At 42.5% G+C, this 72,089-nt stretch overlaps 2 long non-coding RNA genes across 5 annotated transcripts; one reads left to right on the top strand and one right to left on the bottom strand.

Annotated features, from left to right (window-relative positions):
- Positions 1–13,814: 13,814 nt before the first annotated feature.
- LOC143498139 (uncharacterized) lies at positions 13,815–57,202 on the top strand. Of its 4 annotated transcripts, none has more exons than XR_013125946.1 (6): positions 13,815–14,044; positions 14,835–14,886; positions 46,548–46,693; positions 47,465–47,635; positions 52,850–52,933; positions 54,408–57,202. It is a non-coding gene; the product is annotated as an uncharacterized LOC143498139 (long non-coding RNA). The 4 variants fall into 4 exon arrangements; XR_013125945.1 differs by having other exon boundaries at positions 48,659–52,933; XR_013125947.1 differs by having other exon boundaries at positions 47,465–49,824.
- Positions 57,203–68,372: 11,170 nt separating this feature from the next.
- LOC143498165 (uncharacterized) lies at positions 68,373–69,643 on the bottom strand. The gene is made up of 3 exons (XR_013125948.1): positions 69,413–69,643; positions 68,901–69,187; positions 68,373–68,810 (listed from the first exon to the last, which is right to left on the bottom strand). It is a non-coding gene; the product is annotated as an uncharacterized LOC143498165 (long non-coding RNA).
- Between the last annotated feature and the right edge of the window lie 2,446 nt (positions 69,644–72,089).

Genomic DNA, 72,089 nt, shown 5'->3' with positions numbered 1-72,089 from the left:
TCATAAACACACACACGCACACAGCCTCTCCTGAGCTATGATTATGTTGATGAATCTTACTAGATCTAAGTCAACTGCATATGTGTTCTGTGGTCTAAGGGGTTTTCATCTGGTTTAAATCATTGCCTAAGAGGTGTAAGCAAGAATGAGAGAGAGAGAGAAAGATGCACAGAAGCAGAGAGATGAAGTGAGCAGGATTTGATTAGTGTTGCTGGAAGATGAAGACACACCCTCAGAATGGTCTGAAACCAAGCTTATACAGGCAAGAAACACTGGATACAGCACTTCCCAGGTCAATAGGCTAGAGGTCTTTAAAGTGCAGAGTCTTTAAAATGAGCCTTGCTTGAGAATGCACCAACCAATCAGGCCACTAAGAGAATGATACCCAACTGATCCTCCCTGAGACAGGGTGACACATCTCTCTCATGAAGATCCTCTCTCAGAAAGACTGTCTCTCATGAAGACCCTCGAAGACCCTGTCTTATGAACACCCTGCACTATGCAGGGCTGAACTTACCACATCTGCTATAGCTGATTTGCGCACCATTTATGTCTACCTGCTTATTTACAAACTAATAGAAGTGTGCCTGTTTACTTTTTTGTTTGTTTATGTGAATCTTCAGGGCATACACTCAATAGGAAAGCTAGAAGAAACTTCCTTGTCATTGCCATTTTGCTAGACAAATTTTGAATTGTTTAAAATGAAATAGATTATATGTGGCTGTAACTCTGTCCACACATAACCTCTAAACAGATAGCTTTACTGCAAGTCACTTCTTTAGCATCAGTGGCTAACACTGATTGCTGATACAGTTAATCAGTTAAAAAGGCTCTGGCTTACCCTCTCTCAGCTAAAGTCATGTAATGCACACTCCTACAGACAGTTGTATGCATGCTGAGATGGCACTAATAGCAGCTCGGAGAGTTGTCGAGAGGATAATGGACTTTACGCTGACCCCTAGCTGTGATCACGGTGGATGTATATTGCATTTACCACTTAGAGACATATGTATTTATACATCCTAAATAAACAGATTAGTGGTGGGAAAAAAAACTAAATTGTGTATTAGTAATTAATGACAACCAACAATGACAATTATGTTTCAAACTTGCATTGGCTTTTTTAAAACTAGGCACTTCAAGGAATGATTTACTTCCATGCGATCAGCTATCCAATTAAAACTAATCATGACAAGAGAACCAGTTTTGTTAGATTCTGCAGTTTTTTGGCAGCCACAAACCATAAAACAAGATTTCAGGGTTAATGTTCAAAGAAAAGCAACAGGAAAAAAGAGATAATACTCCAATTACATTTCTGAAACCGATGTGCCACATCAACTCTTGGTCCTGCATTCTAAACCCATGCACAAGCACCTTACCCCAGGTTTGCCCCATAGTGATAAAATGACATTTATTATTCTAATACAAATGAACTGAAGGCTTGGTTCTGTTTCTATTTATTACAACTATTTCTGAATGCAGTCTTCCACAAGAGGAAGGTGATATTGGATTTTGTTTACAAACCTCTTCACCCAAACCGTATACTCATATTCAACAATGTAGACTCACAACAGAAACCATGTGCTGTTCATGTCCATGCCATCAATTAAAATAAGAAAGAGGAATGGGGATAAGCATTGTGGAGTGATTGGAGATAAGGGGAGGGGTAGTAGAATGAATGGGGATAAGGGCAGGGGTAGTAGAGTGATAAATCTCAGCATAACCCAGGACAGAAGAGCAACAGCCAAGAAAACCTTTCCTGGAGCAGACGTCCACTGAAGCACAAGTGACATTTTTATAGATTTTCACAATAAGATCTTAGCCTGGATGCAAATATATCAGTCAGGCTAATAAATCCTTCTGGACTGAAGATGAACAGGACTCATACCTCCTACTGAGCTGAAGATGAACATGATTCGTATCTCCTACTGGGCTGCTGAAAGGTTATACGATCCATCCATGTTAAAATCCCACCTTCCCTTCTGCAGGATCATCTTCATTATGATTAAACCTATTCCAGGCTTGATGAGGAGAAGAAACCCCACGTACTTCTCTCATGCACAGCTGAACTTCCAAGTAAAGGCACACACTACTCATTCCTTCATAAAGACCCCCCCCCCCCCCCCCACACACACACACACACATACACACCTAGAGCTCAAACACTCAAACACCCCCCCCAGTTTATGTAATTTGAATTTCCTCTGTAGCAGACAATCCTTGTGTTAGGTCATATAGCCACAATATAGCCACACATCAAAGCTGTTTCTGACAGCTGACTGGTTTATACTTGATGCGTCGCGAGTGTCGCGAGGGTTCGCACGGCGATAATGACGAAATCGCAGTGGCCCCGCCCGTGCACGAGGGCCTCACGCGCTGTCGATTCACGAGATCGTGCACCTCTCGAATTTTGTAACTTCGCACGCACCACGCCTCAGCGCAATGAACAAAGTCATGTTTGCAGGGTTCACCTATACAAGGTGGAATTAAAGCACTTGTACGTCACTTTCAAGGTCCATTTCAATATTTCCCAGCACGTTAAACTTAATAAAGTTAAATATTTATACATATACTCGAAATGATTTGAAATAATTCACTTTTTATCACATTATTTAATGGTGGTTTATTTTCAAAACACCCAACCTTAACGTCTTCAACTGACAACTGTTTTCTTGTATTACGTTAACAAATATGAGCCTCTTGTAATTCCAGGACGAAACATGAGAGAACGTGAAGACGTTAAGATTGGGCGTTTTGAAAATAAACAACCATTAAATAATGTGATTAAAAGCGAATTCCTTCAAATCATTTCGAGTATATGTATAAATATTTAACTTATTTAAGTTTTTCTTGCTGAGAAATATTGAACTGGACCTTGAAAGTGACGTACAAGTGCTTTAATTCCACCTGGTAAAGGTGTATGAGCCCAGCAAACATGACTTTGTTCATTGCGCTGAGACGCGGCGCGCGCGAAGTTACAAAATTCGAGAGGTGCCCTTGCGCACGGACGGAGCCACTGCGATTACGTCATTTTCACCACGCGGACCCTCGCGCTGCTCGCGACGCGTCAAGTATAAACCAGGCTTTATTTCTCGCATATTAATGTTAATGGGCCCCATAGCAAAATTCGCCTTGAGCCCCCAAATTGCTAAGTCCGCCACTGAGTAGTTGCTACAGTATCTCCTGACATTACGTTTGTGTAGCTGCGCGGTATTATTTGTACATTTATTTGGTAACGTAATACAAGCGAACTGTTCAGTCGGACAGCTATTTGTTGTGAAACTAAATACCATTACAATTTAAAGCATTTTCAAGTAGGCTACGTTAGCCAAAATTCCAGCACATTTCAAACGTGGAACACAATGTAACATTAAAATTCTTCAGGTAAATGTTCCTTCCCCTGTTTTTGAGGGTGTTTCTTTATACTACCACATATCGTTACGGAGAACACTGCAAAAAATGACTTGTAAAACGTGCTCGCGCTCTCACAGGGTCGCGCGCAGCGTGCGGAGTCGAGCGCTACGGTCAGACGCAAAAGTAGAACTGAGCCAAGAAGAAAGCAAATATATATTTTTACTAGGTAAAATAAAAATAGTAACGCACAGTTACTTGGATAAGTAACTTTAATCTGATTACTGGACTGGAAATAGTAGCGCGTTATATTACTCGTTTTTTTTTTTTTTTAGCTAGGCTGTAATAATTTAACTTAGTGCCGGAGTTGCTGCCACACTCCAGAAATGTTTATAATTTTACTTGTCCTGTATATGTCCTCATACAGAGCTAATTTTCCCTGTTTCATTTCTCCACATGGCTGCCCGTCTGCTTGAGGAATAATGAGATGAGGAGAGACAAGCGATCCATCCTGGCCGGCCACCTCCTGCCTAACCGGATGCCTACACCATGATGGACATTATTACTTCTTTTTCGGTCTAAATGGACATTATTGCATCTTTTACATTCTGTCTACATTCTGTCTATATTGTTGTTGTTGTCATGGTGACCGGTGTCGGCCAGAGGAGGATGGGTTCCCCCCCTGAGTCTTGGTTCCTCTCAAGGTTTCTTCCTCATGCAAAAACTAGGGAGTTTTTCCTTGCCACTGTCGCCTTTGGCTTGCTCACTGGGGGCTAGGACTCGGCACTTGTAAAGCTGCTTTGTGACAACAACTGTTGTAAAAAGCGCTATATAAATAAAATTTGATTGATTGATTGATTGATTGTTACCGAAAAAAGTGGTAAGATTAGAGTAACGCATTACTAAGTAACACGTTACTGACATCACTGACTCCAACCTACATAAACATAACATAAACCTACAACAATCATCCTGTCATTTTGACCTGGCAATCCTATCTGCAGAGTCACAGGGGTCAAAGGTCAATGAATTGTCTGGCCCCACTCAAATCAAGTATGCGCACCTGTGAAACACACTCAGCAGTTTAAAAAATAAAATATTCTGCTGAGAGTAGGAAAATATCTGTCTCTCTTTCTTAAACACACACACGCACATACACATACATACTGCAGTAACTACTTTGAGGAGATTTGAAGTCAAGAACAGAACCTGTCTTGTCTTTCCCTCGTAGTTGTGTCTGTCCCCATTGTTATTGCTATGGAGGGATCGCTTCCAAACAAGAGGGGATCACACGCTGAGAGACCTGTATCACCACATCCATGCTCTCCTGTGTCTTATTACAGTCAGAACACAGTCCCAGTTCACAAAGAAGAGCTCCAAGCTCAATCTCACCTCTCTGACAGCCTCTCTCTCTCTCTCTCTCTCACACACACACACACACACACACACACACACACACACACACACACACAGTCAACCTCATGCTGTATTCAGTGATTTTTTTATTCACATATAATCACACTTGTGCACTCTCAATCCGACTGAAGTTTAGTAGTTACAGTAGTCTATAGGGTGACATGTCAGTAGTGCTTACTTAACAGGGTGGCATCAGCGGTGGTGGCATCAGCGGTGGTGGCATTAGCGGGGCTCTTAGTGCTAGCGGAGATGGCATAAGCACGGGCAGTGCTAGCGTTCACACTGCTGGAGATAGGGAACTAAAGCTTCACTGAGCCATATGGCCACCCTGCTGGAGCTCAGTCGCTTCAAAATGCCTTTCTAAAGAACAAGCTCTCCTCCTCGACTATGATGCACTGCCCGCTGTCCCTGTCCTCGAGGCTGCCCCTGTGCAGGTAGAAACTGCGGGACCACAACACCCCGGATAATCACTGAGCATTCACAGACGGTCACCCTCCCAGGAGCGTTTCACACAAAGGCCATCATTTAATTTAGCTTGATTCCTGACAGTGAAAACATGAATTCAGCAATATGCTCTAGATATTCTGTGATTGATGAAACATAAAACTTATCTGATATGTACCATAACCAAGAGACTTTGAAAGTATGAGGCAGAGAATGTCATACTGTCCAGCAAAAGAGAGAAATCGTTCTCGGATGAGTGCCTTTGTAGTGCTAGCAAGATTATGTTATCCAAACACATGAGTACCGAGACTCATATAGCAATGCTTTAATCCTTCCTAACACACTGTTCATCATGGTATGTTTGGAATGCAACATAACCAAGAGTTCCTTTATGATGTAACAATGGCACCTATTAGACTCCAACACCTGCTGTTATAGCTTCTAGAACCACACTGAGAATTCTAGATTTACAATCTGTACAGTGCAGCCTACAAGCCAACCCCAACTGGGACAGCAGGTAATAGTGTGTGTGTCCACAGACCTGTGTCCCAATTCCTTTATCAGTTATCCCATTGCATTAAACTAATGAAAGACAGGTAGACAGAGCGACAGGTAGACACACACAAACACAGGCTCAGAATTCTGGTGGAGGGGCTCTCTTTATTAAAGCATTGTCTAAAGAAGCATAATGCCTTTATGGGGTTTGAAAGAGTCTGTATGCAGAAGTGAGAGCAGTGAAATAGTTGAGCATACCTGGAAATACATTCCACATATGACTTATCAGGGCTGTTTCCCAAACGCATCATACGGTTAAGCTCTTACATGAGAGAGAGTGTGTTTAGTTTAATAGTCTCTCTACCATTTAAAGATGATTTCTGTGTTACAATGCTTTAATTTTCCTGATTGACGTCCTGGTCATATATCTACTAGCACATGGCTTATATACTGTAAACCTCACTTCACTTTTTAATATGGGAACAGGCAGTGACTTCCATTGCTGACTGGTCCACTGCTGTTTCCTGGACACTCTGAGATGTTTCATCTATTTATGCTACCTAAAATACACAATATTCTTTCAACCGTATATAAACAAAGCCTAGCGCCCCGTTTGGTTCAGTACACTCTTAATGTTTATGGTTTGTGTAATTATAAAATGCCTAAAGCCTTCATTTGTAATGTTTATGACAGTCACTTAGTAAGCTGAGTGGCAAAGCATGTGGCTAATAATGCTGGAGTTCCCCCCCCTCACCAAAGTCCTCTGCACACCTAATCCACATCTCCATCAGTGTAACAGTTTTATAAAGTTATTTAATGATAAGATTGATAAAAAAAATTGTCATGCTATCTCAGACCCTGTCAACCTGCAAATGCACTCTGACAGCTGTCTGGTCAGCCCTGATGCTCTTTTGGAGCTCCTAATTGGTCATGAGGAGCTTATTTCATTGGTAAAATCTGCCAAACCCTCCACATGCAGACTAGATGCCGTAACAACTCATCTACTCAAAGAATTACTGCACAGTAATGTTACTATAATTAAATATTCTCTGAGCCTAGGCTACATTCCCAAATCACTTAAACTTCCAGTCATCAAGCCCCTAATTTAAAAACCTGGCCTTAATCCCCAGGAACTGTCCAACTATAGGCCAAACTGTAATCGTCGTTCATTTCCAAAATTCTAGAGAAAGTTATTTCTTCAATAGCTTCTTTCTTACAGACAGAACATGTCCTAGAGTTATTTCAGTCTGGATTTTGACCCCACCACAGCACTGAAACTGTGGTGACTAAAATGGTAAATGATTTCTTATATCCTCTGATAAAGGACACGTTTCTTTTCTTATACTGTTAGACCTTAGTGCTGCTTTTGACACCATTGATCATAATATTCTACTGAATAGGCTGGAGATACTCATTGGCATAAGAGGTCAAACACCTCCTGGCCCCTCCCTTTTGATATGCTCCTATAGATAACCCTGCCAGAGCCACATGCTGATCACTGGCATGTGTGCTATATAATTGTTTAAATTGCTGTTCACATACTTAACCTGTATTTTATATCCTGGATACATACTTCTACCAAAGACAATTCTATACAAGGACCTAGGACATGGTCTGGCTTGCCAGTTGATGTGCTGATGCCATGGTTGGATGTGCATTTGCTGCAAGAGGACGCGCTAATGCCAACTCCTACCTGAGGCTCACCTCTGCGTTGAAGAGACTGTGACTATTCGGCCTGGAATTAGAACTATAACTATATTTATAATTCAAATAAAGACTTCTGCTAGTGGGCCGCACAATGGAAGATGGATTCCCTTTTGAGTCTTGGTCTTCCGAAGGTTTCTTCCTAATCCCTGCCATTTTAGGGAGCTTTTCCTTGCCACTGTCGCCTCTGGCTTGCTCATTAGGGATCTGGACCCATATGATTGTAAAGCTGCTTTGTGACAACATGTGTTGTAAAAAGCGCTATATAAATACATTTGACATTTGACACCAGTCCCAGCACTGTTGGCTGTATTTCATGTGCCTTACTGGACGTTGGCCAGATTTTCACTAACATGGCCGCAGTGTGACCGGAAGAGATCTGATTTTACTCTCCCACTTAAAAACACACCAACACATATATCATTTCCAGTTTATTTTCTACTCTAAACATGGCTGCCCACCCATTGCAACCAGTGTATTATATGCTGTCAAATATGGGAAGAAACCATTTAAGGCAGACAATGAATGGTGACAGTGAATGGATGGAGGAGAAGGTGCTGTCATGTAACTAGGCCTACTCTCATTTCTGCTGTGGTCAGCACAATTTCTGTCCAGAAGATGTTTTGGCCCAGAGACAGAAGTCAGGACTGGTGAGAAAGAAGAGTGTGGTTTCACTGATACAGAATGCCTTTCGCACAATATATCTGTGAATGACACCAGATGTTTAGTTTGTGAGTAAGAGAAAAGAAAGAGACTAAGAAAAGAAAATGGCACACCTGCATTTGGCCACATTCTGAATGTGGTTTGAGAGTGATCTGATCATAAAACTCAATGTATCCTAGGAGTGTTTACATGTGGCTTTTTATGTAAACATGAAATTCTAGTGGATTCAGTAATCTCTAAAAACATGGAAACATGGTTTATTAGCTTATTAATGGTTCATTTACTATTTGTATTTTATTTGTCCATATGGTACTAATTCCCTCTCTCTCTCTCTCTCTCTCTCTCTCTCTCTCTCAGTGGCGGAGCCAAAGGGGGGGCAAAAGGGAGCCAAAGGGGTTGCCACCCCCAACAGAGCCCTTGCCACCCATATTGCCACCCCACTGCAAATGGTAATTTTAAGAGAAAATATGTGTTTCCTTTTGTTCATCATTTGTATATGGACCCCTCTGATAAAGCCTTGGTCACCCTTTGGCCACCCCTTGAAAAAAAGTCTAGCTCCGCCACTGCTCTCTCTCTCTCTCTTCTCTCTCTCTCTCACACACACACACACAAGTTCACAAGTTGTCATTATGGTTTCAGTGCTGATCACCATGTTACACTAAGGAGACACATATACACATGAGAAGCGTTAAATGTAAACACATGAGGTTGCCATGGCTACTCTTGGTCCCTACAACACTGTGCACATCAGTACAACATATTCATTCTCAATTACTAGGGGGATGAATCAGAACAGTCCAGGATTGTTGTCGCCTGGGACAACATAAGTTTTCACCGGGCTGCTCAAGTTCAAACTGGTTCACTGAACAACCACGATTTGTTGTGATTCACCTCCACCAAACTCTCCATTGCTGTTGAGTTCTTTTTGGCATGGAGGTGGTTGCCAACCCCACCAGTATAAATACATTCAGCAGGTGATGGAGGAAGCTTGAGGTTATTTTGTCTTTTTATTTTTTAGGGTTCACACACATAGTGTGGGAACCCTATTGTAATTATTAGGATTTTTCTTTCTTATTCTTTTGCCCATTTTTTGACCTAAAACATATTGTGCAGCCTAGACCGGTAAGGCCTAGAAACACCAAACTTGGCACAACAGGTCGTGAGTTCACCGGGACCACATACACCTAAAAGGGCTCACATTGGCCTGATGGTGGCGCTATTGCACAACATGTTACTTTTTGGCCCATATCTCCCACACCGTAAGTCATAGAAACAAAATTCCACTTTTGATGGATTCCTTGGCCAAATTCAATAGAACTTATAATATACAAACATTAAGCTCCGCCCACTTAGATTTTTTGCTAATTTGCATAATATGCAAAACCTACTTTTTAATACTAGTCCCTGGTTTTTCATCTGATCACCACAATTTTGATGTCAAAATATTCAGAAGAATCTCATTATCAGTGAATATTAACAAAACTTGGTATACAGTTATTGGTATACTTGGTATATATGACATTGGTATACAGTCTCGTTGTCACATGTCAATCAATAGCTCTGAGGCGTGGCCAAATTTACTTCAGCAGCTATATCTCAGCAATGCTTTGACCAATCTTTATGAAAATTTATCAGTTGTTAGAGCACATGACTCAAAGGTCACAGGTCCAAGCTGGCCACGATTGTCTAATAGGGGGCGGTATAACATGGGAAAAACTGTTTCTCAGAAACGATTAGTCACATCAAGCCAAAACTTTACAGCCATCATCAGGGGCCCAAGTGGTATCAAGGCACACATTGATGACATCATCATTAAAAAAACATGGCCGCCATGAGCCAATTAATTTTTATTTGAATTAATTGGCCATTTGACAGACTTACCATTAGCCAATCAACATGAAACCTCACCACTGTGCATATCTCAGGACTATAAGTCATGCTGTGCAGTTTTGAAACATTTGGCCACTAGGTGGCGCTATTTGTGAAAATCATGCATAACTCCTTCAAATTTTCACTTAGGAACATGCAGCTTGATTCTTTTGATTCCTTGCAGTACATCTGACAAATTTGCAATTATAAGTCCTATTAAAAATGCATACTTTTGTCACATTCATCAATTGTTTGAAAATAGGTCTTTTAGAATTAGTCCTAGGAATTTGATCCAATCATGGCAAAATTGGTATGAGCATAATCTGTAGACTCTGGAGGTAAAAATTAATTTTAAAAATTTTGGATTTTTAAATATTCAGGTGGGTCCATTTTTCCATTATATCCTTCTGGCCATGCCATATATGACCTATATTGCTATAACTCATAAACCATGTAAGTGATCAACTCTCAATTTGAAAGCCTTTTATAGACTGAGGTCCTTGTGAGGTATGCCTAGTTTGGTTCAAATTGGCCTGTCGGGGGCGCTACAGTGTCCAAAAACCTAAGAAATCATAAAAACTCATGCTGCAATCATGTTATAAAGAATACAGACAAGTAATGGGTCTTGTATGATTCAGATCAATTAGGTCTATATCATTGCAATTACATCTCATAACAAAAAGTGCACTGCCTGACCAGAAATAAACCTTTTAAATCACTAAAATGTCTTATTGCATTACTGTATTATTAGTATGGTAGTACTTGTGCACCATCTACTGGCCAAATACTGGAAATGACTGAAAAGTATTGCTTATATGAAAGACCACACAAACACCCAGTAAACAAATCTCAGCATGTGATTTAGTTCTATGATCTAAATCATTTTGCCAATACAATTCATTTAAATCTTTTGGGTCTTTAGTGCCTCTGTTGAATCTTTTTTTCCATATTGATTTATTTATTAATTTTTTCCACTGAAACAGCTTCTTTTCACTTTTAGGTCTAAAGGACTTTTTGTTCTTCTGTTCTTCATTTCACACACAACCTCTATATAACTGCATGCTTTACTTATCATCAAAGTCTTGTTAGATACACATTCCTAGTGGCCTCCCTACTATGGGCACAACAGTGAGAACATCTGTGACCCCGTGTCCTGTATTGGGATTCGCAGTCATCTTCCACACTGTATGGCCTAGAAACAAAATTCTACTTTAGCTGTATTCCTTGGCTCAAGCCAACAAAAAAGCCTCAAGAAGCCCTTACTGCATACATGAAAAAACACACAAACACACACATACAAAGCTAATCACAGCATTTGATTACCTTCTATGATCTGAATCATTTTGCCAATACATTTTGTTTTGATCTTTTGGGCCTTTATTGCCTCAGTTGAATGATTTTTGCAAATTACTTTATCTGTCCATTGTTTGGACTGAAGTAGCTTCATATCACTTTTTGGTCTAAAATACCCTTTGGGCTGTTTTGCCTTTTTTTGTGTGAACCCGCCAATTGCCGCTTGCGGCTATATTCTTTTTTTGTTTTTGTTGTTCATGAGTTTACAGTATATACAGCATGTGTTGTTGTAGTGTTCATGCAAAACCAAAAAAATAAAAAACCCTTCTCCTTGTAATTGCGGTTTAATTTATGGTGTAAATGTACTGAATATGCAGAAATAACCTCAATATTTGTGAATATTCATGTATATGTGAGACCGCTGACAGACCTTCACAGCAGACTACAAACTAAACACTCAAACACATAGTAGAAGTGTTTTCCATTTTTCATATCAGTGTGTAGTAACATATAAGAAAGAGTTGCAAGAGTTTTAGTTGAAGTGTGTACTTTTTCCAAAAGTGTGAGATGTTTTGCCTGTTGTGTGTGTAGCATTGGCTGCTGTGTGTTAAGTTTCGACAAAAGAGGCATAGTTTCAGAAACTGGGTCTTAGCGTCTGCAAAAAACTATAATAGGAAGGAGTAAACAGTATATATATGAAAACGTAGATGTTTAAATAATCACATTCATTCCATGGGGTTCTAACGTCCAGGAATGCTAGACCTACATGTGCTATATGTAAATTTATTAACACAACCACTAAAATAACTGGCACAAAAGGATCAATTGTTATCACTCATTCATCCTGTTATACCATAGCAGAAGTTGTCTATTGCAATACTTGAAAGAGATGTAATCAGCATTACATTGGAGAAATCAAGAGAAGACTTGCTGATCGATTTGTTGAACACGTTCAGACCATCAGGATTAAGGATATGTTCTTTCCAGTGTCAAGGCATTTTAATACTAATGGACATTGTATTAACAACATATCTGTTTATATAGATAGTTGTTGCTATGGCAGCAATAAAATTAGGAAATTCAAAGGAAAAAGAACTGATCTACACTCACTAGAACCCCATGGAATAATTGTGACAACTGCTTGTGTAATGGTGTTATCACTGACTACAATACCCTGTAGTCGTTTATCAGATGCTGCCATGCTGCAAACCTTCTCTTGGTCTGATTACAGCTGCAGACAGAGCTCAGATAAGTCCCTGATAAAACTCAGATATGGCCCAGACAAAGGACATGGAGAGAAGGAGGGAGAGAAATAGAAAGGGAAAGAGAGAGGGAATAAATGAATGCAGATTTCACATGCAGACAGATGGGCATTAAAAAAAATGATTCTATTAAGAATTCATTAAAAAGGAAGGAAGCAATACTCCGCCAAAATGATTAGGGTGTCATGTTGGGGGTGTGGTAAGTAATTCTAAAAAACAAAAGGGATTTTAGCATTTCAATTTTATAAAACCTCTTATTTTCTTTTCTGTCCCATATTTGTTCCTGAAGGTACACATACCATGCCATTGTCAGATCCCTCATAGCCAGATCCCTCATAGTTAGTATAGATCGGTTACACTGGTTGTGGAAGCTCTAGCAGAAGTAAGACCACCTTTAGTTCCTACCTCACGTTCCCTTAGTGACAGGCTGTGAGAACAAAGGCCACAATCTTTTGCCCCCCCCCCACCCCATTTTGTGAGGAGTGTGTGGGTGGATGTGTGCAGAATTAAACATGAAGCACAGAGTTAGAGTGCTATGCAGACTCTAATACTATAACAAACACAGCTTCCTAAACACACAGCTTAGTAGCCAGTTGGCATATAGCATATCCATGCTTCAAAGGTTGATGCCCACTGTCTGCTGGGACCATTCAAGTGGAACATTATGGTCATAGATTTGAATTTCAAATGAAGAGCAAGTCTAATTAACAACTATTCTCTTTCAAATTTAGGCCAGAGGAGTACATAATTTCTTAATTATTACTGCAATATTAGCCCCTAAATCGGCACTGCTAATATCACTCAAGGCCAGAGAATGCAAATGAACACTCTAGCATCAGCACTCTAGCATCAGGACTCTAGCATCAGCACTCTAGCATCAGCACTCTAGCATCAGGACTCTAGAATATCATAGTTTTTAAGCCCATGCCGTGGGTGTCCTAACTACATTCATATATTTTCACTGAGGTTTCATTTTGTGACAACTCAAGGCATTCACGAGACCAGAGGCGGTTCTTTAATTAGGCAAACCTAGGCATTTGCCAAATCTGTCCTCCATAGGGGCCCCCAAATCTGACCATGCCAGCTAAATACACAAATACACAAAAAATAATGTTAATTTGTTACTTATATAAAGTAAAGAAAAACACATTTCTATTAAAAAAACAACAGAAATATCAGTAGAATACCGAATGAATGTCTAAATACTAATTGTCCAAACACACATACCCCCCTCCGTTGCTTGCATTGAATTAGTCCATAATATGATGACGTAGCAATGTGCGACACAACGTGACTTCAAACCAAAACAGCGGGAACTGTACGCGACTAGAGTGAAAGCTGTCACAGTGAAAATGAAACAGAGTTATGAAAGTGGTTCTGCAAAACGAAAGAAACAGGCAGAGAGCAAAAGAATCGCAGATGTACTGCCAAAATTGACCTCCTTTTTTATACCTCCTGAACCCGCGACATGCTCAGGCTCCGCTGTAGAGGAAAATTAAGTGGTGTCTATGGAAGCTGAAGCAGAGGAAGACGAAGATTATTTGGTGGTGAGTAAGTCCTACACTGATTAGTCACAAGCAGAAAACTTACTAAACCAAGGACAATAACATTTCTTATTTTTCCCCATACACAAAAGCTACATTTGCTTTAGTGAAAACTACAAACTTAAAAGACCATGTTTATTGTAAGGCCTTTTTAAAACATGCACCAACATTACTGTATGCACTAAGCAAAACAAATACATACAACAAATCAAATAAACATATCTTTTTGGGCTGCACATTATATCGGTTTAGCATCAATAATGTAATGTTTTTTCGGTGTACCAGGAGCAGTGGAGACAATTTAATAATAGCCTGACCCTGCACATTGGCCAGAAAAGTTGACAGACTCTGAGCATTGTTCAATTGTACACAAAAACACTGGACATGGACTCAGTGATCACACGATTTGCAGAAGCCAAAGCTCGCAGGGTCAGACTGTAGAATGTATACAAGGCCTCTCAGCTATACACAGCTGATGTCAGATGATTCAACTTCTAATGAGAGAGAATGAGACTTGAAAAGAAAGTTTAAAAAGTTCAAAATTCAGAAAGTTCAAAAACAATAGAAACTTGGCAAAGACAAGAACAAGAAGAACAGACTAGTAAGACAGGCAAAAGAAGAGAATGAGACCTTATAATGGGGAAGGAAAAACAGGGTCACAGATGAGAATAACAGGGATACAGACAGTGAAAAGAAAGAGAGGGACAAAGAGAAGGTAATCGTAAAAAAAACATTGACTTGGATATTTATTTATAATGCTCCATGATTCACCTGGTGTTGATTTTTGTCGTAGTGAGAAGACAACAAGGGGAAAGTGTATTGAGGCTTTTGAGAAGACGACAACGGTAGGACTGTGTTTACAAATGCTTTCTGTCTCGCTCACACACACACACATATACATATTCAGCTTTGCCACTCACTCACTCACACACTCAACCACTGCGATGCCTGTCTCTCACTCACACACAAAGTGTTATTCCTGTCCACACAAAAAATCTTTTTATCAGTCCTGTTTAAATGTAAATGGTGGATTTCATAGACTTGTATCCATGTTGTATTCTAGTTCTGTTAAGCGTAACATTTTGTATCCCTGGCAGTGGATATATTATTTGATTTCACATGTACTTGTACATGTATGGCTCTGAATAATAAACATATCATTTTTGCAAATGCTGGAGCAATCGGAAACTGATTTTATTGTGGAGAGTTAAGACCATTGTTAGGTGCAGTGCACTATTGGTTTATTGCCATTCTTTAATCTCAGTTTAAAGCAAGGGTATTGGGATGGTTATTTGGTTTATGTGTGTTTCAAGAATGAGGGCCTTGTTTATATTTTGCCTAGGGCCCCAAAATGGCTAGATCCGCCACAAAAGAAGCACGAAGCATGCACACCAAGCAGTATTTGGTTCAACGTCAATGCAACAGCATAAAATTTAGGGAGAACATATCCCTACATAAAATGACAAAGAACCTGTAACTCGAAAAGTAGCCAAAAAAAGAAAAAATGACTCAAGTGCCTGCTCTAGCAAACCAATTCTGTGTGTATATTAAATAAGTCCAACATCAGCATTGTATACATGGTTAGTTATCTAACCAGCTAGCTAAGTAGGCTATTGCTAGAACACATAAAAGAAAACTGCCTTAGGAACGCATTTGGCATGTAGCTAAGATAACTAGCTAGCTAGTTATTTGTTTTACCATAGTATAGAGCTTCCAGCTACCTATATGCATTGATATTGTGAATAATAAACATTTGAACATATCACTTTACATTAGAAAACAAATTCTATTTTTACCGGTTTTACATGCAGAGCATGGTGCTAAATATTAGAGCTTTTACTTTTACTTTCAGTACTTAAGTACATTTGAAGGCCGATGCTTTTGTACTTTTATCAATCAATCAATCAATCAAATTTTATTTATATAGCGCTTTTTACAACAGTTGTTGTCACAAAGCAGCTTTACAAGTGCCGAGTCCTAGCCCCCAGTGAGCAAGCCAAGGGCGACAGTGGCAAGGAAAAACTCCCTAGTTTTTTGCATGAGGAAGAAACCTTGAGAGGAACCAAGACTCAGGGGGGGAACCCATCCTCCTCTGGCCGACACCGGTCACCATGACAACAACAACAACAATTTAGACAGAAAGAAGAGAAAGAAAATGAAAAATATGTAATAATGTCCATCATGATGTATGCATCCGGTTAGGCAGGAGGTGGCTGGCTCAGGATGGATCGCTGGTCTCCTCATCTCATTATTCCTCAAACAGGCGGGCAGCCATGTGGAGAAATGAAACAGGGAAAATTAGCTCTGTATGAGGACATATACAGGACAGGTAAAATTATAAACATTTCCGGAGTGTGGCAGCAACTCCGGCATTTAGTTAAATTATTACAGCCTAGCTAAAAAGGCAGAACCAGAAGGTAACATAGGCTTGGGGGTATTCTGAGACAATGGCATCCGTCCACTGCACTGTCAACAAACTTGAGTGACCACGAGCAGTGACAGGACGACAGCACCAGCGCCCCAGTCTACCATAAAACCCTTTGTCTATGAACCCCTGGATCTGTACTTTTATCTAAGGGGGATATTAATTATCAAACGCTAAACTAAATAAGTGGGTTTTCAACCTAGACTTAAAGATTGTGACTGTGTCGGAGTCCCGGACGCATTTAGGAAGATTATTCCAAAGCTGGGGGGCCTTACAAGAAAAGGCTCTTCCCCCTGCTGTTACCTTATTAATTTTTGGAACTAATAAAAGACCAGCACCCTGTGATCTTAGTGGGCGTGGGGGTTCGTAATAGGAAATAAGTTCCTGAAGGTACTCAGGAGCAAGCCCGTGCAATGCTTTATAAGTTAATAAAAGAATTTTAAAGTCAATACGGAATTTAACTGGGAGCCAATGCAGGGCTGATAGGACTGGACTGATATGCTGAAATTTTCTAGTTCTGGTCAGAACCCTGGCTGCGGCATTTTGAACTATTTGAAGTTTATTTAGATTCCTATTTGAACATCCTGACAGTAGTGCATTGCAGTAGTCTAATCTAGAGCTAACAAAGGCGTGCACCAATTTTTCCGCATCATCCTGTGATAATGCATTTCTTAATTTAGCAATGTTACGGAGATGTAGAAAAGCTATCCTAGTAGTATTATCTATGTATTTATCAAATGATAGGTCAGAGTCGAGTATGACGCCTAGGTTTTTGGCTACTGTGCCAGGTGTAATGGGGTAGCCTGCGAGATTAAGCATTAGATCTGGAATTTTCTGTTTTGAGGCCTTAGGGCCCAGAAGAAGAACTTCTGTTTTGTCCTCATTAAGTTGGAGGAAGTTTAGAGACATCCAGCATTTAATATCTTTTACACAGGCCTCAATTTTTCTTAAACTGAGTTTGTCATCAGGTTTGGCTGATATGTAAAGTTGAGTGTCATCTGCATAGCAGTGAAAATTGACACCATGTTTGTTTATAACTGTGCCCAATGGTAGCATATATAATGTAAATAATAGTGGTCCTAGAATGGAGCCTTGCGGGATCCCATATTTAACTTTTGTACGTTTGGATGGAATATTATTGAGCTCTACAAACTGATTTTCTACAAAAGTGATTTGTTAAGTAAGAATGAAACCATGAAAGGGCTGTGCCAGAGACTCCAACCCAGCGTTCTAACCTTTCTAGCAAGATCCTATGATCAATTGTGTCGAAAGCTGCACTAAGATCAAGAAGCACTAACAGCGATACATAACCTTGATCTGAAGCAAGGAGGAGGTCATTTGTTACTTTTACTAATGCTGTTTCAGTACTGTGATGGGGCCTAAAACCAGATTGGAACTTTTCAAATATGTGATGCCTATGCAGATATAGGCATAATTGCTGGGCAACAGCTTTTTCTATGATCTTAGATATAAATGATGTGTTTGAAATGGGTCTATAATTAGATAGTACAGTAGGATCAAGATTTGGTTTCTTAATCAGAGGTTTAATAACTGCTAATTTACATGATTTGGGCATGTGACCTATTGTAATGGATGAGTTAACTATAGTTAGAAGAGGTTCAGTTACCGCTGGTAATACCTCTTTTAATAACTTTGATGGAACAGAGTCTAGTGTGCAGGTAGCACAATTTAAGGAAGAAATTATTTTCTCTAATTCTGATTGTGGGAGTGGATGAAAAGCATCAAGTTTTTCTCCCAGTATGCGATTTAAATCGATGTCAACCAAACCAGATGACATACCAGTTGTATTGCTAATAAAAGGTTTTATATTTTGTCTAATATTCTCTATTTTATTATCAAAAAAATCTATAAATACATTACTAGTGAGGTTTACTGGAATCTGAGGTTCTGCGCCTGCTTGATTTTTTGTAAGTTTGGAAATAGTATTAAAAAGAAATCTAGGATTGTTTTTATTTTTCTCTATCAGTGAGGCTAGGTATGCTGAGCGTGCTTTAGCGAGTGCCCGTTTGTAGTCAATGATGCTATCCTTCCAGGCACAGTAGAATACTTCCAACTTAGTAGATCGCCATTTACGCTCTAATTTACGTGCTATTTGTTTTAAGTTTCTAGTTTGGTCAGTGTACCACGGAGCGAGTTTTTTAGATCTAGTCTTTTTATATTTGAGTGGAGCTACTATATCTAGAGCTGATCTGCAGGTATTCTCTATGCAGTTGGTTAGACTGTCTAACTCTCCTGGATAGGATGGCGAGTGGGCTAGAGCAGTTAAATCAGGGAGGGCTTCAATAAACTGTGTTGATGTTAATGAATTTATCGAGCGCTTTATACACTGCCGAGGAGACGGGCGGGTATTTATGTTAAGATGAATCTCAAATTTGACTAAATAGTGATCAGAGATAGCTACGGTTTGCGGGAGTATATTTATATTATCTACGTCAATACCCAACGTTAAGATTAAATCTAGGGTATGATTTTGATAGTGTGTGGGTCCTATAACGTTTTGTGTAATGCCAACAGAGTTCAATATAGAAGTAAAAGCCCTTGTCAGTGGATCCTCCGCATTATCAAAATGTATGTTAAAGTCTCCTACCATTATTATTTTGTCACTACTAACTGCTAAATTTGCTGTTAAATCTGTGAAATCTTTTAAGAAATCTGAGTAAGGCCCTGGTGGTCTATATACATTTGTTAGGGAAAATGAACTTTTATTTTCAGATGGACTAATTACATTAATAGACAGCATCTCAAATGAATTAAAGATATCTAAGTATTTCTGATGAATTTCTAAACAATCACGATATATTATACATATTCCTCCTCCTCTGCCTGACAATCTAGGTTTATGTATATAGGCCTAACTATATCCCACAGGAGTGGCTTCGTTTAGAGATAAATAGTCACCAGATTGAATCCACGTTTCAGTTAGACATAAAATATCAATTTTCTGGTCAGTTATAAGTTCATTCATAAAAACTGCTTTAGAGTTGAGTGATCGAATATTAATTAATCCAATTTTCAGATCGGTCATATAGGTAATAATTGGATGTGAAGTTTGAATATTAGTTAAAAACTTAGGACGGACTATTTACTCAACTTTTACTCAAGTAGATGACTAAAGGGAAGAGTTCTACTTATACTGAAGTAAAGTTTTACCTTGGGTATGTCAGGAACAGCACATGATACCCGTGTGATGCGGTTCACCTGTCGCTCATCGCCCCTCCCCTTTGCTACTATTTAAGCTTCCTCCTCTCTCTTCCGGGTTGCGAAGTATTGTTGCCATGCCACATACCAAGCGTTTTCTCAGTGTTACTGCTCCCCCGTGTACCGACCTCTGCTCTCCTCCTAGACCTCGTCCCCTGCCTAGTCCCTTTGTACCTCCTGGCTTCTGTCTCATCGGCGTGACCCTGGACTGTCCTGACTACGATCACATCACTCCTGCACTACACCCCCTGAACAGAGTTACTCGCCTGTTTGATCACTCCGTAATTGCTGTTTCAATAAAAGCGGCTATTATCCGCACTTGGATCCTTGTCTGCCTGATCAGTACGTTATATAATACTTCGCCTTATACAACGGATCCAGCGGACGTACCTGCACTCCTGGCTCAGCAAGGACATACCATCGCCGTACTCCAAGGAGAGGTTCGACAGCTTATCGTGGCTATGAACGTCCAGGCCATCCAGTCAGTTCAATATCAGGCTGCTGTAGCCGCCGCTCCGCCCGTCTTTCCTCCCTGTATTCCTGTAGCAGTACCGGAGCGGTATGACGGCTCTCCGGAACGTTGTCAGAACTTTTTAATGCAATGCTCCTTGTACTTCGAGCATCACCCTGCCCAGTTCCCTACCGAGAAGCACAGGATAGACTTCGTATTGACGCATCTCACTGGAGAGGCCGGTGCCTGGGGAACCGCCCTGTGGAACAGCAAAGACCAGTCTCTCGACTCTGAGGAGCAGTTCTCTGCGTTGTTCAAGTCGGTGTTCGACCACCCGGCAGCAGGTAGAGACGTGGGCACCCTGTTGTGCGAAATTCGTCAAGAGCAACGTAGCGCAGCGGATTACGCTCGAGAGTTCCGTACCCTGGCTGCCGGTAGCGGGTGGAGCGAACCAGCCCTCAAAACCGTGTTCCGTAAAGGATTAAGACAGGACTTGCAAGTAGAGCTCGCCTGTCGCAGTGAAGAGCAGTCGCTGTCGGACTTCATTCAAACAGCTGTGAACGTCGACAAGCTGTTACTCGCCCACCGCCAGACGTCTTGTGGGAATCCACCCTCCTTCGCGTCGTATCGACAAGTCCTGCCATTGCCTAACACACCAGGAGAGGGTTCGGAGCCTATGCAATTAGGCAGGACCCCGCTGTCCTCGCACGAAAGGTCTCGGCGTCTTCAGGAGAACCTCTGCCTGTACTGCGGTGAGAGCGGCCACTTCCGTGTTCGTTGCCCAGTTCGCCCAGCTCGCGCTGGAGAGGAGAGCCCCACCAGCAGACACATAAGCAACCCCGTTTTCTGCTTAGATCGTCACAATCAACTGAATGTGCCTGTGCAAGTCATCTGGGGTAGCATGTCCACTCACCTGTCAGCACTCGTAGACTCCGGGGCTGCAGGTAATATCCTAGATGTTGACATGGCCCGCCGATTACGTATCCCCACTACGTCAGTCAGTCCTCCCTTACGAGTTAACGCGCTGAATGGCCAACCTATAGGTGAGGGATTGATTACCCAGTGTACGGTGCCAATCACACTCCAGATAGGTCTGTTTCATACCGAGACTGTTCAGTTCCTGCTCCTGCCGTCGCCCCGTGATCCTGTTGTTCTCGGCTTTCCCTGGCTGTCTCTACATAGCCCGGATATCTCCTGGAAAACTAGAGAAATCGCGAAATGGGGTTCTCACTGCTTCAAGCATTGCATATACTTACCTCTCCGGTCTTCGTCCATAGAAAGCCCCGATTCCCCTCTCGAAACTGCCGTTCCTGCTCAGTACCGGAATTACGCAGACGTCTTCTGTAAAGAAAGCGCAAGTCACCTGCCACCACACAGACCGGGGGACTGTGCTATTGATCTGCTGCCCGGCTCCCCACTCCCGCGCAAAACGAAACCATACGCTTTGTCCCGTCCTGAAGATTCGGCAATGGAAAAGTATATAGACGAGGCCCTTCAGAAGGGGTTTATCCGTCCCTCTACATCACCCGTAGCTGCAGGGTTCTTCTTTGTAGAGAAGAAGGATGGAGGGCTGCGTCCCTGTATAGACTATCGCTCCTTAAACGCTGTCACCTCCAAGTTCGTGTACCCCCTTCCGTTCATCTCTGCATCGCAAGAACGCCTCAGGGAGGCGCGTGTGTTCACCAAGTTGGACTTGCGGAGTGCATATAACCTGATTCGCATTCGTGAGGGGGACGAATGGAAAACTGCGTTTGTGACTGCCCGAGGCCACTACGAGTATCTCGTCATGCCGTATGGGCTTGCCAATAGCCCGTCTGTCTTCCAGGCTTTCATGGATGACATATTCCGTGACTTGATAGGGAAGTTTGTCATAGTTTACATAGACGACATCCTAATATATTCCACCTCCGTCGCGGACCATGTCCGACATGTCACTGCAGTGCTAGCCCGTCTACGGCAGCATCGCCTCTACGCCAAAGCGGAGAAATGCGAGTTTCATCGGACTTCCGTGACCTTCCTCGGTTGCACTTTATCCCCTGGGCAGATCTCCATGAACCTGGACAAGGTGTCGGCTGTCACGCAATGGCCTGTGCCTCGGACGAGAAAGGAACTACAGCGTTTCATCGGGTTTGCCAACTTCTATCGCCGCTTCATCAGGGGTTTTGGTTCGCTGGCCACTCCGCTCACCAACCTCCTTCGGGGTGGGCGGCATCTGCGGCTGGACTGGACACCCGAGGCTGATCGGGCGTTTTCGTTGCTTAAGGGGGCGTTCACCTCGGCGCCTATTCTGCATCTCCCTGATCCCCAAGTCCCTTTTGTGGTGGAGGTCGATGCCTCGGCGGTGGGTGTGGGAGCTATTCTCTCCCAACGCCAAGGAAACCCCCCTAAGTTGGTCCCTTGTGCCTTCTACTCCAAGAAACTACAACCGGCCGAACAAAACTACGACGTTGGTAACCGAGAACTTCTAGCGATAAAACTCGCTTTAGAGCAGTGGAGACACTGGTTAGAGGGGGCTGAACATCCGTTTGTCATCTACACAGACCATACAAATCTGGAATACCTGAAGGAAGCCAAACGACTGAATCCCCGACAAGCCAGATGGGCATTGTTCTTCTCCCGGTTTCGATTCTCCGTTTCCTACCGGCCTGGTTCAAAGAACACTAAAGCAGATGCCCTGTCACGTATACATGAAAAGGATCCCACGGACAAAGTACCGGAGTATGTACTGCCTCGCACCTGTTTCCTGGCTGCTGTTCGTTGGAACCTGCAAGGCGAATTGGAAAACGCTCTACACAGTGATCCCAGCCCTGACGACTGCCCAGAAGGAAAGCAGTATGTTCCTGTGTCGCTGAGAGGGCGCTTCCTACAGCTTGCACACGATACCGCAGGTACTGGTCACCCCGGAATCACACGCACTACACATCTCCTGTCACGGCGGTATTGGTGGGCGTCCCTGAAAGACGACGTGCGGGACTATATATTGGCGTGTAGCGTATGCGCTAAGAGTCGCACTCCTCGAACACTCCCTGTAGGGAAACTGTTACCGCTCTCGATTCCACGCCGTCCCTGGTCACACATAGCGATGGACTTTATCACTGACCTGCCCAAGTCCGAGGGGAATACAGTCGTTTTAGTCGTAGTTGACAGATTCTCAAAAATGTGTCGCTTGATTCCCTTTCCAGGGCTGCCCACTGCCATGGAAACAGCCCAAGCCGTTTTTACGTTCGTTTTCCGCGTCTTCGGGTTACCAGAAGATATTGTCTCAGATCGCGGAGTCCAATTCACCTCACAGTTGTGGAGACAGTTCTGCAAATTACTCGGGGTCGTAGTGAGCCTTACCTCCGGGTATCACCCTCAGTCTAACGGAGAAGTGGAAAGAGTGAATCAGGAAATAGGGGGATTCCTAAGGCGATACTGTGTCTCTCAATCCAGCTGGAGCAAGTACTTACCCTGGGCTGAATATGCCCGTAATTCACTTATGCATTCTTCCACCAAGATGACCCCATTCCAATGTGTATATGGCTATCAACCTGCTTTCTTTCCGTGGGACAATACGCCATCAGACGTCCCGGCGTTGGACGACTGGTTCAAGAACAGCGCGCGAACATGGGAGCGGGCCCACGTACACCTACGCCGTGCCTTGCATACTCGGAGGCTCCATGCTGACCGTCGCCGCCTGCCCACTCTGGTCTACCACCCAGGTCAGAGAGTGTGGTTGTCCACCCGTAACCTGAACCTGCGACAGAATTGTAAGAAGCTCAGCTCGAAGTACATCGGGCCCTTCAAGGTCCTGAGTCGAGTCAATGCAGTGTCCTATAAATTGCAGCTCCCTCCTCAGTATCGCATACATCCTGTCTTTCATGTTTCACTGCTTAAGCCTGTGTTTTACAGCCCCATGTCTGCTGCCACGCCGCTCGCCAAGCCACCAGAGCCGCTGGAGCTCGACGGTCGCCCTGCCTACCTCATTCAGGACATCCTGGAGTCCCGTCGACGTCGGGGTGGGCTTCAGTATCTCATTGAGTGGGAGGGCTATGGTCCCGAGGAACGGGCGTGGGTCCCCGCGCGGGATGTGCTAGACCCTCCTCTCATCGCTGAATTCCACGCTGCTCATCCTAACTTCCCTGCTCCCAGGCGTCGTGGCCGGCCCCCGTCTAACCGATCTGTTGCGGCTGGAGCCGCTCGTCAGAGGGGGGGTACTGTCAGGAACAGCACATGATACCCGTGTGATGCGGTTCACCTGTCGCTCATCGCCCCTCCCCTTTGCTACTATTTAAGCTTCCTCCTCTCTCTTCCGGGTTGCGAAGTATTGTTGCCATGCCACATACCAAGCGTTTTCTCAGTGTTACTGCTCCCCCGTGTACCGACCTCTGCTCTCCTCCTAGACCTCGTCCCCTGCCTAGTCCCTTTGTACCTCCTGGCTTCTGTCTCATCGGCGTGACCCTGGACTGTCCTGACTACGATCACATCACTCCTGCACTACACCCCCTGAACAGAGTTACTCGCCTGTTTGATCACTCCGTAATTGCTGTTTCAATAAAAGCGGCTATTATCCGCACTTGGATCCTTGTCTGCCTGATCAGTACGTTACAGGGTATCTGTACTTCAACTAAAGTATGTGGTTTGTGTACTTTGTCCACGAATGGTAAGTAATGAAAATTGTTGATCAGATGTATCCTAAAAATGAAATGAAAAATATACTTATAGTTCCAACCACCCTACGATATAAGTAATCAACTCAGATATATACATCAGAAGTAAAGCTTAATCAATTAGTTTGGTGATCCCCACTCTCATAACCCTATAACGCCATACATATCATATTTGATACATGAGTTTTTGAGTAGGGTTGCCATCTAGGTCTGACAAAAAACAAGGACACTGTCATACAGTGTAATCTGTTGACGGGGGGGGGGGGGGGGGGGGGGGTGTGGCGGCGAATGTAAGTTGTTGAGCGCGGGGTGGCGAACGTAAACGTAACGTAAAACGTTACCGGAGGGGTTTAAAATGGACACAGCGAGAAAAAACCAGATCTAAAGTGTGCAGAAACAGTCTGAATCATGGTTTGAACTAACCAGTTTTTTTGCCGGGACCGAATATTAAAAAGATGAAAAACCGAGACAAACCGGGACAGCCCAGGAAAACCGCGACAGGCACGTGAAAACCGGGACAGTCCCGGGAAAACCGGGACAGGTGGCAACACTATTTTTGAGAGCTCTATATCATTAGCGTGATAACTATTTTCCTTTAAAACCTGATGTATGCAATTTGATACTTGTCTTTTGCCCTCTGGTGGCTAATCTGTGTACTGCAAGCACCGGCGGACCTTAATTTCAGACATCCAAAATGGCCAATGTCAAAAATTGACTCACCTGTGATTTTGACTCGACATTTTTACCAATTTTGGAAAGGTTAAGGTAAGAAAAACATTCAAACAGTTGCTTTTACTTCAATATGAATATTTAGTGGATTTATACAACCTATAATTATTTAATATTTCATAATTTATTTTATTGTAAAATCGTGTTGAAATTGTGTGTATCAAATTATATACATCCGTTATAAAAGGTAATTTATCTGTAAATCATGATTTTATTGCATTTCATGCATTGCATAAAGCAGCATACATTCTTGATTATTTTAGTAAACTAAGGGTTTAAATGATTTCATTGGTAATATTTAGAGTAGAAACTGAAATATTTACAGCCTATAATATATATATATATATATATATATATATATATATATATATATATATATATATATATATATATATAGTTGGATGTTGCCATGGCTCACTTGCTAATAATTGTCTTTTGCTCTTTGCTTTTTAATAAAAAGTGACTAGTTCATAGAAGAAATACACTATAATTTTTTAGATGGCAAAAAGGCATAGTGTTGAAGATGTCCTGAAGATGATTTTAGATGGCAATTCAAGTGACCTGGGGCAGTTAGGGGAAGATGATGATGATGAGGAGCAATGGATTCCTACTGCAATGTGTACAGAGGGAAATTCAGATAGTAGTGATGAAGAAGACTTGCAAGATGAAAGTGTTAACCAGACAAGTGGAGAAGTTGAGGACCAGACACCAATACAGGACACAACAAGAAATCAGGCAGCGAGGGGGGGGGGGGGGGGGGAGTGAAAAGGAAAGAGTATCAGTGGAAAAATAAACAATTTGAACCTCCAGCTGCTGAATTTGATGAATGTGTTGACGAAGACTCAGAAGACAGGTTTGACGGGACACCATATATGTATTTCAAAAATTTTGTAACTGACGAAATGCTACAGGAAATTGCAGAACAAACAAACTTGTACAGTGTGCAGAAGGAAGGAAAGTCAGTGAACACAACTGCCAAAGAAATTGAACAAATTTTGGGGATGTACATGCACATGGGGTTAGTACAGATGCCCAGTGTACGAGCCTATTGGGAGATGGGGACAAAACACTCAGCAGTTTCTGATGTGATGCCTCGAGATAGATTTCTGAAAATGCTGACATTGATTCACTTTCAGGACAACTTCAGTGTGTCTGATGTTGCAAAGAAAGATAAACTGTGGAAACTCAGGCCATGGTTACAAAAACTACGTAAACAGTTTCTTTGCATACCTCCTGAAGAATGTCACACTGTTGATGAAATCATGGTGCCTTTCAAGGGTAAATCACATCTACGTGTCTACATGCCAGCAAAACCTCACAAGTGGGGGTTCAAAATGTGTGGACGTGCTGGACAAAGTGGCTATCTCTATGACTTTGATGTTTGCCAAGGGGCAGAAAATCCAGACCAAGCAAAATCTGATGTTGGTGCTACTGGAGATGTTGTCCTGAAAATGATCTCAACCCTTCCAACAGGAAAATATCAAGGTTTTTGCAGACAACTATTTCACATCAGTTCCACTTGTGGAACACCTGACAGAAAGAGGAATCTACTACATAGGCACAGTCCGAATGAACAGGGTAAAAGACTGCAACATGATGGATGAGAAAGAATTGAAGACAAAGGGAAGAGGGTCTCTAGATTACAGAGTAAACCAGGAAAACAACATCATAGTGAGATGGTGTGACAACAAAGCTGTGAACTTGCTTTCTTCTTTTGTTGGCATTGAACCACTGGGCAGTGTGAAACGCTGGGATCGAAAATCCAAAACCCACATAATGGTTCCCAGACCAGCCATTGTTGAAAAATACAACACGTTCATGGGAGGAGTTAATAATAATAATAATAATAATAATGCATTTTATTTATAGGCGCCTTTCAGGGCTCTCAAGGACACCGTACATATAGCAGCAATTAAAAAAACATAAAACATTCAGTGATATAAAACAAAAATACAAGATAAAACACAAACTAGGAGCTGTAAGCAGACCTAAACAGATGAGTGTCACGTAGGGCAACGCCCCCTCTCGTAGCTGTCACTCTGGGTTCCCTCATGTCTGTGTTCCCTGCCTGTTTGTCCCGCCCTGCTCGTTTATTTTGATATTCCTCGTTTGTTACCACGCCCCTGTGTCATTGTCATCACCTGTCCCTAGTTTGGTTCTATGTATATAAGTCCCGTCATTCCCCAGTCGTGTCATCCGTGATTTTGTCTATCAGTTGGTTGTTCATCCTGTCGGTTCGTGCTTTCGTGAGTTTACGCTGTGTTTCTGTTTTCCGTGTTTGTTCTGCCTGCTCCGTGTCTCCCGTCGTGTTTAAGTTCCCTGTCCCATTATGCCCGTGTACCTTACCTGTTCTGGCTGCCCTCCCGGTTTGACCCACGCCTGTCCTTTCGACTCTGATTTTGGTATTCCCTTTAATAAATCTCGCTCCTCTCAGCGATTGTGTCCGTCTCCTCGCTCCGTGGCGCAAGCCACGTTACAATGAGTTTTTAGTTGTTATTTAAAAGTGTCCAGATGAGTTTTTAGTTGTGATTTAAAAGTGTCCAGTGAAGTAATATTGCGGATGTCAGGTGGGAGAGAGTTCCAAAGACGAGGAGCAGAGCAACTGAAAGCTCTAGCATCCATGGTGATTAAGCGGGCTGAGGGAACTGTAAGTGATATGGATAAGGAGGATCTAAGTGTCCGGCTAGGTCTATGTATGTGGAGGAGCTCGGTGAGATATGAAGGGGCAAGTTGATGTATAGCTTTAAAGGTGAGCAGTAGAAGTTTGTAGTTGATGCGGAATTTAACAGGGAGCCAGTGGAGGTGTTGAAGAACAGGGGTGATGTGATGAGTGGATGGAGTTTTAGTGATTATGCGAGCTGCAGCATTCTGAACCAGTTGTAACTTCTGGAGGTACTTGAGGGGAAGACCAAACAAAAGAGAATTACAATAGTCAAGACGAGATGTGACCAGGGAGTGAACCAGGATGGCAGTATCGGCAGAGGTGAGGGAAGAACGAAGACGATTTATGTGACAAAGATAGAAATAAGCAGAACGAGTGATGGTATTTATGTGGGATTGAAAAGACAGAGTGCTATCGAGGACAACACCCAAACTCTTAACTTGCTGAGAAGAGGAGACCAAGGTGTTATCAATAGAAATAGATAAACTGTTAGCTTTGGAGAGGACAGATTTGGAACCAATGAGGAGAACCTCTGTTTTATCACTGTTGAGTTTGAGAAAATTTGAGGAGAACCATGACTTAACTTCCTGGAGGCAATCACATAAGGATAAAGGTGGAAGGATGGAATTAGGTTTGCTAGAGAGGTAGAGCTGGGTGTCGTCTGCATAGCAATGAAAATGGATGTTGTACTTACGTACAAAATGTGACCTAGGGGAAGAAGATAAATAATAAAAAGAATAGGACCAAGAACCGACCCTTGTGGGACACCAGAAGTGAGGGGGGATGGCTGGGATGCAAAAGTTTTTAACTGAATGAACTGAGTGCGGTCAGAGAGGTAAGAGGTGAACCAGTCCAGGGGTTTATTGCAAAAACCAATAGCAGACAATCTCTGGAGGAGGATAGGATGGGAGATGGTATCGAATGCAGCAGTCAGATCGAGAAGAATGAGTATGGACAGTAAACCTAAATCTGCTGCAGTCAGTAGATCATTTGTTATTTTAACTAAGGCTGTTTCAGTGCTGTGATAAGGACGGAAACCAGATTGAAACTGTTCATAGAGGTGATTGTCGGAAAGGTGAGAATTAACTTGTGACGCTACTGTCTTCTCCAGGATGTAACGTATTGAACAGGCAGAGAGGGATCCAAATGCGGAAGAACACCGCTTTTATTGAAATGAGACGCTGGTACAGAAACAGGCAGGTGAATCACGAGCACTAGGACAAGTAGTAACTGCGTTTTCTTGGCGTGGTCAGGACAGTCCAGGGACATACCGAGGGAGCAGAAGTCAGGAGGTACAGAGGGACTAGGCAGGAGACAAGGTCGGGGACGTAAGCGAGGGTCGGAACACAGGAGAGCAGACAGGTAATAGAAAGGCTTGGTACGCGGCATGAGTCGGCAATACTTCGTGACTAGGAAGTGGAATGTGGGCGTTTAAGTAGAGATACAGGGGGTGTGGTGATGAGCGTCAGGTGAGGCTGGTTAGGTGGAGATCAGGTGGCATTCCTTACACAGGATTTTGGAAAGAAATGGTAGGTTGGAGATAGGACGAAGGTTATTTAGGTTGTTTGGATCTAAACCGGGTCTTTTTAAAATAGGGGTGACTGCAGCAGTTTTTAAGGACGAAGGAACACACCCAGAAGTGAGAGAAGAATGAATAATATTCGCTATAAGAGGCACAATAGAGGGTAAACATGTTTTAACCAGGGGTGTTGGGAATGGATCTAGCTGAGAAGTGGATAGTTTTGATTTATGAATAAGCTTGGAAATATCAGAAATAGTAGGAAGCTGAAAATATGTAAATGGAGGAATTGGAGGAACTGAAACCAGGGTAGGGAAGGTGTAGGAAGTCACAGCCTGCAACTGAAGGTGTATTTGATTGATTTTTGTATTAAAAAATGACATTATTAATTACAGTGATCAACAGAATAAAAATGTGTAGGTAAAGAGTCCGGTGGTTGGAGAGTGGAGTTAACAAGGGAAAATAAAGCCCTAGTATTTACATCAGAAGTGCTGATTAATTGGGAGTAGTATTTGGACTTTGCTGTTTGAAGGCTGTTTTTATAGAGAAGCAGGTGGTTAAGATATAGGTCCTTATGAATTGTCAGACCTGTTTTCCGATGGAGTCGCTCCAACCTGCGTCCAGCTGTTTTGAGCTGACGTAGCTGGGAGGTAAACCATGGAGCTGAGTTAATAAAAGAAACGGTCCGGGTTTTTAATGGAGCATGTGAGTCCAGTAGAGAATGAAGTTCTGAGTTATAGTGGTTAACCAGATCATCAGTAGTGGCAGATGGACCCGGGCTATGAATGCTATCAATACCTGAAGATATAGAGTTTAAATAAATTTTTCTTATATTGTGGTATGTAATATCCCGTATCGGCCTGCTTTTAGAAAGATTTATATCAATGGTAAAAGAAATTAACAGATGATCAGAGAGAAAAGAGTCAGTAGCAGAGCAGTTATGAGGAGATACACCAGAGCAGCAGATCAGATCCAAGGTGTGTCCTTTAGAATGAGTTGGGAAGTCAACATATTGCTGTAGACCAAAGCTGTCCAAACAAGAGATAAAATCCTTAGTACTGAGAGAGCTGACATTGTCCATATGTATATTAAAATCACCAAGCAGAATAATGTTCGGGAAATTAACGCAAATGAGTTGACCTTCTTGATATGCTGTCTGCACTTTACAAGTTCAGTTTCAGATCTCGAAGATGGTATATGTACATTTGGTGGCACACTGTCACTGTGGCAGTAATCAATGCATGGAACCTCTACAGAAGAGACCAGAAAAAACTGAAACCCATGCAGAAACCCATGGCCCTGCGAAAGTTTCAGGCTGCTGTTGGCACTTCTCTCACAAGTGCAGGAAAGGGCAAACTCAAGTGTGGCAGACCACTATCGTCTCCAGAAGCAGGAGGAACACCACCACCTCGCAAAAGGCCAACCTCAAGTGTGCCCCCTGATGTGAGAAAGGATGGCATTTGCCATTTCCCAACATGGGAAACCTGACAGAGATGCAAGCACTGCACAGGCAATCACTTCTCCCATGTCTACTGTTGTAAATGTATGGTGCATCTTTGCTTGAACAAGGACAGAAACTGTTTTCTCGCTTACCACAATGTAAAATAAAGATGCTGTGAACCAAACTAACTGAAAGATTACTCCTCCAGCCTACCAGTTCCATTTATGTTTTTGTCTTTGCTGAACTTGGCTCAAACCAACAAGTTATTTCAGGATTTTGTGGCGATCCCAATGTTTTTTAGGATCTTTTGGAGATACTAATTGTTATTTTCTAAGTTTGAAATTAGCTGAGTAAAACTTTAAAGGAAACTCAGAGTGTAAAGGGTAAAACAGAATGATGTTATGTATGTTTTTGTTCATAACGCTGTGAGCAATAATTTGCAAGATAGGTCCGGATGTATCAAATTTGATACAAAACAAAACTCATATATGCAATGGGTTATTTACTTTTTTTATGTATTTGATAAATGGTCAAATAAACACTCCAGTTTCAAAAATTTAGAATTTTCTGGCAATTTTTTGGATGGTTAGGCTTTACCAGAATAATCACAGATCAGATCGCTTTAATTTAAAGAAATCCTCCTCAGCAGATACGTGCAGTCCTCAGCAGGGGCGGACTGGGACAAAAAATCGGCCCTGGCATTTTTGGACCAGACCGGCCCACTCACACTCGATAACGCTTTTCACACTTTTCAGTTTTTTGAATGTGTATACCAACAGTTTACACTCTTTAAAACCATGTACCCTAAGCCATGCCATGAGTTTACAGGAATTAGTGAGAGTGAAATTAAATTATTTTTAAATCATTAAATACTTTCAAAAAGTTTTGTTTATTAACAGTATGAAAATGCATATTTGAACCACTCCATCACAGTAATGAATGCAGCATTCATCCAACTGGGTGTGCCTATGTGTTTCAGGGAGGAAGACAAGAGAAAGAAAGAATAGAGATGAAAAATAAAGGATCAGATGCTAACTCTTCCAAGAGTAGTACTCAATAAATTGTGAACTTACCCAGTCAAAAGAATGAATGTATGTTTTTTTTTTTTTATCTCAACATAAGGAATTAATTATTGTTGTTTTATCAGAAAAACAGACACACAGCTGCATTGGCATAATACTGGCAAAAAAATTGTCATTGTAAAAAATAAGATTTTCTTTAATTAGAGCCTACATTTTCTTTAGCCAGCTAGGCTAAATGCCCCCAAACACATCCAGGCGAAAAACTAAACCTAGGCTTACAAGTTAAACAATCAATGGCCTAATAACAAAATCAGAAAACTGCCCAGTAACTCAGTTTAATTGAATGGTGGCTTTAAAAATACACCTAGAAATACTGGATTTATGAAGATTTGTGAAGAGGCACACAGCAGCATTGGCATATGGCACAGGCAATAAACAAAATTACCATTTTAAAAAGTGTAATTTCCTTTAATTTCTGTACATTGTCCCTAAACACCTCCATAAAAGCTACCAAACATTTCCCCTTCCTACCAAGCATAGCTTTAGCCTAGCCTACTACTCACCCCACAAGTATTAATAATGAAAATAGAATGCTGCCTGCTGAGTGACTTAGTACTGTTTTTGTTGGTGAATGGAGGTTTTAAAAGTGTTCTCACATTTAAGACTATTTAGTTCAGAATGGAAGACATAAAAGTACTAAAATAGGCTTATTTTCTCATTCAGTCAGTGTACACAAAGTCTTGTAATAGAGGTAAGGACGTTATTCACTTATTTTACCTTTTGCATTTACAATACAAACTAACTCGGCCATAGAACATTAGCCAAAATGATTTTATTGATGTTTTATCAATTTATCAGATTTGGCAAAGGGTTTGGTTGCTTAACCCTACTCATTTTATAGCTGCTCTGAAAGGAGTCAGGCTTACCGCACGTTCTAGTACATGTTTCTGTCCACTGGCCACCGTCACCACTGTCATCAGCCACGGGAGCTGATGAAGGCCCTGCTGTGGCAAACATTTGAGTAATTTTTATACATTTGGCAGCGTTTACTTGAAGTTCAAGCTTCTTTTTTGTCGTAGTTTCTCTGCACCTCCTTTGCGCTTTTTCTCCATCTCAGATACTCACTTACGTTATGTTAATCAACGTTAGATTGCACTACGCACCGGCGCATGGAGGAGGGGGTGTTTGATGATATGATTGGTGCAGCTCTGTGTCAGTAAAGAAAATAACCAATGGGCTGCATACCAGCGTGTTTAAGGACCGGTAAACTCTCGCGCTGACTTTTTTTTGCCAAATGCATTATGCAGGCAGCAGGAGCATCGCGAAAGGTGTGTTAATGTGATTCGCCAGACAAGTGTCAATCAGCTAGCCTCCATCTGAATCGGCCCACTGATCTACTTGTTTTATGGGCCGGTCAGACCAATATATAAATAGATAAAAAAGTGTCAGGACTGTCGGCCCAAATAGCACGTCGGCCCACCGGGAAAATGCCCGGTATGCCCGATGGCCAGTCCGTCCCTGGTCCTCAGCATGATTCACATACATAATAACAACAGCTCTTCAAACATCTCCAATCACGGTTGCATCACATGATGCTGAACAGGCGTTTGATTGAGGCATTTGATTGAGGCATTTGTTAGAAGAGTTCAATTGAGGCGTTTGATAGAGGTGTTGGTAAATAAGGGAAGCGGGGCAGCCCCTGCAGTATAATGCTCAGCACACTGCCGTGGTAATTACAGCTCCACAGACTGGGCCCAGTAAACGTAAAATAACGTTGTGAGTGGTACTGTAGCATTGTAATATGCACTTTTATACTTACTGTTTTAAATTGCATGCATCAAAAGTCAACTGGCCTCTGCACAACACATTTAGGTTTACCAACACGAAGCTAGCCTATGCTAACATTAGCCTATCCTTTTAGCCTGTATTGCCGACCGAGCCAGACCAAATGCCGCTGTACTGTTGCTACACTCATTTGCAGGTATGGTCATCCATGCTGTTCTGTTTAATGCTAGTTTACCACGTGGTTGGGATGCTATAATTTGCATCTGCTAAGAGTTGGTGGTATTTCTTTCTTTTACTGAATGTTTACACTATATTCTGTTAAAGGAAGATTTAACTGGAAAATTATTTGATTTTTTTTTAATTGAATTTAATTGTAAATTATATTTTATTCAAAAAAACACTATACGATCATTGCAAAGCAGAATGCTCAGTACACTGCCGTGCCTGTATTGCAGACCGAGCCAGACTAAACGTCGCTGTACTGTTGCTACGCTCATTTGCAGGAAATAAAGCTACATCCTCGCACTTGGTGTTCATCCTCATTGAGAAAGGCGGTTGAACACCCGACGGAGGGGTCACACATATAACAAAAACATTTCAGCTATAGAGAGGAAGTTGATGAGGATGTGCTTCATCACCATTATTGTTTTGTCTTTTCATTGAACTGTTGACTGCTTCCATCTGGCAGTGCAATACAATCTCAGGGATTCAAAGACATATCACCATAAACCCATAAATTCAGTTTATTTGCAGATCATTAGCAGGGACGGGGAACCTGCTGTAGCCACCCACTATGACAGGCCTTCATGCAATGCTTGTGTGAAGCTTATGGTGGCCAGCCCAGTGAATGGCCACAGTATACGATGTGCTAGACACACACACACAAATAAAAGGCACTCTAATGATCATTTTAAAAACAACAACACAATGATGTCATTCATTTTACGTTTAGTTGGCAGCTATAGCTGAGCTTCAGTGGTGATTGCTGTTTATGAATAGCCATGCAGATGTCACGCCTGGCTCCCCCCTCCCTGTCTGTCTAGCCCGGCTCCTCCTTCCCTGGTCTTCTGTTTAGTTCCGCCTCTCGTTTTGTCATTGGTTTCAGCTGTCGCTTGTTTTGTGTTCGTTTGGGTTTGTATATATTCTTTGTTTTTCAGGTATTCGTTGTGGGTCAATGTGGAAGTCAGAGTCTTGTATTGCAGTGGTTTATGTGTCTATCTGAATCTTGCGAGTACTACTGTTTATATGTTGATGTGTAGATTAGGTCTTGCGTGTGCTTCCGTGTCGATGTGGTATGTCTTGCTTCTGTTCGTATGCTGATGGATAAGTCTTGCCTGTACTTCTGTTTGTATGTTTCACTCTAGTCTTGCTTACCTTCAGTTTTGAGTTTATGAATCTAGGTCTCTCTCGTGCTTTGTTTCGGTGTCGTCCTCCTTGTTAAAGTTTGTTGTGTGTACGTCGTGCAAGTTAAGTGTGTAAGGTGTGTTTCAGTTCGTCTAGTTTCCAGTCGTTGTGTTTAAGTTTGCCTGGTGTTATGGTTAGTGTCGGTTTAGTCACGTTACATATGTTCTAGCTGTGCGTTGTCCTGTGAGTTTAGTCACGTAGCCTACGGGTTCTTATGGTCTTCGTTTCTGTCTGTTCTGCTTAAGTTTCGTGTTTAGTTCCTGTATCCCTGTATTGCCCCTTGTTATGTTTTGGTATGTTCATCTTTATCTACACCTTGTAAATATAGTTGTTTTGAGTCCACTCGGTTCTGTGTTGTGTTCTTCTGTGAGTAGTCAGTAGTGTGTGTATCGGTGCTAGTGTGTAGAATGCCACGCAAGAATAGAGTGCTACGTGTAAACGCTACACGGTTAGCCAGAATGTCTGATTCAAGTAGTTCAGAGTCCCGCTCTCCAGCGCCAGTGCGTCCGCCCCCTGATCACGTAACCACCTACAGCAGACAAGCCTTTGCAAAGCAATATTTGTAAATCCAAAATTTATAATTGTATATTTTATACCTAAGTTGTGCACAATGTCAGTTTCATTTCTTCTTTTGCTTTCAAAGGTTCCACTGCTCTGCATAGGTTAAATGCTTCCACACAATCATGCAGTGTGTTTACAACACATTAAACATGTCCAACTATTGCTTATTGCATTGAACACATTTTTGGTTGAACAACAAATGAAATAAACATGTTAACATTCATATACCCACATCAGCGTTGCTTCTTACATAGTAGCAATAACGTGTGATTGCTCAGATATTTACAGATGTATTACTGTGTAATTGGTCAGGATAGGTTTTTGCTTTCTTCTTGCACTTCTTTGTTCTTCTTCTTGTGAAGTTCCTCGTCCCCAAAAGTTTGGCACCTTCCCATGTGTCCTTTGCAGATGACATTGTATTATGAATTACCAGTCCTTCACTGTCCTTCCCTTCAGTCCAAGATGTGATGATCAATTACAGCAAGGTGTCTGGCTACTCCATCATCTGGTCAAAATCTATGCTCCTGCCTCTAAGGTATCTGATGAAGCATTCAAATAAGCCGTACAACAGGGTTGCCAACTCTCACGCATTGAGCGTGAGACACACACATTTGACCGTCTTCACACGCTCTCACGCCACACTTCCGATTTCTCATGCCGAAAAAAAAATCTAGTTTATTTACCTCTGATCCACATATATGATTCAATGAATTACTAGTTCGCTCTGGCGCCAAACACCGGCGATCGATAGATCTCGATATAACACTTAATTTGTGTCCATTTTACGTTCGCCACCTCCTCCAGGTTCAAATCTCACTCCAAGCGATCTTCAAAAGTTGGCAATCAATTATGTCTCTCCAAACGTAAATGCTATATATAAACACAACTATGTCCCTTTACTGCAAGAAATAACAGACAATCTATAAAAGATGGAATAAATGACCTTAACTGGCTGAAGATCAACAATTAAAAGAAATAAAAGGAATATTCTTTTAATTTCACTAGTTTTCTAAGAGCCCTGTCACCTTCAGACTGGTTCTACTCTCTTCGCAATGTAATGAGAAGGTGCAACTAGAAACATTCTTAGTTTAGACATCTGTACTTTGGCTGCCAAATTCTTATTAATATTTCTTCTCACATTACCTGCTTTTTTTAAAATACTGGTCAAGTACCACAGACCAACCGTAGCTATACATTCTGTAATTCAAGAATTAGATAATAACAGCATTTCCTTCATAGACAGAACCAGTGATGGCTTAGTTACCTTGAATAATAACCTTAAGTAATCCGATTAGTGAGTACTTACTCCTTTAAAAAGTAACTTAGTTATGTTATTGATTACTTGATTTTAAAAGTAACTATGTTAGATTACGTTACTTTAGTCGTTACATTCAGCAGCAAAATCCAATACTTATGTCAAGTGGGAATGTCTAGTTTCGGATGTGTAGAAACAGTTTGTTGCCGAGTTGGGGAGTCATGGAGGTGATCAATGTGTTTTGTACATTGTGTATGTGATTTCATATTTTTTGTGGTTTTACTCCGTAAAGCCACTGCCCACTAAGGTTTGAGAGTGAATTTTCCCAATAAAGCAGCGCAACCACCTGACGCACCACAGCTTGTGTTCCCTGGTTTCATTTATAACACCTAACATAATGCAGGAACCGCGGAGAGAGAGACAGGGTTATATTTTTGGTGCCGTGACCCGGATGTCATGCAAAGATACGAGTGGGTGCTATTTCTGCAGGCAGAGAGGTTTCCCTTGGACAAAATATCCTTAATTTCCTCAAAAAAAATTTATAATTCAACCGTCATTAGAAGTTTTCTAGTGCCGATGTGTTTTCTTTGATGTGTTTTGACGAGGCTGAAAAATTGTGTTCACAGTGCTTTAGTTACTTTTTTTCTGTTTTGTTAGTAACTTCTTGCTCCCTTGCTTCGTTTTAGTGCATGTCTGTGCCTGTGTTTGTGTCCGTCCCCGTGTGTATCCCGAATCCCCTTGTCCCTTTTTTGCCTCTGTTTATTAACGTTCCGTTTTTTGTGTCTAACGCGTTTTCCCATCTTCCCAGGGAGGGTGTTCTAAGCTGTTCATGGCGGATTCTCCACCGAGGGCGGGCATCTCCTAGACACAGGACTGAAGGCTCCGGATCCGCCCATCGGCATGGGTTCAGGGCATTCAGTTCTGTTGGCACCGCGGGACGGGTAGTGCCCTTGGTGGGGAGTTCTGTTACGGTACAGCCCCTGACCCCTCCCCTTTGGGCGTGTGTTTGTCATCTACGTCTAGTCGTCTGCGTATCTTCGTAGGTGTGGTTGTGTCCATGTGTTAATCAGTTTTGCCTGTGGCTCATCTCGTCATCACGCAGGGATTATGTGGTCTGTCTATTTAGTGTGCGTTCAATCAATCAATCAATCAAATCAATCAAATTTTATTTATATAGCGCTTTTTACAACAGTTGTTCTCACAAAGCAGCTTTACAAGTGCCGAGTCCTAGCTCCCAGTGAGCAAGCCAAAGGCGACAGTGGCAAGGAAAAACTCCCTAGTTTTTTTTGCATGAGGAAGAAACCTTGAGAGGAACCAAGACTCAGGGGGGGAACCCATCCTCCTCTGGCCGACACCAGTCACCATGACAACAACAACAATTTAGACAGAAAGAAGAGAAAGAAAAGGAAAAATATGTAATAATGTCCATCATGATGTATGCATCCGGTTAGGCAGGAGGTGGCTGGCCCAGGATGGATCGCTGGTCTCCTCATCTCATTATTCCTCAAGCAGGCGGGCAGCCATGTGGAGAAATGAAACAGGGAAAATTAGCTCTGTATGAGGACATATACAGGACAGGTGAAATTATAAACATTTCCGGAGTGTGGCAGCAACTCCGGCATTAAGTTAAATTATTACAGCCTAGCTAAAAAGGCAGAACCAGAAGGTAACATAGGCTTGGGGGCATTCTGAGACAATGGCATCCGTCCACTGCACTGTCAACAAACTTGAGTGACCACGAGCAGTGACAGGACGACAGCACCAGCGCCCCAGTCTACCATAAAACCCTTCGCCTGTGAACCCCTGGATCTGTACCTTAATCTAAGGGGGGATATTAATTATCAAACGCTAAACTAAATAAGTGGGTTTTCAACCTAGACTTAAAGATTGTGACTGTGTCGGAGTCCCGGATGCATTTAGGAAGATTATTCCAAAGCTGGGGGGCCTTACAAGAAAAGGCTCTTCCCCCTGCTGTTACCTTGTTAATTTTTGGAACTAATAAAAGATCAGCACCCTGTGATCTTAGTGGGCGTGGGGGTTCGTAAAGTTCGTAAATAAACTTTATCTCTGACTTTAAACTTTATCTCAGTTTAAAGTTTAAACTTATAAACTTTATCTCAGACCCTCGCCGCTTGCGTGCGCTGCAGTGACTTCGCAGGCTACTGTTGCATTGTGGGGAATGTAGTGTTTGTGCGTGCAAAACACCATCGGGCGGCTGTGGCCTGGGGGCCGGTTTTAATAGTAATTAAATATCATCCAGGGAGCCATAGATAATCAATTCGCGGGTCGGATCTGGCCCGCGGGCCTTGACTTTGATATATGTGCTTTATGTGGCAGGAATGATCCCTCTCAAGATTTTGTATGCCCCGCCCCCTGAAACACAGGTGTTGGGACAGAGAATGCACAATGATCCCTCGAAGTGCAACAGCTCTGTGGCAGAAATGGACTTTCCGTCTCTTAAAAGACTATGAAAAATCACTTGGAGTGGATGGGCTGGTGCTAGAAATGTTAAACTTGTTGGAAATACATGTATGAACCCATCGTTGTAAAACAATAAAACACTGAAAACAAAAAAAAATAGTTTATCCCTGCTTTCATGTAGTGTACCGGGATACTGCTTTTCCCAATCTTTTTGCCGTTATTTTCGTCGCTCGTGCTGCTTTCAGTCTGCTCCTCTTGAACGTATATACGGAAGTAAGGCGGGAGTTTGTCGACATCACATCAAAACGACATCAGTGATTGGTCAAATTTGCGGGAAAATTGCGGTGATTGGCTGAAGTTGCAACACCGCCCTGCTCGGGTTTGCTCGAAGTTGCGTTGAAGTTGCAAATCGCAACATCGCGACTTTCTGGAGGGTCTGGATAACACACAAACCTTTTTTCCACTCATGGTTAGAGGTTGGGTGAAGCCATTTATTGTCCAACCACTGTGTTTTCTCTTTTAAAATTATAATGACAACCAAAAACATCCAAATGACCCTGATCAAAAGTTTACATACCCCAGTTTTTAATACCGTGTATTGCCCCCTCTAACATCAATGACAGCTTGAAGTCTTTAGTGGTAGTTGTGGATGAGGCTCTTTATTTTCTCAGATGGCAAAGCTGCCCATTCTTCTTGGCAAAAAGCCTCCAGTTCCTATATTAGTGGTGGGACGCGATAAAAAAAATTATCGAATTAATTACAAGCTTTGTAATTAATTAATTACAAGCTTTGTAATTAATTAATCGAAATTAATAGCATTTTAATTGCATTTCAGTATTTAACATGAGAAATATTAATTTAAGTTTGAATGATGAATGAATCAATGAACATAATCATAAACTTCAACATGTTGTTTATTTTTCCACCAGTCTACTACACAGACCAATAGATGAGTGCAGAAAACAGAGCAAACAGTTTTCAGAACACTGGAAATTCTGATAAAAAATGTTTCATTTTGGGAGTTTTGCTCAGGATATTGGGAAAATAAGAAGAACTGAAGTAAATCAGAAGATGTTTTTTAGTACCATTTTAGATGTTAGACTTTCTTTAATTTCCAAGTCCTCTGCACAGGCATCTCCATAGTGCCTAGAAGTGGTCTTCTGCATGCTCAAAGCAAATGACCGGATCTTCCATTCATCATTTATAATATGAGCTGTCACACCAAGATAATTCTTGTTGCTAACAGACGTCCAGTGATCCACATTTGTGGCACTCTTCACAATAACCTGTTTTACTTCCCTTTCCTCATCATACAGCTGCTGAATTTTCTGGACGGCAGTTCGTAACTTGCATCAGCTGACGCAATTTGCAGCACTTCTTGTAAAGCCTGGATTATACTTTCGCGAGTGACCGTAGCGCGCGACTCCGCCCACCTCGTGCAAACCTCCGTGAATGGCGGAGGCGTTTAAACTTGCCGAGACTTACTTAAGCCTTCGACCACAGAGAGCGGTCTACAGTCCACAGCAATCCATCTCGCCAGTGAATTGGTCAATTTGTCTGACGTTGACTTTGACATTTTGTTTCTTAATTTGAACCCTGACATGTGGTCAAGTGTTGACTGGCGACACTGTTTGCTCGTACTAGGAATACATTTAGCAGCTAAGTTATCATTACTGACCTGCGTGTTAGCCCCAACATGTTTGCGTTGAGGTGGTAACGTAGGGTGGAAGTGCTCCTGTGAGCGAACTCCTTCCTACATAAAGTGCAAATAACACTATTTTTGTTTGTACTTCCATCTGGAAATTTATATTTAAATTTCCCGTCCACCAGCGTAGCCTCTTCAGTCATCTCCATCATGCTCATCTTATTGTGCGTCCATATAATCAAATCAAATCAAAATCAAATATATTTGTATAGCACTTTTCACAACACATGTTGTCACAAAGCACTTTACAGGATTTACAAGGTTAACAATACTATGGATCCAAATCCCTAATGAGCAAGCCAAAGGCGACAGTGGCAAGGAAAAACTCCCTTATATAATAGTATAATCTGTATGCCTGGAACTTGTGCACTGAGAAACATTCCACGGTGCAAAAGTGTCTCATGCGTTACGTTTTTTAGTTAGTTATTTTCCCTCTAATTAATTAATCGAAATTAATGTGTTAAAGTCCCATTAATATAAAGTCCGTCGTAAAGCAGTTTTCGCTGTTAAGCGTGACCTTAAATTTAGATATGCTTTTATCGTAAATACAGTATAGAAAAAAACTAACAATGTTCTTGTGTGTGCGCACAGTGTGAGAAAGAGCGATCATGTTGCCGAGATGGGTTCCGGTGGAGGCTGCGCTGCCTCAGCTTATTGTTCACAACACTCCACAACACCCCACTGTGCTGCCACTGCTCCTCCACGCACCATGTGAAATAAAAAAAAAGTTGGTTGTAACTCCGGTCTGTCATTAACCAGACCCGTCACTAAGTGGGGACTCACTGTATATATTATATAAAAATAAATAGCAGCTAAATAGAATAGGAATAATGGAGGGTGCTGGTTAGAGCTGGGCGATATGCCCCCCCCCCCAAAAAAATTCGATTAAATTTTTTTTTATCCGATTTTCGATTTTAATATATTTATTTTCCTAAAAAACTACAGATGATAAAGGAATGGTTAAAAAAAGTTTTTATTTATTTTTCACTTAAATTTCCCCTTTGGGGTTAAAGTGCAACCAGAAACAAGAAAAAAACAATTGTAAACAAGTGAGAACATCCAGTAACTTTTAGAAGGCTTTCTCCAACATAGTTTAAGCACTGACACAATGCACCCTCAAACTTAAAATAAATAAATAAACACACCCTCAAAAAATAAATAGATATAAATAATTTGGTGCCCTTTTTAATAAAATGGAAAACAAATACAATTTAACAATTGTTGCATGTTGCATACTGACAGTCACGCTGTCTACATTCTGATTAAGAACAGGGCTGCCCTCACTTTAGCCTAAATTCCTAAACCTGGAACACAATGCAACATTAATTTTTGTCAGGTAAATGTTCCTTCCCCTGTTTTGAGGGGTGTTTCTTTATACTACCACATATCGTTTCGGACGCCTCCGCCGTTCGCGCAGTTTCGCGCGAGGTGTGCAGAGCCGCGCGCTACGGTCACTCGCGAAAGTATAATCCATTGAAGCGGGTTCAGTAACCGAGGCAGAAACTGCTTAATCCAAAATATCCCTCGGAGGGAAACTTTATTCACAATGCAACTGAACAATAGTACTCTTCGCTCTCTCCCTCTATCGGTTTCAAACACCTTACAGCGAGGACTTGTTTGGTCTACGTCTGACGCCGCAAAACCGAACCAACTCCAGATCACGGAGCTAGTTGCTCTTTTCTTGGGCACAAGCTCCGCCGTCATGTTTGTGTGTGTGTGTTGAGGGTGGATGGTGGGAGGTGCTAAACTCATTCTGAACTATGGGAGCCCACAGTGCAGCATCGGTGGTGAAAATTAAAACTCAGAAAATCGATTTTCATAAAAACTCATCGTCCTTAACTGTAAATTCAAATTAATAGATAATATCGATTAATCGCCCAGCTCTTGTGCTGGTAAAATAAGCCCCAATCAGCTAGCTCCCACAAGTGAATTTTACCCCAATACTACATGGTTTCCTAGTGCACCAGCCAACCTTCCTCAAAGTGAACATCGACTGGCCATCTGGTAGAAATAAAGGTGGAGGAAAATGCAGCAGTGGCCCTACCTAGATCTGTGAGTCCTAAAGTGGCCTATGGACTGCCAACAAACAATGCCAGCCCTCCTACTCCTGCTAGAAGTCACCCTCAGTGGCCCTCAGCCCCACCCTTCCTGGGGCAGGCCAGCTCAGCCACACACTCTCCCAGTTCCAGGCTATATGAGTTTGCTAGCACTTGTGTAACACATTCCTCAGTATGGCTTTTCAGACACACCAGGTAAAGAATGTGCAGGTGTTTAGTGGCAATTTATACAGAGTCCTCATAGATGACTGGATCAGGGATATGTAATATCTCTTAGATGCTGGAAGCCTCCCCCCCACCTGGCCTTTGCCACCGTGGTCCGGCACCTGAGCGGTGAGGCTAGGAAGCTAGTGCTGAACTTACCCCCCAGTGAGCATATGGCCGCTAGGGCATTTGACGAGCTGAGAGCTGAATATAGCGATGCATAGACATCTGTGGACGCTTTTGCAGACTTCTATGAGTGGACCCAGAAGCCTGGTGAGTCGCCCTGCTCATATGCAACTGCACTGGAGGCTACTTTGCGGGCAGCTGAGAGGTCCCAGAATGAAGGATATTGTTGAGAAACGAGTTTTTGATAAGCAATAACATTAGCAAAAGTATATTTTGCTCATCAGTAAAATTGATATTAAAATTTTATATATATAATATAATAAATAATAATCAGGCATGAAAATGGGTCAGGGGTTAAAAAGGTGAGAAGACCGGGGGGCGGGGCATGTGACGTCATGGGGATACGGCGACGGGGCGTTGACATGTGGGGGGGGGGGGGGGGGGGCGTTGACATGTGATGTCATGGGGATACGGCAACGGGGGGGGGGGGGGGGGGGGGGGTGTGGCTGCTGGTGTACGGGGGTACAGCGACAGGTGATGCCAAATATTACGGAGCCCGTAAGGTGACATCATGTAAAAAATATAATAAGGCGTGGCCACGACTTACTAAGGCGTGCGAACGACTTACTAACGCGTGCGAACGAGATAATTAACGCATGCTAACAAGATAATTAAGTATTACTTTATATAAAGCCAGGTTTACCTTCCTTGGGCAGTCAGTTTGTGAACATCCCTGGGATCTGCTTGCTTTGCTGTGAAAAAATAAACTTTGTTGCCGCATGTGAAAGGCGACATTGGTATCTCGTTCCCATGCGTTAATAAGTCGTGGCCACGCGTTATTTTTTTTACATGATGTCACCTTACAGGCTTCGTAAAATATAGTAAAATCCATAAAAAAATTTTGACTGTCTTGTCAATGGATTCAATGTATGGAGCCAGATCATAAACGCGAGAAGCCGCTTTCGCCATTCCAGATGGCTCAGTCAAAGCCATTACGTCTTAATGAACCAATAAATACATCAGCGGCGAAAATTTTTGTAAAAATACTAGGGTTCACGTGTTTTTATTTTCTAACATGGGCTAAAGCACAGGGTAGACTCAAACGACAAGAGTTTACAACTTCATCTTCAACCTTTTCAGCCCTGGTGCGAATGTTATCACACGTCCCTGGATTCACCAGTTACAACTACAGACAATCTAGAAAAAAAATCTTGTTTCTTATTTTATGTCACCGTTAACTACACGGGGTTGACGCGAACCTAATAGGCCTATCTATCTACCTATTTATCACAAGAGCTTGTGGCTCTGACAGTGTTCAACGCTGTAGCGAACGGCAGTAACTTTGTTTTACCGCAAAATATGAAAATGATTGAAACCATTAATAACCCAATTAAATCCACTGGGAAATGTACGATCTGGTAAATGTAGTGGTAAATGTACAGTGTGGTTAATGTAAGATGTGGTAAATGTAGTGGTAAATGTACAATCTGGTAAATGTAGTGGTAAATGTACGCTCTTGTGCCTTGTCCCCGGTGTAGAACTAGGTCCTGCTTCTCGTCCCGCTTAGCAGTAAATGAATAACATGAATGAAGAACGTTCGTATGATTGAACGTGAACGGTTTACATCTCCAGTAAACCGTCCCCCAGCCTCCAGACTTCCACCCTCACAGACTGCTTAGCAGAAATAAAATCCTGGTTTACTACAAATTTCCTTAAACTAAACAGTGATAAAACTGAGGTTCTTCTCGTAGGTACAAAAGCACCACTATCCAAAGTTAACAGTTTTTCCCTAATCATCAATAACTGCTCAGTTTCCCCTTCCCCTCAGGTTAAGAGTTTGGGTGTCACACATCAATAACATAACCCGGTCTGCTTATTTCCACCTTCGTAATATTAACCGCCTCCGCCCCTCGCTTACCCCCCATACCACTGCCATTCTTATTAATAGTCTTGTCACTTCCCGTCTGGACTACTGCAACTCTCTTCTCTCCGGCCTTCCCAACAAATCCCTCCATTAAATCCAACTAGTCCAGAATGCAGCTGCCCGAATTATCACCAGAACCCCCTCCATGCACCACATCACTCCTGTTTTACAACAGCTACACTGGTTACCCATCAAGTTCCGCTCAGATTACAAAATTCTTCTGCTTACATTTAAGGTGATCCACAATCTTTCTCCTTCATATCTGTCAATCTACTTCAAGTCACCACTCCTTCCCGTACTCTCAGATCCTCTTCTTCCATACAGTTAACTGTACCCTCTGCTCGTCTTGTCACTATGGGGAGCAGAGCTCTGCTCCCCGACTCTGGAACTCACTACCATCTGCACTCCAGAATACAGACTCACTCACAGAATTTAAATCCAGACTCAAAACTCATCTGTTTAAAATTGCATTTTCTTTATAAAAACTTCCTTTGGTTGTGGCATGTCGGGTGGATGTTTTCTTTGTGGGCAGGAGGATCACTGGTCAAGGGAGTGTCCTCAGAACGCCGTCGGATGAGGGAGTGCCAGAAGTGCATTTGTACCAGAACAAACCCTTCGGTGGCCCCAGGCCAGTTCCCCCTTGGAGAGTGGGAAGCAACCCAGTGGGAATAACAGGGCCCAGAACAGCAAAGCCATGGCAGACCCCATGCAGTCCCTCACTGTCAATACTCAAAGGTTATCATTTCTGATTGACACAGGAGCAACTCATTCAGCAATCAACTGCATTTTACCTGATGACTTAGTGAGCGACTGTTAGGAGGAATACCAAAGTCTGCATAAAACTGTTCCAATGTGGCCAGCAGGCCATTAACCACAGGTTCCTTATATCAGGGATTGCACCTGATAGAAAATAATTTTTTTTAACTAGGAGCTACTGTGTTATGTAGCCCTCTAGGACTGGTGATCTCCACGGAATGGCCTCCCACAGTTGACATCTACTGGGGCCTTCTGGAGCCAGACTCCTGCACTTTGACCTGACCCAATAGGGGATCCAGTTTATGGGGAGGAATTTGAGGAACAGCTACAGGATCAGGTATGGGAAATTGCAACCGGGGGCATATTAGTGGGGTCTGAGGGTGTGGTGGCACCTGTGAAGCTGACACCTGTGAAGCTGACACCTGCTCAGTGACGCTGGTATATGATGGGAGACTCAGCCACTCCACACATCTCACTAGTTTACACCCTGGTCACATGGCTAAGTAGTTGGGAGACATGATTAGGAGAGCTAAGGACTGGATAATAACTAACATGCCATGTGTTAGCTATGCTAAGTCTTTTATTAATGCAACGTCATTTGACAAGGTTACCCTAACACATGATATGTTGAGCAGGTTCCACAGGAGAGAATGCTGCGATCATCCAGACTCTAACCTAATTTTAGACCAGATACCAGCTTCTCTGTGGTCAGAGGGACCACATGACATGGTCCTCATCTCACGGCCACCAGCTACGTTTGAGATACAGGCAGATTACCCAATATGTTTCTGAAACACCCTCCTGCATGAACGGAGTGCTGTTTCAGAAAAAAGGGAGGGACAGGAAGCATTTTGTTAGACAACACAGAAAAATTACACCCCCATGCACACAGCATGTAGTGGGAGTTCCAAAACTTGTTCAAAAAACAGCACACATAGTCACAGGACATCCATTACACATTCTAACCAGTCACAGCATCATGGCTTATGTAAATTCACAAATGTTCATACTCAACCTACTGAGACAGAGAAGAGTACAGAAGGTTTTGACGGTACCAAACTTACTGTTTACACATGAAGGAATTAATATGGCTGATGCTATGTTACAGGGTCTGGCACATGAGCGTGTAACCGAGGTGGCAAAGCAGCTAAATGGAGACAAGATTTTGAAGTGGAACCAATCCTCGGGGAAGAGAACATGTGGACAGGCGGGTTCAGGAATCAAGATGGCGGTGTTGAATCAGGATTCGCTGTGGTAATGGAAGCTCAGGGAGACACAGGTGAGTTCTGGGAAACCTGACTGCCTACAATCAGCAGAGAGGGCTGAGTTGTTGGTTGTCATTGCAGCACTAAGGCTGGTAGAAAGCAAGTAAGTTAACATCTACACAGACTCGGCGTACATAGCGGTTCATGTAGAACTGGGTCACTGTTCTTTTGAAGCCTCTCTGTCCATCCAGGACTTTGAGGTCTTCAAATCAAATGCTGCTGGCTGTACCTCGAACCCGTTATAAAACTCATGGAGACAAAGCTTTTCAGGTGGTGGCTCCAAAGCTCTGGAATGCTCTACCTCTGTCCATTCGCTGCTCTGATTCTTCTGACTCTTTTAAGAAACATTTTAAGACATTTTTATTTAGGCAGGCTTTCTTTTAAGTACTGTTCATTGTGTTTTAATTATTGTATTATCCGGGATTTGTTCTTAGTTATGTTTGTTTAGCACTTTGTGATGATTCTGTCTGTGAAAGGTGCTATATAAATAAAGTTTACTTACTTACTTACTTAGAAAACAAATGAAGGAAATTTTGAGTTACTGATCGCACCCATACTTAACTGACTAAATAGCAGACTGAACTGAAAAATGTGATATCTGTAATGCACATAACAGCTCTAGTGTTTTAAAACCTGGGCCATAGGAGCCAGGAGAGGGGATCCAGATTGACTACATTGACATGGTCAATGGGACTAAGGTATTTGTTAGTGGTCGGGGACAAATTCTCAGGTTGTGTAGAAGCATTTCCCACCAGAGCAGAGGACTCCAAGTCCATCTGCAAAATGTTGATAAATCACTGGATACTGCACCATGGTTTACTAAATTAGTGCCCTCAGATAATGGGACGCACTTCACTAGCTAGAAGCTAAAATTTGTGGAACAAAATTTGGGTCTGAGACACAAATATGGGTTGGTTTATCATTCTCAATCTCAGGGAAGGATAAATGGTAAGGATAAAGGTAAAGGTATGTGCACAAACAGGGATGATTGTTTGTATTGTTGGCCATCTTCATATCTTCAGTGAATTATTTTACAGGATTCTCTTCGTTTGAGCTCAAGACAGGGAGAAGTTTAAGGGGGCCCCAACGCACTTGCGACACCCGACAGGAAAAACTCAGGGTCGTACAAAGAATGGTACAATGCACTAAAAAGCAATCTGAAGGTTACTCTGTCCAGGTACGAGGAGAGGAGTTACAATCACCACCATGAGCAGATCTACCTGTCACCAAGTGGGTCCTGTTAAAGGTCATCAAAAGGAAGTGGTTGGAACCCAGGTGAACCAGTCCGTTCCAGGTCACTGAGAGAACATCACATGCCATCTGATTGAAGGACACAGGAGTAATGTGGTACCACTTCAGCCAGTGTCGAGCATCAGAACCACCCTTTGAGCACGCAGAGATACAGAGCTCACAACCAACAGGGTCAGAATAACACCCGAAGCAGGGGCACTTTAAGGGCAGTCTACACGACCTCCAACGAGGGCAGAAGAATACATGACACTGACAGCTGATCAAGTAAAAATTCTGTGATGTATTTGGATGTTTACTAAAACTTTCAAATTTTTGTTTCATTACAAAAAGTTTCAGGGATTGATGATCCTATTACTGGCTGGCTGGAACGGCCATTTGGGAAGCGCAGCGGCTCACAGCTCTCCTTACTCGTGTACTTTATTCTGTGTTTTGTGTGCTGTTTTGGTATGTTGCATGTCGTTTACGAACTCCTACAAACACAACAACCGTATGGATCTATTACACATCGGATTTCAACAGGAAATGGTCATCAATAGCAATTTTCATCACGTTCACAACATTCCGGATGAGACAGAGAGACCAGCGGGATCTCCATGGATTGTTATTGGGTCTGGCAAGCGACGTAGATGGCGTCGTGAGAGGAAGCAAAAATGGGGCTGCAGGGCTGGACTGCTGAATAAGCTAAGGAAACAGCCACTCAAACCACCGCTGCCAAGCCTCTATCTCTCAAACGCCAGATCCATGGTACACAAAACGGATGATTTAAAGTTACAACTAGCTGATAATCACTACGTTCGAGACAGCTGCATGATCATCATCACAGAGACATGGCTACATGCTCAGATACCCGGGGCTTCAGTGCAGCTAGCTGGGCTCACGCTACACAGATAGGACAGGAACAGTGACTCAGGGAAAAACAGAGGCGGAGGACTCTGCATCTATGTGCATGAAGGTTGGTGCAATAGTAACATTATAATGGACAGGCACTGTTCTCCCGACTTAAGAGTTCATGTCGGTGAAATGCAGACCATTTTACTTGCCCAGGGAACTAACTGTAGTTATCATTACCGCAGTCTACATTCCACGGGACGCCAATGTAAAAATAGCTCTTACTCTGTTGCTGAACATTATCAGTAACCATCAGTGTACCTATCCAAATGGCATTCACATCATCGCAGGGGACTTTAACAAGGCTAATCTCAAAACTGTTTTACCAAAAATATACCAACATGTGAAATGCCCAACAAGAGGGGAGAATACACTGGATCATGCAAATTTGTTTACATGAGAATAAACCGCAACGTTAGATTTCAGAAAGACATGCAGTGCCGCTCTCTCGCCCCTCCCCCATTAAGGGAAGACGAATCTGTGGTCAAAGAGACATCTACCGGTTAGGAAATGAATGCAGTACACGGAGAGCATATGCATCAATAAACAGTGCCTCCACACACAGGTGGAGATGTGTTAACTCGCGAACATATTCGAGGCTAACAGGACTCGAAATAATTCGCTTTTTATCACATTATTTAATGATTGTTTATTATAGTGACTGTAGCTCGCGACTCCGCACACCTTGCGCGAACCTCCGCGAACAGCTGAAGCGTTCATACTTTCCATGTCACATTCTGTGCAGTGTTGTTCGAAACGATATGTGGTGGTATGTGGTAGCCACTCAAAACTGCAAGGATACACCACTTGTAGGCCTGCTTACAAAAAACCATCATCCTATGGGAAGCAGTTCCTATCTAGAGTGAAGCACAGTCACCCTGAGTGGTACTCAGCATTGATAGCTGTAGTGAGAACAGATAAGAAAGAAACAGAGGGTAAAATTGGCACTGTGTGGTTTGCGGGGCGCTGTGAACAGGTGATCCCTCCTGGAAGAGAGGTAAATTTGTGAGGTAAAACATACAGAGGACTGAAAGGTGTGCCATATACAGCAGTAGTTGAAAGCCTGCCCTCCCCAAGGCTTCCAGATGGCCTGATGGTCACTCGTGTCCTAGCTGATGTAAAGAAAGGATTTGTCCCTGTAAGGGTAATGAACCTCTCTGCAAAGCCTGTCACAGTTAAGCCGCATGCCTCAATTGCAGCTGCATTCCTACTGGAAGGTGTCTCAGCGACTGGGGGTGAGGCGGGTAGGACAAGTGATTCCAGGTATGGAAACCATGTTAGTGCTTCAGTGAGGCAGAGAGGTGACATGCAAAGAGATTTGAGGCAGGCCATGGAAGCAGAGTCAGCTCAGGACATTTTTTCTAGGCTTGACCTTAGTAGCTGCATCGTTAAGAATAGCAACCAGCTTTCCCGGCTTAAGGAGTTGATAGCCACCAATGCAGATGTTTTCTCTCAGCATGCTCTTGACTATGGACACACGAGGACTGTGCAGCACAACATACAACTGATTGACTCTAAGCCTTTTCGATTACCCTACCAAAAGATACCCCCGACCCAGTACCAACAGGTCAGATGTGCCATAGATGAGATGGAGGAGGCTGGAGTAATCCGTCCCAGTAAAAGCCCATACGCATCCCCTATTGTTGTAGTCACCAAAAGAGATGGTTCACATAGGGAGATGGCATAGATTACTGGAAACTAAACTCCTGCAGCACTAGAGATGCCTTCCCGCTCCCTAGAATAGAGGATGCACTAGAGGCATTAGGGCAGGCCAATTTTTTTCTCCACTGTTGACCTCACCTATGGTTATTGGCAAGTTGACAAGCATGACAAGCATAACATGACAAGCAAAAGACTGCTTTCAGCACTCCAATTGGGTTATTTGAGGCAAACCGTATCCCTTTTGGGTTCCAGAATGCACCCTCAACTTTTCAAAGATTGATGAAATGCTGTTTTGGTGACTTGAATTTTGTTAGTCTGCTCAGTTATTTGGACGACATCATTATTTTCTCCAAAACATTCAAGGAGCATTTGGAACGGCTTCAGGTTGTGTTCGACAGGCTGCGGGAACATGGTTTGAAGCTGAAGCCTTAAAAATGTCAGCTGCTGAGGAAGGAAGTACAGTATCTTGTAGGCCATGTGGTGTCTGCTGATGGCATTAGCCCAGACCCTGAAAAGATCAGCATGGCGAAAGACTGGCCACAGCCAACAAACCGCAAACACCTGTTGAGGTTCCTGGGTTTTTCTGGGTATTACCATCATTTTATAGATGGATATGCCTCAATCGCAGCTTCCCTTTACCATCTCACCTCTGGAAATCCAAGGAGGACAAAAGGCAAATCACCTGGTGAGGTCGTAGTCCCTTTTAGATGGACCAGTGACCAGTGAATGCCAAACTCCCTTCCACACCGTGAAGGAGATGCTCATCACTGCCCCTGTTTTAGGATATCCAGAATACAACCTACCATTCGTGCTGCAGGTTGATGCCTCATGAGAAGCCCTGGGAGCAGTTTTGGCCCAAGTTCAAGGAGGTGCTGATTGAGACATAGTGTATGCCAGTAGGACCCTCACCCCACTGGAAACACGCTACCCTGCTCACAAATTAGAGTTCTTGTCATTAAAATCGGCGGTCACTGATAAATTCTATGACCACCTTTATGGTAATAGATTTACAGTGTTGACAGACAATAACCCTTTGAAGTATGTGATGTCCACAGCCAAGCTTGATGCCACTGGCCAGCGCTGGGTGTCACAACTGGCCATGTTTGATTTTGAAATTCACTACCGACCGGGGAAAGTTAATTCAAATGCTGACGCTTTGTCCAGAATGTCGCATAGGGAGGTACAGACTGCACTGAGAATGTACACACAGTGTGTGAGGCCTCGGTGTGATACACAAGCAGGAGGGGAAAGGGTCACCAGGGCAACCCCCAATCATGTCAAAAGCACTGGAAGTCCCGAGGCACCTGACCAGGATTTAGCAGTCTGTGATGTTTTTGATGGTGTGGGCACTGATGTTTTGCCAGCTATGACCAGGAAATCAGGGTACGCCAGAAAGCTGATCCAGTGATTGGTCCTGTCTTGCACAGTAAAGAGTGTGATACCAGGCCCACAGGCGGCGAGCTGCATGGTGGTGGACTGCACAAGTGTCTTCTCCTAAAGGAGTGGAAGAGGTTAGTGGTTAAGGATGGCATTCTGTATAGGCAAATAAGAGCTTGCCAAGATAAAGTTTTAGACCAGCTGGTCTTGCCAGAAAACCTGAGGGTACAGGCCAAGACTGCACTCCATGATGACTCTGGAAACTTTGGTGTTGATCGAACATTTGCATTAATTAGGCAACGATTTTACTGGCCACGTACAGTCCCTGACATAAGTTCTGTCACTTATCCATGTTGTGGAAACAAAAGCTTATAACCTGATTGGTTTTAGAAATGACTCATATGAAAGATGAAACCCTCCCAAATGAGATTTAATTTACGAAAATAAATTTGCTTTACTGCAGAAATATTGATCATTTAATGTAGAGGTGTCTTCAACTAAGGATTTCCATAGTCAAATCTGATTCGCCAGATTTCCCCTTTAGTCGACTAATAGTCGAATCGGTGTTTTTTTTTTATCTAGAGCACCTTAAATGGGATCCCATTCTCATTCAGGACTTCAAAGTAAAAACCTAAAACACTCAGATTAATGAATAAACATGGTAGGTTGGCTTTATTCAGCTTTTATTTATTTATTATTTAATTAAACCTTGGAGAACATTAACAAAAGAAAGTCACCATCAGTGTGCAGTGTGCATATCGAACTGTCAGACAGGCACTGTGCAAAATGTCAAAAATATTTTAAATTTAAAAAGCCTGCCTGAAAATATTTTTAAAAATTGCCACACTGTAAAAAAATAAGACGTAAAAAAACGGTAACATGTCCGACAGCAAAAGTTTCGAAACAGTTACCGTAAAATTACAGTAAAATACCACACATAATTCAACAATGAATTACTGTAAAATTAGATTTTCCCTGTATTTATTCTTTGTAATTTCACAGCTAGAATGTTAAAATAACAGCATAATTAGGTTACTTCATGGTATTATTAAAACAATCTACAAATGAACTTGTCAAAGTACAGATCTTTTAAAGGAAAATAACAAAAATATATATTCAAATTAACTCAATTTACTGTCATTTAAATCTTATTAAAATGTGTCAACAGAGGTAATCTATGAATATATGTTCATATCCTATAAACTTACAGTGGATAACTTAAATGCTGGTTGATCAACCCAAAAACTCTTACAATGTACTGTTTATCAATGAGATTTCAACATTAAAATCATTGGATTCTGCTTTTAAATACACAAAAATAATGTAAAATTATATATTTTTAACCCTATATAAAAGTCTATGGTTAGTGTGTTCAAAGATCTATGCTTTCATTTCATGTGATAATATTCACAGAAAACAACTATATACCATAATAAAAAACAATATCATGTTAAGATGTTAAGGGTCCTTTTGGTGACGCTGCTTCCTGTGTGACGGTTCTGTGTGACGCTGCTTCCTGCCGACGCTGTTGCGGAGTGAATTTTGAAATTGTTTTCTAAAGTATAATAATCTTATTTACGTGCTAATCTTTACCTTTTGCCTTCCTAGATAAATTTTACAGGTTTTATTCCGGCCGCTGACCAACTTTCTGCCTTCACAAATCAGCTAGCGTAAGTTTATATATTGGCTAGACACGGTAAGTGTTTTGATTTATTCATGGCTGGTGTTGGTTTGTTTCCTTGTTCGGAGTGTGGCATGTTTAGTCTAGACCCTTTCGCCACTGATAGTAATAGTGGTAGTATTTGTGAGAGGTGCCAGTTAGTTACTTCTCTTGTGGCGAAAGTGGAAAGTTTAGAGCGCCGCGTCCACTCGTTATTGAGGGATAGAGAGACAGGGTCAGTAGTAGGTGTGGACGTGCCAGGGAGAACTAGCGACTCCGGCGATAGAGCCCTCACAGCGGGGCGAATGGGTGACGTCTCGGCGGCGTAGTCGGAGAGCGAGGGCTGCAGCTACCGCTAACGCCAGCGCTAGCCCACCAGAGCACCACTCCCCGGTTCACGTGTCCAACAGGTTTGCCCCGCTCAGTGCTACACCCTCTGAGGAGACTCTGGTGATAGGAGACTCTATAGTCCGACACGTGAAAGTCGCTATTCCTGTAGGGGCACCAGCGGTTACAGTCAGCTGTTTACCGGGAGCCAGAGCGCCGGACATTAGTGGCAACCTTAGACTGTTAGCCCATAAACGATTCTCTAGGATAGTTATACATGTAGGGGCCAACGATATACGTCTGCGGCAGTCAGAGGTGACTAAGGCTAATGTTAAAGAGGTGGTTAAATTAGCCCAGACGATGTCCGATGCCGTAATCTGCTCTGGCCCCATCCCAATGCGGCGCGGTGATGAGCAGTACAGCAGGCTCTCGTCGCTAAACCGCTGGATGTCCAAGTGGTGTTCAGAAAATCAAGTGGGCTTTATTAATAATTGGGAAGAGTTTGAGGGCAAGCCTGGTCTTTTAGGCAGGGACGGTGTCCACCCCACCCGGGATGGCGCTGCCCTGTTATCTTGCAGCATAGCCCGTAGTCTGTTAGTTAGTGGGCAGTGTAGCACTAGGAGCTGCTGACTAACCAGAGGCGCAACCAGGCCACAGACTAACGGGCTAAACCGTCTGTCTGCGAGCTGCTTAGAGGCGTCACCAAGATCCCATAGGATTGAGACTGTGTCTGTGCCCCGGGTTAAATTAAATCATAAGAAAATAGTCCGCCCTAAGTTTTTAACTAATATTCAGACTTCACATCAAATTATTACAACCTATATGACCGATCTGAAAATTGGAATAATCAATATTCGATCGCTCAACTCAAAAGCAGTTTTTGTAAATGAACTTATAACAGACCAGAAAATTGATATTCTATGTCTAACTGAAACGTGGGTTCAATCTGGTGATTATTTGACTCTAAACGAAGCCACTCCTGTGGGATATAGTTATATACATAGACCTAGACTGTCAGGCAGAGGAGGTGGAATAATAATAACAATAATAATAACATTTTATTTAAGAAGCGCCTTTCAGGAAACCCAAGGACACTGTACAGGTAATAAAAGCATAGAAAAGTAAAAAGTAGATCAAAATACAGTATTACAGAACTAAAATAACCAATAAAATAACCAATAAAACAAATTAAAACAAATATTGCTTAGCTGTAGGCTATCTGGAAGAGGTGAGTTTTCAAATGAGCTTTGAATGCTGAGAGGGATGAACAAGAGCGCAGGTCGAGTGGCAGACTGTTCCAGAGATTTGGACCAACCACACTGAAGGCTCGATCACCAACAGTGCACAACTTGGTGCTGGGCACCTGAAGTAGATGCCGCTCGGATGAGCGCAAGGTGCGCACTGGAGTGTAGGACTGAAGCAGACCACCTAGATAAGATGGTGCACAGCCATGCAGTGATTTGAACACCAGTACAATCACCTTGAACTGTATGCGGTACTGAACCGAGAGCCAATGTAGATGTTTCAGCACAGGTGTGATGTGCTCCCAGGATTTGGTGCAAGTTAAAATCCTTGCAGCTGCGTTTTGCACATGTTGCAGCCTGTTAAGCAGCCGAGCCGGAAGTCCATGCAGAACAGCATTGCAATAGTCAATTCGTGAAGTAACGAATGCGTGGACGAGAGCCTCAGCGGCATTTTGGGAGAGGAATGGCCGGATTCTGGCGATGTTCCTATGTATAATCTAATGTATAATCTATCGTGATTGTTTAGAAATTCATCAGAAATACTTAGATATCTCAAACTCATTTGAGATGCAGTCTATTAATGTAATTAGTCCATCTGAAAATAAAAGTACATTTTCCCTAACCAATGTATACAGACCACCAGGGCCTTACTCAGATTTCTTAAATGATTTCACCGATTTTGCAGCAAATTTAGCAGTATGTAGTGACAAAATAATAATGGTAGGAGACTTTAACATACACTTTGATAATGCGGAGGATCCACTGACAAGGGCTTTTACTTCTATATTGAACTCTGTCGGCATTAAACAAAACGTAGTAGGACCTACACATTATCGAAATCATACCCTAGATCTAATATTAACGCTGGGTATCGACGTAGATAATATAAACATACTCCCGCAAACCGTAGCAATCTCCGATCACTATTTAGTCAAATTCAATTTTCACCTTAACATAAATACCCGCCCGTCTCCTTGGCAGTGTATAAAGCGCTCGATAAATTCATCAACAGCAACACAGTTTATTGAAACCCTCCCTGACTTAACTGCTTTAGCCCACTCGCCATCCGATCCAGGAGAGTTAGATAGTCTAACCGACTACTTAGAGAATACCTGCAGATCAGCTCTAGATATAGTAGCTCCACTAAAATATAAAAAAGCTAGATCCAAAAAGCTCGCCCCGTGGTACACTGACCAAACTAGAAACTTAAAACAAATAGCACGTAAATTAGAGCGGAAATGGCGATCTACTAAATTGGAAGTATTCCACTGTGCCTGGAAGGATAGCATTATTGACTACAAACGGGCACTCACTAAAGCACGCTCAGCATACTTAGCCTCACTGATAGAGAAAAATAAAAACAATCCTAGATTTCTTTTTAATACTATTTCTAAACTTACACAAAAAATCAAGCAGGCACAGAACCTCAGATTCCAGTAAACCTCACTAGTAATGTATTTATAGATTTCTTTGATAATAAAATAGAGAATATTAGACAAAATATAAAACCCTTTATTAGCAATACAACTGGTATGTCATCTGGTTTGGTTGATATTGATTTAAATTACATACCGGGAAAAAAACTTGATGCTTTTCATCCACTCCCAAAATCAGAATTAGAGAAAATAATTTCTTCCTTAAATTGTACTACCTGCACACTAGACTCAGTTCCCTCAAAGTTATTAAAAGAGGTATTACCAGCTGTAACTGAACCTCTTCTAACTATAGTTAACTCATCCATTACAATAGGTCACATGCCCAAATCATGTAAGTTAGCAATTACCAAACCTCTGATCAAGAAACCAAATCTTGATCCGACTGTGCTATCTAATTATAGACCCATTTCAAACACATCATTTATATCTAAGATCATAGAAAAAGCTGTTGCCCAGCAATTATGCCTATATCTGCATAGGAATAACATATTTGAAAAGGGGTTTTAGGCCCCATCACAGTACTGAAACAGCATTAGTTAAAGTAACAAATGATCTCCTCCTTGCATCAGATCAAGGCTATGTATCACTGTTAGTGCTTCTTGATCTTAGTGCAGCTTTCGACACAATTGATCATAGGATCTTGCTAGAAAGGTTAGAACGCTGGGTTGGAGTCTCAGGCACAGCCCTTTCATGGTTTCAGTCTTACTTAACAAATCGCTATCAGTTTGTAGAGCTCAATAATATTTCATCCAAACGTACAATGGTTAAATATGGGGTCCCGCAAGGCTTCATCTTAGGACCACTATTATTTACATTATATATGCTACCATTGGGCACAGTTATAAACAAACATGGTGTCAATTTTCACTGCTATGCGGATGACACTCAACTTTACATATCAGCCAAACCCGATGACAAACTCAGTTTAGGAAAAATTGAGGCCTGTGTAAGGGATATTAAATGCTGGATCTCTCTAAACTTCCTACAATTAAATGAGGACAAAACAGAAGTTCTCCTTGTGGGCCCTAAGGCCGCAAGACAGAAAATTCCAAATTTAATGCTTAATCTTACAGACTATCCCATTACACCTGGCACAGTAGCCAAAAACCTAGGCATCATACTCGACTCCGACCTATCATTTGATAAATATATAGATAATACTACTAGGATAGCTTTTCTACATCTCCGCAATATTGCCAAATTAAGATCACAGGATGATGCAGAAAAATTGGTGCACGCCTTTGTTAGCTCTAGACTAGACTACTGCAATTCACTACTGTCAGGATGTTCAAATAGGAATCTAAATAAACTTCAAATAGTTCAAAATGCCGCAGCTAGAGTTCTGACCAGATCTAGAAATTTTCAGCATATTAGACCAGTCCTATCAGCCCTGCATTGGCTCCCAGTTAAATTTCGTATTGATTTAAAAATTCTATTATTAGCATATAAAGCACTACACGGGCTTGCTCCTGAATACCTCCAGGAACTTATTTCCTACTATGAACCCCCACGTCAACTAAGATCACAGGGTGCTGGTCTGTTATTAGTTCCACAAATTAACAAGGTAACAGCAGGGGGAAGAGCCTTTTCTTATAAGGCCCCCCAGCTTTGGAATAATCTTCCTAAATGTGTCCAGGACTCTGACACAGTCACAATCTTTAAATCTAGGTTGAAAACCCACTTATTTAGTCTAGCGTTTGATAATTAATATCCCCCTTAGATAAAGGTACAGATCCAGGGGTTCATAGATGAAGGGTTTTATGGTAGACTGGGGTGCTGGTGCTGTCATCCTGTCACTGCTCGTGGTCACTCAAGTTTGTTGACAGTGCAGTGGACGGATGCCATTGTCTCAGAATGCCCCCAAGCCTATGTTACCTTCTGGTTCTGCCTTTTTTAGCTAGGCTGTAATAATTTAACTTAGTGCCGGAGTTGCTGCCACACTCCAGAAATGTTTATAATTTTACCTGTCCTGTATATGTCCTCATACAGAGCTAATTTTCCCTGTTTCATTTCTCCACATGGCTGCCTGCCTGCTTGAGGAATAATGAGATGAGGAGAGACAAGCGATCCATCCTGGGCCGGCCACCTCCTGCCTAACCGGATGCCTACACCATGATGGACATTATTACATCTTTTATATTCTGTCTAAATGGACATTATTGCATCTTTTACATTCTGTCTACATTCTGTCTATATTGTTGTTGTTGTCATGGTGACTGGTGTCGGCCAGAGGAGGATGGGCTCCCCCCCTGAGTCTTGGTTCCTCTCAAGGTTTCTTCCTCATGCAAAAAACTAGGGAGATTTTCCTTGCCACTGTCGCCTTTGGCTTGCTCACTGGGGGCTAGGACTCGGCACTTGTAAAGCTGCTTTGTGACAACAACTGTTGTAAAAAGCGCTATATAAATAAAATTTGATTTGATTTGAAGATAAACCAAAAGTTTTGTAGTTTTTTAAGAATTGCGCCTAGCTATATGAAACGATCACATCAAATATCTCATAGAACAACATCACTTCATTATCACTGTGCACTTGTTGTGTTCAGTCCCAGTTCACTCATTGTTAGCTGTCACTACATAACAGGTCATCATTAACTTTATCCAAAAAGATGTCGTATTAGGACACATCGAGAAGGAAGAAAATTCCATAACTCCAGGTTTTGAACATTATGGCAGTTTCTCTCAATGATTTTGTTAGGCATCGTTAAACCAGTGCCCACTGCTGCATCTGTGAAAAGAGAAAATCAAATGTTTCTGTTTTAACCTGCAACCTGTAGGCTATATAGTAATTCTGGGACATCGTGTGCACTTTTTAATCAATTTATGTTTGTATACATAACCAGAAAACATAACTGTTTATCAAGTTAAGTAGTGAAATAGTATTACTCATACTGGTGCCTTGATCTTGTGTGCACATACTAGTCTTGAAAGAGGAGTTAGCAAATAACGTAGTAGAGGTGAAACAAGTGTAGATAGGGTGATGTGTCTGAAGATAGAAGTAGAAGGTCTGATGTTGAATGTTGCCAGTGGTTATGCTCCACAGGTTGGATGTGAGGAAGAGGAAAAAGAGAAGTTTTGGAAGGATCTAGATGAAGTGATATAAAGTATTTCCAGTGAGGAGAGAGTGGTGATTGGAACAGACCTAAATGGACATGGTGAAGGAAACGGAGGAGATGAGGAAGCAATGGGTAGGTTTGGTGTCAAGGAAAGGAACCAGGAAGGACAGATGGTGGATTCTGCCAAGAGGATGTAAATGGCTGTAGTCAACACTTATTGGAACAAAGGGTGACCTATGAGAGTGGAGGGAGGAGTACACAAGTAGACTACATTCTGTGTAGAAGACGAAACCCGATAGAGCTTGGGGACTGTAAGTTTGTGACAGGAGAGAGCGTGGCCAAACAGCATTGTATGGTGGTGTGTAGAATGACTGTTGTTGTGAAGAAGAGGAAAAACGTCAAACCAGAGAAGAAGACCAAATGGTGGAAACTGAAGAAGGAAGGAATGTGGTAAAGAGTTAATAGAGGAGCTGTTAAAGGCGCTGGGTTAGACTTGTTAAGGATAGGAATGGTAATGTTTTAACAAGCGAGGAGAGTGTGATGAGAAGATGGAAGGAGTACTTCGAGGAGCTAATGAATGAAGAGATTTAAGCCTGGTTTATACTTTCGCGAGTGACCATAGCGCGCGGCTCCGCCCAACTCGCGCGAGCGGTGTAGGCGTTTATACTTTCGCGAGCGTCGCTGCAGTGTTCTCCGAAACGATAGGTGGCAGTGGAGAATAAAAAACCCCTGCAAAACCGGGGAAAGAACATTTTTACCTGACCAGAGACCATATATAATACACCAGGCATCACACGTAAATATGGCTTTGCAATGTTGTCTGAAACGATATGTGGTAGTACAAAGAAACACCCCTCAAAAAAGGGGGAATGAACATTTACCTGACGAACTTTAATGCTGCTTTGTGTTTCAGGTTTGAAAAGTGCTGGAATTTAGGCTAAAGTACATTAAAATGTTGAAATTGTAACTACTTCAATTCACAACAGCTGTCTGACTGAACAGTTCTCTTGTATTAGGTTAACAAATATGAGCCTCTTGTAATTCCAGGACGAAACATGAGAGAACGTGAAGACGTTAAGATTGGGTGTTTTGAAAATAAACAACCATTAAATAATGTGATAAAAAAGCGAATTATTTCGATTCATTTCGAGTATATGTATAAATATTTAATTTAATTAAGTTGAACGTGCTGGAAAATATTGAAATGGACCTTTAAAGTGACGTACAAGTGCTTTAATTCCACCTTGTAAAGGTGTATGAACCCTGCAAACATGACTTTGTCCATCGTGCTGAAGCGCGGCGCGAAGTTACAAAATTCGAGAGGTGCACGACCTAAGTCAGAACTCTGTCTGCGGCATTTTGAACTATTTGAAGTTTATTTAGATTCCTATGTAACGTTTCGGGACAGCAGGGGTGGCGCAATCGCAGAGATTAGAATATTTATTTTAATACCAGTAAACAAACACGACAATACTACATAAAAAGGCAGAACGGGACTAAGTCAAATACTAAAGGGGAGATACAGATAACAGGGCAATCAAGACTACCAAGAAACGAGAATACACATACGAACATACTAATCCAAAAGACCTTACAAACATCACGTGAAGATAAATAACATGAAAGGAGCAACGACTAAAGGGGCTAGCTTGACAAACATAAAACCATGAACGACTAACGAAATGGACAACCAGGAATAAACAACTAATGACTATAGACGACAGGGGAATCTAACATACATACACAAACCTGTGCTAAACAGAGGGCAACCTGTAGCAACCACGAAGACTAGAAACGTAACTTAGAACAAGGACAGATATGAGGGAACTAGTAACAACAGGTGAACACTGAAACAAGGGGAACTTGCGTACAAACAGATGCAAGGAGATACAAAATGCAGTAAAGAAAGACGGGGCGAACGAGGCAGAGCAGGACAAAGCAAGGCAGGACTCAGACAAACAAACAATGACCGACACGGGAGTGAAACACCACGGGGATTATATACACTGAAACAGGGGAGGTAATGAGACTCAGGTGCGGTCACTAAAGACAGGGGCATGACAGACAGAGGGAGAAATCCTGGGAATGGGGAAACTGGGCAGGACCAGGGAGGAGGGAGGGGCTGGACATGACATCCTATTTGAACATCCTGACAGTAGTGAGTTACAGTAGTCTAATCTAGAGCTAACAAAGGTGTGCACCAATGTTGCAGAGATGTAGAAAAGCTATCCTAGTAGTATTTTCTATATATTTATCAAATGATAGGTCGGAGTCGAGTATGACGCCTAGGTTTTTGGCTACTGTGCCAGGTGTAATGGGGTAGTCTGCGAGATTAAGCATTAGATCTGGAATTTTCTGTCTTGAGGAGAACTTCTGTTTTGTCCTCATTAAGTTGGAGGAAGTTTAGAGACATCCAGGATTTAATATCTCTTACACAGGCCTCAATTTTTCCTAAACTGAGTTTGTCATCAGGTTTGGCTGATATGTAAAGTTGGGTGTCATCTGCATAGCAGTGAAAATTGACACCATGTTTGTTTATAACTGTGCATATATAATAGCATATATAATGTAAATAATAGTGTACATTTGGATGGAATATTATTGAGCTCTACAAACTGATGGCGATTTGTTAAGTAAGAGTAAAACTATGAAAGGGCTGTGCCTGAGACTCCAACCCAGCATTCTAACCGCTTTAGCAAGATCCTATGATCAATTGTGTCAAAAGCTGCACAAAGATCAAGAAGCACTAACAGTAATACATAGCCTTGATCTGAAGCAAGGAGGAGATCATTTGTTACTTTGACTAATGCTGTTTCAATACTGTGATGAAACTTTTCAAATATGTGATTCCTATGCAGATATAGGCATAATTGCTGGGCAACAGCTTTTTCTATGATCTTAGATATAAATTATGTGTTTGAAGTGACAAGATAACAAGGCGGCGCCATCCCGGGTGGGGTGGACACCGTCCCTGCCTAAAAGACCAGGCATGCCCTCGAACTCTTTCCAATTATTAATAAAGCCCACTTGATTTTCGGAGCACCACTTGTACATCCAGTGGTTTAATGATGTGAGCCTGCTGTATTGCTCATCGCCGCGCCACATTGGGATGGGGCCAGAGCAGATTACCGCATCGGACATCGTCTGGGCCAGTTTAACCACCTTTTTAATATTAGCCTTAGTCACTTCTGACTGCCACAGATGTATATCGTTGGCCCCTACATTATGAATATCCTAGAGAATCTTTTATTGTCTAACAGTCTAAGGTTGCCACTAATGTCCGGTGCTCTGGCTCCCGGTAAACAACTAACTGTAACCCAGGGCTCTCAAGTTTAGAATTCATTTCAGAGTGTGATCGTGTCAGGGTAAGATTTGAACCTGGAGTCGGTGGCGAGGGTAAGTTGTTGAGTGGGGGGGGGGTGCGGAACGTAAGTGTCACGTAGGGCAACGCCCCCTCTCGTAGCTGTCACTCTGGGTTCCCTCATGTCCGTGTTCCCTGCCTGTTTGTCCCGCCCTGCTCGTTTGTCGCGTTTATTCCTTGTTTGTTGCCACGCCCCAGTGTCATTGCCATCACCTGTCCCTAGTTAGTTTCTATGTATAAAGTCCCAGTATTTCCCCAGTCCAGTATCCGTGATTTTGTCTACTTCGTGCCTTGTGCTTTGTCAAACCTGTTCTTCGTGAGTATTGTTTCCGCTGCCAGTATTCCTGCCTGTTCCGTGTTTCCCCCATAGTGTTAGTACTCTGTCTTATTATGTCTGTTCGCGTTTCATGTCTGGACTGCCTGCCCGTTGTGACCCATGCCTGCTATTTCGACTCTGCCTCTGAAATTTCCTTTAATAAATCTCACTCTCCTCAGCGTTTGTGTCCACCTCCCTGTTCTGCGCTACGCAGATCGTTACAGTAAGTTGTATATCGCGATCGATCGCCAGGGCGACATAGGCAACATAGATATGGATCAGAGGTTATTAACACCAGCTATGGATAAATCAAAACACTTATCGCTTGTAGCCAATTTAAACGGACTTACGCTAGCTGATTTGTAGAAGCAGAAAGTTGGTCAGTGGCCGGAATAGTCAACTGCCCATCATGATAGTGGAAGTACTACCTGTAAAAATTGTCTAGGAAGGCAAAAAGTAAAGATTAGCACGTAAATAGATTATTACACTTTAGACAAACAATCAAAATTCACTCCGCAGCAGGCCGGAAGCAGAGTCAGCAGGAAACAGCGTCAGCAGGAAACCTAATGGAAAACACTCCTACACAAACACATTTGTAAATTTTCTTGTTTAGGTGTTGGGTACAGTGTTGTATAAAGTATTAGAGACCCTTAAGGTGAACTTGTACTTCTGCATCAAACCTACGATGTGGTGGGACATAGGTTATCTGTTTTTTGTGTAAGAAGTGTTAAGCACAGTTTTTTAAGTTGCTACAAGTTGCTATCTGTTTTTTTGTGTACGAAGTGTTAAGCCCAGTTTTTTAAGTTTCTACTTGTTTGTACATACAGAACACTTGTATTTGTGGTCTTTGACATCTTTGATTTGTAAGTGATATATAAAGACAATTGATAATCAAACTTTGACGATTTTCTTTAATTAATTCAAAACACAATACTTGTACTTTTTACTTTCAGTACTTGAGTAACAAATTTTAGAATAAACTACTTGCAATAATAAGTAGAAAAAATGCTGAATACGTCTGTACTTCAAATCAAATCAAATTTATTTATAAAGCACCTTAAAATCAATGTCATTGGCCAAGGTGCTGTACACAAGTAGGAGCATAAAATACATATAAAAGACAACCACAGTTACAACAAAAACAACCTCTCAACACACACAACATCTCAGCCTGGGTTAAAAGCCAAAGAGAAAAAATGTGTTTTAAGGGCACATTTAAAAGCAGAGAGTGAGTCAGTCTGCCTGATATGCAAAGAGAGATTGTTCCAAAGTTTTGGGGCAGCGACTGAAAAGGCCCGGTCACCTCTCATCTTCCTCTTAGTCTTTGGGACGACTAAAAGTGACTGATCAGCTGACCTGAGTGAGCGTGAAGGGGCGTATGAGTGGAGGAGGTCAGATAGATACGATGGGGCAAGGCCATGAAGACCCTTAAAAACCAATACAAGAATTTTAAAATCAATTCTAAAACGAACCGGGAGCCAGTGAAGTGAGGCTAAAATCGGTGTAATGTGCTCACATTTTTTGACACCAACTAAAAGTCGAGCAGCAGCATTTTGTACCATCTGTAGTCGGGTAAGTAGTGTCTAGTTCAGCCCAACATAAAGTGCATTGCAATAATCCAAACGAGTTGTGATAAAAGCATGGATTAAAATCTCAAACTGGTGCCGTGAAAGAAATTGCTTCACCTTTGTCAGTTGTCTCAATTGAAAAAAGCTGGACTTGACTACTGACTTAATCTGAGCATCAAATTTTAGATTACTGTCCAGTTTTACACCCAGATTTGTTGCTGTCTGTGTCCGATATTGATTCAAAGGACCAAGATCAACATTAATTTTGGCGGTGTCACTAGGTCCAAAAAGCATGACCTCAGTCTTCTCGTTATTCAGGTGCAAAAAATTTGTGGACAGCCATGCCTTGATGTCTCCAATGCACTTTAAAAGATGGTCTGCAGAATATGCATTTTGCTGCTTTAATGGCACAAAAATTTGACAGTCATCAGCATAAAAGTGGAAAGCGATGTCATGTCTCCTAAAAATCGATCCCATTGGCAGTAGATACAGAGAGAACAGAAGAGGGCCAAGTATAGAGCCTTGAGGTACCCCACATGTAAGGGGTGATGTACAGGATTCAGAAGCTCCAATATGGACACAAAAACTTATCTCTGATAAATAGGATCTGAACCAATCTAAAACAACACCCTTAATGCCCACCCAATTTTCCAAACGAGACAGGAGGATCTGATGGTCCACTGTATCGAAGGCCGCTGTTAGATCCAACAGGACCAAAGCAACACAGTGACCAGAGTCAGTGGATAAAAGAATGTCATTAAAAACCCGCAGCAGTGCTGACTCAGTACTGTGACAGGATTTAAAACCGGACTGGAACACTTCCAGGGTGTCATAATTGTGTAAAAATGCACTCAGCTGGCAGTAGACAACTTTCTCTAAAATTTTTGAAAGAAATGGAAGTTTGGAAATTGGTCTAAAGTTGGACAGTTTAGAGGAGTCTAGATCAGGTTTTTTCAGAAGTGGGGTTACCACTGCATGCTTAAAACTGACAGGCACTATACCCTTTGCTAAGCTTCCATTAATAATATTAAGTAAATAAGGTGCCAAGGTGGGAAGGACCTCTTTAAAAAGTCGGGGTGGAATGAGGTCATTTGGAGACCCAGCAGGCTTCATATGACCAATGATATCTCTCAGTGATGGCAAAGTGACAGGCTCAAACTGGTCAAAAACAGCTGGGCATGTCACAGAGATCAGAGGGTCATAAACGGGAGAACTAATGAGGGCCCTAATGCTAGAAACCTTATTAATAAAAAAGCTCAAGAAATTCTCACACAATTCAGTGGAGCTCTCCAGGCAACCCGATTGAGGTGCATTTTACATTTATACTGTTCTTTGTAAACAGTCGCTGTGCCTCCGCCGCATCCTGACGCCCTGGGAGAATTAAAATAAGTGCAGTCGGGTGGCAGAAGTTCACAAAAAGCACTAGACTCACCAACAGCCATCCATGTCTCAGTAACACAGAGAAAATCCAGACTGTGGGACGTAAAAAAATCCTTCAGGATAAATGTTTTGTTGGCTAGTGATCTAGCATTTACCAGCGCCATCCTGACCGGAGCCGGAGCATTAGCTGACTGCCGGGCCCGAGCAAGAGGCCGCAGGTTGTGTAGGTTCACCCCATGGCCGCAGAGGTAAGGAAAAGAGACGCCTGTCAGTTGCACCTTATCCGAGCCGATCAAAGAAACCAACGTGGAGTTGATCGGATCCAGGAAGCGCCATGAAATAAAACGAAGAGAGGCCGACTCAGTAACTCCAGAGAAGGTGACAGAAGAGCACGCCAAGCTGACTTTAAGTTTTATCAACCTGCCGCCGCGTTTACCACGACGTCTGCGCCTTCTGCGTGCAGATAGAGCTGGAAAACGGCGGAGGCATGCCGGTATACTCAAAGGAGGTGGTAGATAGAAGGTCCTCGGTCCGTCTTGATTGAAACGTTCCCAGGATACGCATGATTGACGTATATTTAAGAGTGTTTGGCGATCATATACCAGTAGAGAGTTGACATTCAATATAACAAGCAAACAAAACAGCAGGAACACAACCACAGTTCGTAGAGACAGAAGGCAGGCCACAGACACTGGCGCCATCTTGTTCATCTTGTGCATCTACTTCTACTTAAGTAAAGTTTTTAAAGAACACTTCAACTTTTACTCAAGTCAATTTTTTGATAGAGTACTTGTACTCAATACTCAAGTATTTTAGCTGAGAAAACGAGGTGTATTTTGGACGTCGGATTCCGTCCGTCGGATTCTAAGTGTGAGCCTACTGCCCTGTGTTTACCCTCAATAAGTGCCTTTACCCTATAAAAACAGTACACTATAAAATGGGCACATGAATAGTCAGCATGAAAAGAGACACGGCTTACTGTTGCTAAAAACACAAATCAGCATGACATTGCCTTTATGATTGCCAGGTAATGTTAAGTGAATACTGCAGCACGTCATGAACATAATTAGGTTAGTTAGCTAAGATATCTAACCTAACTAGCGCTTACTGACAGCTAAAGCTGGAGTGTTTTGGAAAGCAGTATGTTCCTGTGTCGCTGAGAGGGCGCTTCCTACAGCTTGCACACGATACCGCAGGTACTGGTCACCCCGGAATCACACACACTACACATCTCCTGTCACGGCGGTATTGGTGGGCGTCCCTGAAAGACGACGTGCGGGACTATATATTGGCGTGTAGCGTATGCGCTAAGAGTCGCACTCCTCGAACACTCCCTGTAAGGAAACTATTACCGCTCTCGATTCCACGCCGTCCCTGGTCACACATAGCGATGGACTTTATCACTGACCTGCCCAAGTCCGAGGGGAATACAGTCGTTTTAGTCGTAGTTGACAGATTCTCGAAAATGTGTTGCTTGATTCCCTTTCCAGGGCTGCCCACTGCCATGGAAACAGCCCAAGCCGTTTTTACGTTCGTTTTCCGCGTCTTCGGGTTACCAGAAGATATTGTCTCAGATCGCGGAGTCCAATTCACCTCACAGTTGTGGAGACAGTTCTGCAAGTTGCTCGGGGTCGTAGTTAGCCTTACCTCCGGGTATCACCCTCAGTCTAACGGGGAAGTGGAAAGAGTGAATCAGGAAATAGGGGGATTCCTAAGGCGATACTGTGTCTCTCAAACCAGCTGGAGCAAGTACTTACCCTGGGCTGAATATGCCCGTAATTCACTTATGCATTCTTCCACCAAGATGACCCCATTCCAATGTGTATATGGCTATCAACCTGCTTTCTTTCCGTGGGACAATACGCCATCAGACGTCCCGGCGTTGGACGACTGGTTCAAGAACAGCGTGCGAACATGGGAGCGGGCCCACGTACACCTACGCCGTGCCCTGCATACTCGGAGGCTCCATGCTGACCGTCGCCGCCTGCCCACTCTGGTCTACCACCCGGGTCAGAGAGTGTGGTTGTCCACCCGTAACCTGAACCTGCGACAGAATTGTAAGAAGCTCAGCTCGAAGTACATCGGGCCCTTCAAGGTCCTGAGTCAAGTCAATGCGGTGTCCTATAAATTGCAGCTCCCTCCTCAGTATCGCATACATCCTGTCTTTCATGTTTCACTGCTTAAGCCTGTGTTTTACAGCCCCATGTCTGCTGCCGCGCCGCTCGCCAAGCCACCAGAGCCGCTGGAGCTCGATGGTCGCCCTGCCTACCTCATTCAGGACATCCTGGAGTCCCGTCGACGTCGGGGTGGGCTTCAGTATCTCATTGAGTGGGAGGGCTATGGTCCCAAGGAACGGGCGTGGGTCCCCGCGCGGGATGTGTTAGACCCTCCTCTCATCGCTGAATTCCACGCTGCTCATCCTAACTTCCCTGCTCCCAGGCGTCGTGGCCGGCCCCCGTCTAACCGATCTGTTGCGGCTGGAGCCGCTCGTCAGAGGGGGGGTACTGTCAGGAACAGCACATGATACCCGTGTGATGCGGTTCACCTGTCGCTCATCGCCCCTCCCCTTTTGCTACTATTTAAGCTTCCTCCTCCCTCTTCCGGGTTGCGAAGTATTGTTGCCATGCCACATACCAAGCGTTTTCTCAGTGTTACTGCTCTCCCGTGTACCGACCTTTGCTCTCCTCCTAGACCTCGTCCCCTGCCTAGTCCCTTTGTACCTCCTGGCTTCTGTCTCATCGGCGTGACCCTGGACTTTCCTGACTACGATCACATCACTCCTGCACTACACCCCCTGAACAGAGTTACTCGCCTGTTTGATCACTCCGTAATTGCTGTTTCAATAAAAGCGGCTATTATCCGCACTTGGATCCTTGTCTGCCTAATTTGTACGTTACAGATATTAATAACTTGCCATAATGAAATTTTAAATGAACTAAATCTAGATTTTTATTATATCTAAACATAATAAAAAATAAAATGATATACAAAACAATGAATATTATGAATGTGCAGGAAAAAGCAAATGTACATCATGTCGACTGCATACACATTAGAATATTCTTAACATAGGAAAGGGATGTAATGAATAAAAAATGCTTATAGAATATTTAGGAGCAGAATGTAGAGGAGCTGTACTGTAAGCTGCTCTAAGAACAGAATATAAACATAACCACTACAAGCTGCTTTAGGAGCAGAATGTAGAGGAGCTGTACTGTAAGCTGCTCTAAGAACAGAATATAAACATAACCACCACAAGCTGCTTTAGGAGCAGAATGTAGAGGAGCTCCACTATAAGCTGCTCTAAGAACAGAATATAAACATAACCACTACAAGCTGCTTTAGGAGCAGAATGTAGAGGAGCTCCACTTTAAGCTGCTCTAAGAACAGAATATAAACATAACCACTACAAGCTGCTTTAGGAGCAGAATGTAGAGGAGCTGTACTGTAAGCTGCTCTAAGAACAGAATATAAACATAACCACCACAAGCTGCTTTAGGAGCAGAATGTAGAGGAGCTCCACTATAAGCTGCTCCAAGAACAGAATATAAACATACAGTTGTGATCAAATTTATTCCACCCCCACTGAAATAAAGTGTTTTGGCCAGTTTGACATTGATTTTGATCATTTCAGTCATCTTATTTACAATTATATCAAAGAGGCACTTATAAATTAGACAAACATTACATAATATTTATGATGGAATAACCACAAATGTCTTTACTGTGCTCACATCATTATCAGTTTTATTCAACCCCCTAGTGACATTATTTTTTAGTACTTAGTACAACATCCTTTTCCAGTTATGACAGCTTTCAAGCGTGAAGCATAGCTTGACACAAGTGTCTTGCAGCGACCTATGGGTATCTTAGCCCATTCTTCATGGGCAAAAGCCTCCAGTTCAGTCACATTCTTAGGCTTGCGCACTGCAACTGCCTTCTTTAGGTCCCACCAGAGGTTCTCAATTGGATTTAAGTCTGGTGATTGCGATGGCCACTCTAGAATGTTCCAGCCTTTCATGTTCAACCATGCTCTAGTGGACTTGGATGTGTGCTTCGGATCATTGTCCTGTTGGAAGGTCCAACGTCTTCCAAGCCGCAGGTTTGTGACTGACTCCATCACATTTTCCTCCAAGATCTCCTGGTACTGAAGGGAATTCATGGTACCCTGCACACGTTGAAGCTTTCCTGTACCATTAGAAGCAAAACAGCCCCAAAGCATGATTGACCCCCCGCCATGCTTCACAGTAGGCAAGGTGTTCTTTTGTTCATAAGCCTGGTTCTTCCTTCTCCAAACATAGCGCTGGTCCATTGTCCCAAACAGTTCTAATTTAGTTTCCAAAACCTGTTCCAAAACCTTTGTGGCTTGTCCACATGACTTTTGGCATACTGCAGTCGACTTTTCTTGTTCTTTGGAGTCAGCAAGGGGGTGCGTCTGGGCGTTCTGGCATGGAGGTCTTCGTTATGCAGTGCGCGCCTTATTGTCTGAGCTGAAACTTCAGTGCCCACATCTGACAGGTCTTTTTTCAGTTCCTTAGCAGTCACGCGGGGATTTTTCTCCACATTACGCTTCAGGTAGCGCACAGCAGTCGCGGTCAGGATCTTCTTTCTGCCACGACCAGGTAACGTTTCCACTGTGCCCTTTAACTTGAACTTGCGAATAATACTTCCGATAGTGTCTCTTGGAATATTTAACAACTTCGCAATCTTTTTATATCCATTGCCATTCTTGTGAAGAGCAATAACCTCTTCTCTTGTCTTCTGGGACCATTCTCTTGCCTTCACCATGCTTGGAAACACACCAGTAGATGTCTAGAAGGAGCTGAGTATCACAGTCCTTTTAAATCTGCCTAATTGGTGCTTATCATGCTTGATTGCTGCTCGTTGACATCCACAGATGTTTTCAATACCTGATGGAAAACACTGGAATGAACCTCTGTTCTTAG

The sequence above is a fragment of the Brachyhypopomus gauderio genome, chromosome 2 (genome assembly GCF_052324685.1).
Source record: "Brachyhypopomus gauderio isolate BG-103 chromosome 2, BGAUD_0.2, whole genome shotgun sequence".
In the NCBI taxonomy this organism is placed as follows: Eukaryota; Metazoa; Chordata; class Actinopteri; order Gymnotiformes; family Hypopomidae; genus Brachyhypopomus; species Brachyhypopomus gauderio.
The sequence above is the reverse complement of the archived record's forward strand: the minus strand, read 5'-3'. Positions and strand labels throughout refer to the sequence as shown.